This window comes from Nymphalis io, chromosome 12 (genome assembly GCF_905147045.1).
Source record: "Nymphalis io chromosome 12, ilAglIoxx1.1, whole genome shotgun sequence".
Classification (NCBI taxonomy): domain Eukaryota; kingdom Metazoa; phylum Arthropoda; class Insecta; order Lepidoptera; family Nymphalidae; genus Nymphalis; species Nymphalis io.
The window spans coordinates 5,987,791-6,043,193 of NC_065899.1; the positions used below are offsets into that span (position 1 = coordinate 5,987,791).

At 33.6% G+C, this 55,403-nt stretch overlaps 1 protein-coding gene across 1 annotated transcript; it reads left to right on the forward strand.

The window, feature by feature from the left end:
* Window positions 1-1,533: 1,533 nt before the first annotated feature.
* LOC126772363 (uncharacterized) lies at window positions 1,534-36,411 on the forward strand. The gene is made up of 8 exons (XM_050492707.1): window positions 1,534-1,836; window positions 22,485-22,585; window positions 25,238-25,443; window positions 26,611-26,751; window positions 27,283-27,485; window positions 29,394-29,578; window positions 30,638-30,761; window positions 36,163-36,411. Exons 1-8 carry the CDS (start codon window positions 1,648-1,650, stop codon window positions 36,268-36,270), a joined length of 1,257 nt encoding a protein of 418 aa, XP_050348664.1. The 5' UTR covers window positions 1,534-1,647; the 3' UTR covers window positions 36,271-36,411.
* Window positions 36,412-55,403: the final 18,992 nt, after the last annotated feature.

Below are 55,403 nucleotides of genomic sequence, written 5' to 3' on the forward strand. Positions count from 1 at the left end.
ATACTTCATGGGCAATGTTATTAAAATGCCTCAACTAGCTTGAACTTTTTAATATAAATACGACGTATTAATGACATACTATGATATGTAAATTTAATATTTTTTTTTAACTATTAAAAAAATACCCATGTTGTATGCACTGCGTTCTAAGAAGAAGACTTATGTCCAAGCGTTATTCCAGATGAATGTAGCAAATTTATGTATATTGATTTTGTTATATGTCAGTTTCAAATTATTAATTTATACTTTTACAACCGTATGTATATATGGTAATAATGTGTATTTATTATTGTTGGTGATTTTTTTACATTACGTATTGATAACTTAATCACTTATACTAATCGTTGATATACTATGACTACTTTAATATTTTTAAACTTAAATGTATTTGAAATATCCAAACTATTAAAAACTAAAAATTAAATCAAGCATCACGGTGGAATTTAAAATAATTTATCTAAATTAAATATTTTCGTTTTTTAGTAATGTGTTTGTATATTAAAAATTAATTTTAAAATTTAAATGTTACGTATATATCACTTGTTACTTACATGCAAAATAAAATTAGCGGTTGTTGGGCAGTGCAATAATGAATGTTTTTGTGTCAACCGAAAATAATTTATTTTTTGATCAATTGAATTCTAATAATTAGTATTGCTAACACAACGCCCAATATAAAATAACGGCCGCTCCAACTATCTAACAAATCCAATTATTTAAAAAACTCATGAGTGTGCCAATATAATAGTTGTAGTTGTACGACGGAGATGTAAGTTATAATAAGAGCAATAACTTTTAACGAACCACTCAGTTAATTTTAATGAAGTTGTAAGTTAAAAATATATATAGTTGGGTTAAACATCATTAACATTAGTTTTTAGTTTTATGTGTGATGTGAAAATATGCAAGATTTTCGAGACGGTTTTTATTTATTTTTTAAAACTTTGTCTACTAAATTGTCAAAAACCAAATAATCATTTAGAAAATCTTTTTTTTTTTTTTTTATAGAATAGGAAGGTGGACGAGCATATGGGCCACCTGATGGTAAGTGGTCACCAAACGCCCTTAGACATTGGCATTGTAAGAAATGTCAACCATCGCTTATAGCCAATGCGCCACCAATCTTGGGAACTAAGATTTTATGTCCCTTGTGCCTGTAATTACACTGGCTCACTCACCCTTCAAACCGGAACACAACAATATCAAGTATTGCTGTTTTGCGGTAGAATATCTGATGAGTGGGTGGTACCTACCCAGACGAGATTGCACAAAGCCCTACCACCAGTAAATCTCTTATACATATACTTTGTAACAGTTACATAAAATATTTTTTTGTAAAATAATTCAAACATGCAACATAATACTCGTTTACAAGTAAGATAAAATTCATTTATTTTCCATAAGTTCTGTATTATGATAAAAAACGATTAATATAAAAAGACTGAACAATGCGATGAAAATTAAAAATAAACAAACGCAATTGGAAATAATCCATTCATTATTCCAACAAATAACCAATTACATTCCTTGTTACAGAAAAAAATGCAGAGCAGAAAACGTCAGAAGAAACGAAGACCGAAGTGGAGTGCAGTGAAATGAGGTCGACAAGGGAATATGTGACTTAATTTTATACACATAAAGTTGAAAATGGCATCGTGTTTCATATGCCCGGTGGGCAAAATTTCCAATAGAGATTTGTTGTTTGTGGTTTTGTTTTTGTGTCAAACAATAGTTTGTGACAGCCAGTGTCCGAAGTTCGCGGAGAGACCTTTGGAGACAAGAGTTCAAGACGCTTCCATAGTTTTTAGAGCTGTGGTGGTACAAACAAATTATCAGGTTAGTTGAAACGTTTCATTTATTTCTTAGATAATTCATTAAATAAAGCTTTATACTGCTAAATAGTATAGTAACAACGTTAATATCATTATACGGATATAAGAGTAGTATTGAAGAAAAATGTACGTGGACTATAAATAAAAACAAATTTATTTTGTATTAAAAATAAGGTTTAACATAAAAAAAAGAAAACTTAAAAAAAATTGTTAATTTTTTATATTTGAACTAGTACCATTACTAAGTTTCATGCAAGCTAGCCAATAATCAAATGTTAGACATTTTTTTTTTGACGGGCCGTTGGCGTGGTTGGTAGATACTTGCCTTTACGCTGAAGGTTGTGGGTTCGATTCCCACCCAGAACAGACATTTGTTTGCATAAACATATCTGTCTGTCCTGAGTCTGGGTGTAATTATCTATATAAGTATGTATTTACAAAAGAAAAGTAGGATATGTAGTATATCAGTTGTCTGGTTTCCATCGTACAAGCTCTGCTTAGTTTGGGATCAGATGGCCCTGTGTGAATAATGTCCCAGGATATTATTGTCCCAGGATATTATTTTATTCCATTCTTGAACTAAGTAAGAACATTATAATATATTGTACTTCATATTATAATAACGAGTGGCGTAATAACAATGACCAAGAGGATATTAGCTTAGTTACAAATGGGTAGCTGCAATGTGTTTTAATAATTTTTCATAAATTTATTCTTACAATCATGACTGAAATCTTTATATACATGCAATACAATTATAATTAAAGTAATTTTCTGTATATATTGATGCCAGTTTCGAAGTAACATCAAAGTCACAAAAACGAAAAAAAATAGATGGGTATGAATAGAGGTCACATATTTGTCACAGTTGTCTAACACAGCAAGTGTTACTCCATTTCACTCATCATTGTTTGTTTAAACATTTCCCATTATTTATTGTCAGTGCAGTATAAGCAGCATGCAAGAAAAGGATTTTGCGAAAATTTAAGGCCACCACCTAACTAACGCCAATCCTTTTTGAAAATACTTTTAATTAAGCTTGGTTTTATCGTCACTATTCGTAATAATAAGGCAGAGTGTTAATGATATTGTACGCTTAACACAAATATAAAACCTTGTAATTTTACACCAAACATGGGTTGAGATGGATTAAATCTATTTTCTAAGCAGCAACCCAATCCCATCCTGAGCCGTTGGTCCTAAGCTGGAACTCTTTCCGGTCATGTTGGATTTGCCGTTCCATGAGATCCGGATTGTGAGATTGCACCTGTGTTTGCGTACACACTTGTGCTAATCTCTTTTGAGGAAATCGGTCAGGAGAACATCATCATCATATACGGCCTAAACAATACTTCTCTATTTTTTTATACTCTACAAATGACTTGGTTCATCTTTTGCATATGTTCCTATAATTTTACTCGCGTAAGCCAAAGCATTTGGGCTGACTCTTAACTCTCCAACATAATTATTTATTTATATTTGACTACATAATATTTACCCCAAATAATTCTTTTTAACTATATAATAATATAACATTTTTTCAATATGTGGTTTATGTAATTCTTATCAACATACCATACCATATTTATATCATATATTTTATATTTATAATATTTGTATATATTTTAATTATATATTTTAATTCGTACAACTTTTACACGACCACCACATAAGCCCAAAAGTTTCGGGATTAAGAAAAAGGTGGTACAAAAGCCGGATAGTCTGCTCTGGATTTCTTGGTTTTTTCCTGTTTTGGTGTACAATAAAATATATTGTGTTGTAGCCCGTCTTATTGCCTCCACAAGCGACTGGGAGGCTGGTTTATTTTTCACCCAGAGAATTCGAATTGCGTTTCAACAGGAAGTCATTTTCACGATTCAACAAAGTCATTATATGTAATGTGACAATTAAAATGTTGATCTGTAAAATTGATTTTATAATTAAGAAAAAAAATCTGTGTATGTTTCATATACTTGTTATTTTACTTGTAATCGAATAAGCAACAAACAAAAACCACTTTCTAGTATTTTGATTAAGCTTTATTAAACTCGTCACATCAAAATTCAAAACGATATAACAAAGCACGAATATCATTTGTTTGTCACGTATTAAACATTATTCAGTATATTATCTCACGCCCAATATAATTTGAATGTTGAATCATAATAATGTCATGCAGTGAAAATGAACACAGAATTTAAAGCAAACTTAATCAGTAGTGCTCAATTCTGCGTGAAATTGTTTTTGATGACTAGATTATTGTTACTTCGCGTTATATATATATATATATATATATATATATATATATATACGATAATTATGATAATTATTTAGTTATATTATAAATTATATTTCATTTTCAATCAATTCTATTCAGGTGACAATGCGACTTGGCCGAAAATACTGAATGGTCCAATTATTTTGAGCATTGATTTGCCGTAAATTACTAATGTTCTTGTAAAACATTATATTTTTTTGTTTGCTTCTGGTTGTTTTTTTTTTTGTCTCTATTGCTATATAGGAAGCGATTTTCAATCGGAAACCGAGTCAATAAAACATTTGCTACCTTACAAGTTTAATTGTTGTTTCAAGTTTTTATTCAAATTAAGTTCGATATATCTGTCTGTGCCATCAGAGAAAAACAGCAAAGACCTGCTTAGGAAATAGCTATGATGTTGGAATGAGATGCCTCAGAATGGGTAGAATGGTACGTACGTACGGTGGTTTATCATTTTTTAAATTAGAATTTTAGCTTTGTAAGTTTACTTACGTACAATAGCAAACTCGCGTGTTATGTATGTGAATATTCAAGGTATTCGCATCTTGGCATAACGCACACTTTAATTCGTATAATGTATATATATATAATATAATACGTATAGATCTAAATTATATGACGTCCAAATATATAGTGGTAATGATAATTTCTAATTTGACAAACAATAAGTAATTGTAATGCTTCTCTGTTAAATAAAGAATTTTGATTTGATTTGGTTTAGTATTATAAAATTTAAAACACAAGTGTGATTTTATATATCATTTAAAATAAACATTAAACTTCTATATATTATAATGTAAATTTTTATTCAAATTTTATTATTAAAACAAATTGTGATACTAAGAAAAAACATTAAAATTTATGAATCTTAAATTTTTGATGTATCTTACGTTGTTGATTTAAATATGGGTTCATTGCACTCCATCCATTTTGTTTTAATCGTTGGTTGACATTGTAAAAGCTTCGTTAGACTCAACCATTATATTTAATAGTTAATCGCTGTGATTGTTTGTATATACAATAAAATTAAAAATTGAAAAATATAAAAGTTAAAAATATGACTCATTGATATTCTGTGTTAAGTATATATAGTATATTTATTCGTAATCATTATTTTAAATGTCTGATATATAACTAAGAAAAAAATTATTACATGGTTGGATAAACCTGTACAATATATTTTCATTCCTTGAATTTTTTTTATATACTTGACCACTATGTCTAACATATTTTGTCGTTGTTTTCATCAGGTTGTGGTTCAAGCTCCACTTGGTTCTTCGGATCACGGCCTTATATCTACCCAAGTGCCACAGGCCAAGCTGCCGCCATCAGCGGTATGCAAACGTCGCGTTTGGCACTATAAGTCGGCAGATTGGGACGGTATGCGCGATTACTATGCGTCAGTCCCTTGGAAGGAACGTTGCTTCAGTGGGAATGACCCGACAGCTAGTGCCGCTGCTGTTGCTGATGAGATCATGTTAGGAATGGAATACTACATTCCTTGCTCGGATCTCATCAATAGGGGTACGCGTAACCGTTGGTTCACTCGTGAATGTGCCGACGCTGTGTCATCTAAGCAGGCGGCATATCGCGCGTGGATCAACGGCTGCATTAGCGGGGCATCTAACATTGACTCACTGAAAGCAAACTACAATAAAAATTCCAAGTCCTGTAGGAAGGCATACACGAGAGCGGATGCACAGCGCATTGTACAGATTGGTCATGACCTTATTTCGCATCCTAGGGGCTCCCGTAGCTTCTGGCGTCTGACCAAATCTGTGCAAAACAATTTCTGCCAACCTTCGCTGCCACCGCTCAGAAATCCGGACGGATCGCTAGCTCACAGTCCGCAGGAGAAAGCTGACCTCCTGGCTAAACTCTTTGCCGACAACTCTGTGATCGATGATTGTAGTGCGCAGCCACCAACAATACCTTCATGTGGCCACACGATGCCTGACATCAAAATCAGGCAACGTGATGTGCGTGCGGAGCTGCAATCACTCGATATACGGAAAGCTAGCGGTCCCGATGGAATACCAGCCATTGTGCTGAAGAAGTGCGCGGCGGAGCTGTCTCCTGTGTTAACGTGTTCGCCTGTTCCAACTTTCTCTCTCTTCGGGATGTGTGCCGGAGGCTTGGAAAAGAGCTAATGTGCAAGCGGTTCCCAAAAAAGGGGGTCAGTCTGACCCGGCAAATTATCGGCCAATAGCTATCACCTCAGTACTTTGTAAGGTGATGGAACGGATTTTAAACAACCAACTGATCCATTACCTAGAAGATCACTGTCTAATTAATGATCGTCAGTACGGGTTTCGACCAAAACGGTCCACAGGTGATCTTCTAGCGTACGTAACGCACCTCTGGGGTGAAGCTATCGACAAGCATGGAGAATCGTTGGCTGTCAGCCTCGATATCTCCAAGGCTTTCGACAGGGTCTGGCACAGAAGTCTTCTCTCCAAGCTACCGGCATATGGTCTGCCTGCTCAGCTATGCACCTGGATTGCCAGCTTCCTACACAAGCGTAGCCTTCGTGTTTTAGTAGATGGCTGCGCTTCACAATTCTATGTAGTGAATGCTGGCGTCCCCCAGGGATCTGTTCTATCTCCCACACTCTTTCTTTTGCATATCAATGATATGCTCTCTCTTGGGAACATACATTGCTATGCAGATGATAGTACAGTGCATGGTGGATACCACGGACGCGCAGTGGCTGGGCGGGCGGAAACTGAGGAGAGGCGGGAGAATCTTGTCATTGAACTCAATAGGACATTAGAGCTCATCGCCAAATGGGGTTCTGATAATCTTGTTGAGTTTAATGCCAAGAAAACACAGGTGTGCGCTCTCACAGCGAAAAAGTCACCGTTTTACCCTCATCCCTCCCTCTGTGGCACACCGCTGATGATACAAAGCAAAATCGCCATGCTGGGGATGGACGTTCGCTGCGACCTTAGTCCAAGGGATTACATCGAGGCTATTATAAAAACAGCTTCACGAAAACTCGGAGTTCTGAACAAGGTGCGGCGTTTTTTCACGCCACAACAACTGTGCCTGTTATACAAAACACAGGTACGGTCTTGCGTTGAATATTGCTCGCACCTTTGGGATGGCTCCGCTAAGTACCTAATGGAGGCCTTGGACCGGTTGCAGCGACGTGCAGTACGCATTATTGGCGACGTAAAGGTCACAAACACCCTTGAACCTTTACAATTGCGTCGCGAGATAGCAGCACTGAGCGCTTTCTATCGTCTGTATCACGGCGAGTGCTCTGAGGAATTATTCTCTCTAATTCCTGCTTCCCCCTTCCTTCTTAAGTCCACGCGAGCTGGTTCTCGATGTCACCGCCTAACTGTGACATCAATTCCATCGCGCACAAAGAAATTTGGCAACTCCTTTCTTTGCCGCACTACCAAAGAATGGAATTCCTTACCAGCTCACGTGTTCCCCTCCTCTTACAACCCGGGTTCCTTCAAACGAGGCGTGAAGCGGCATCTTGCGGGCCGGCAAGGCGGGGACGGCTAGTACAGAACATTCTTCCCGAATGTACTGGCCGTCGTCGCGTTTGGACTCTACTACCACTTACCATCAGGTGGAGTAGAGTCATTTGCCATTCCGGGGCATATAAAAAAAAAAATTGACGTATTAATTGTTTAAAATCTAATTTATTAATTTTCCGATTTGCAAATAGGCCATCTAATGGTGATCATCACCTGTAAAGATTGCCACTAAGAAATGATAACCATGTTTTATATTGTCATTGCGTCACCAACCTTGGAGACTAAGATGTTATGTGCATTGCTCCTTTAGTTACACTGGCTCACATACCCTGCAAACCGGAATACAACAAGACTTAAGTATTTTTTTTTTTTTTTTGGCCACAGACACCGACCAACCGGCTTAAAGACCAAGTCGAACCAACAAAAAATTATTGAGTTTTTCTGTCGAAGAATCTCAGTAGCAGCCCGTTAAAGCCGTTAAAGACGTTGGTCCTGCGTCTGAACTCTTTTCAGACGTTTTGAATTGCCGTCCCTTCGAATTATGTTAGTGAACGATCTGTGTTTGCGCACACACTTAGATATTATAATATATCCTGCGCACATGGCAAATCTCTCTTGGGATTGGCCGCCGTGACCAAATTTGTCATGAGGACGTCATCGTCATCTTCATCGATAACACTTACCACCCTCAAATACATTTTTGTTAATAAATAAATTTTAAATAATCATACAAAAACAAAAATAATTTGCTGTTTTTTTTTTCAATGTATAGATATTTTAATTTATCTTTTTAAAAGAAAAGGTTCTTTCATTGCATTTTACAGAGAAAAATATTTCCACAAGACACACGAGTCTTTAATCCATCTCATTATCCTCCTGTGAGTTTTTTTCCAGTTGCTTTGTTTTTTACTTTTTCTGTTTGTTCACGGTCCTGATCAATTAATCATGTATGGCAGTACATCAATTGTAAGCAACAGCTGAAGCGAGAATCATTAAATAAAACATTCTCATAAAATATTTACGACGAAAGAATGTTTTAAATAAAAAACTAAATTATAAATTGACAACTGCAAAAGTTGCCTTAATATTTTTTAATGGCGATATAATAAGAAAATAATTTAAAATCTATACATATAATAAAAATGTAACTGGTCACCGTCTGTACATGGAAAATGTATGAGTAAAACTATTATCGGGGGCTTTTATTAACGCAATAGAACCTAAAATAATGATTGTTAGAATTTTTGTTTGTGCGCGCTAATCTTAGAAACGGCTTAACTGATTTGGATAAGGTTTTCACTAATGTATTATTTTCAAACTTCACTTAAAATTTAATGTTAGTTTTATTTCAATCGGTTTATAAATAAAAAGATTATATCAATTTAAAGAATCATGTCGAACAAGTATTCGATAAAAATGCTATAAATAATAATATTTACTGGTGGTAGGGCTTTGTGCAAGCTCGTCTGGGTAGGTACCACCCACTCATCAGATATTCTACCGCAAAACAACAATACTTGATATTGTTGTGTTCCGGTTTGAAGGGTGAGTGAGCCAGTGTAATTACAGTCACAAGGGACATAAAATCTTAGTTCCCAAGGTTGGTGGCGCATTGGCTATAAGCTATGGTTGACATTTCTTACAATGCCAATGTCTAAGGGCGTTTGGTGACCACTTACCATCAGGTGGCCCATATGCTCGTCCACCTTCCTATTCTATAAAATAATAATAATAATAATAATAATAGCCTGGGACATTATTCACACACGACCATCTGATCCCAAGCTAAGCAGAGCTTGTACTATGGAGACCTAGATAACTGATATACTACATATACTACTTTTCTTTTGTAAGTACATACTTATATAGATAATTACACCCAGACTCAGGACAGACATGTTCATGCACACAAATGTATGTCCTGGGTGAGAATCGAATCCACAGCCTTCGGTGTAAAAGGCAAGTATCTACCAACCACACCAATCGGCCCGTCAAAACTTTTGCTACCTATAAATGATAGTCTGTAAAATGAGACGATTGAAATTTTATAAGAACAAAACAGTTAAAAATGGACAGTTTAAGAGATTTAGATTCTTCCAATGTAAGTTGAGCTCAGATCTATACGATTAATTACATTAAATAGGGTTCGACTTATACTGGACATACGAGTGCCGCGCTGTTTCCTATAGTATTGAGTTGTTTGCAGCGAACGCTCGTATGTCGGAGACGCACGGCACTCCCTGTTAACGGGGACCTGGTAAACCTCTGTCTGTATTTGTTTGTAATATATTTTGTTAGATTAGGGTAGTTATTAGATAGGCTATTAAAATATCTGTAAATAGTATGCATTAAAAAAATAACAATATATGAAAACCAAAGCAATATGTAATACATTTCTTTTGTTTTTCGATGCTATATATTTAACTAGCTATTGACGGCGGTTTTGCCCGCACCTAAGTATAGGTAAAGGATAAAATATGGTGTGGTATGGAAGTCTGTGATTTTAAAGTAAGAAGTATGAAATGCCATACTTTTTTTTTTTTTTTTATAGAATAGGTAGGTGGACGAGCATATGGGCCACCTGATGGTAAGTGGTCACCAAACGCCCTTAGACATTGGCATTGTAAGAAATGTCAACCATCGCTTATAGCCAATGCGCCATATATAAAAAAACCCTAAATATACTTTTTTTTAACCAGTATACGCAGTATATGCGTATACTGGTTAAAAAAAAGTATATTTAGGGTTTTTTTTTAATTTATTAAAGATTTCAAGACTTCTAATAATTAACAGTGAACTTACTGTGAATCCCTGTAGTTTAACTTAATATATTTTATAGTAACTAAATAGTTTGAAGAAAAAATATTTATTTGTCGCGGATTCAAATGGATTCCTATTTAAACGGCCGACATTGTTGTCCAATATGTGGATTTTATTAAATCAGTCAGTACGCACGTCCTGTGAGCACCAGACTAAGGGGGTCGCTCGTCAAACTATCACACGCGCTACTGACAGATACACTATTATATTTTGTATTTCCATCAGTTGGCTGCATAATAAAATACCCGTATTTTTTTTTTTTACAACTTGACGTCTGACAACCGACCAGTAACCCATAAGATGTCAATCACGTTGTATGGTGTTGCTTTTCTAATAAAATAATAAATATATTATCTCTCACATATATATACTTAAATATCTCGATCATCTATCCATGCCTTTAGGTATAGTTAATACTGTAAATGAGCAAGCGTACGAATATATTTTTTTATCCTATCAAACTCAGATTGAAAACTTTATTAATTTATTTTATTAATAATCGAAGCATCTCTTTGTAAACGGTGGTAGGTATGGTTTCTACCTAGAAGGGCTTGCACAAAGCCCTACCAACTTTATTTTTTGTATTTACTTTGAAATTCGAATTATATAATATGCTTCTTACTTTAAAATCACAGACTTCCAAAAAATCATTAATCCTTTACTTATACTTAAGCGCTAATAAACAGGTATATTTAATCTATTAAATGTTTTTTTTATTTCACAAAAATATTCTCACTTACCTACTGTTCTGTAAAAACTCATTTCATTACTTTTCGTAAAATGTTTACAACCGACTTATGTTGATATACTATTTTGATACGTGTGTTCTTGAAAATGTTAAAATTATTATGGTCATACGGCATATCACTTTCTGACATTTCACAATCGATTTCTGCAGTGAGTATCAAGTTGGTTCTTACAGAATAGCTCTATATAGACAATTTTTATACGTATATCATGTGATAATTAAGAGTGTTTCAAATAAAGAATTACGCAAATTTGTATTTGTTAAACACCCACAGCGCAAAGGTCAACGGGCCGCCTAGAGATGTAAAAATTACAGGTTCAATCCTGACTCTTCCGGCGATAGCTGTACGCTCATTTGTAGGGGTAAATAAGTAATATTAGTAATTTCAGAAAACTTTTTCTGGAACTATTTACTCATATGTTACAAACTAAATAATTAATATTAGGTGAAACCGCAAAACAAAGCCCTCACTAATATAACTACTGGACCAACGCGAACATTATCCAAAGTAGTGTCTGATTTTATTATAACTAGATGTAATGAAGCAATCCAGTATATATGTAGTTTCAGTATTGTATGGATGTGAACACTATAAAGAACAACTGTTCAGCTTATATAAAGCACAAGTGAGGTCATGTATAGAGTACTGCTCTCACCTTTGGGATGGCTCTGCCAAGAACCACCTTCAGGCTCTAGAGTTGATTGAGAGGCGTGCCAGAAGGTTGATAGGAGACGACGCATTGGTCGAGTCTAGGCTTCAAAGTCTTGAACATTGACGTGTGGTTGCATCACTCTCAGTCTTCTATCGGATACATTTCGGAGAATGTGCTCAGGAATTACACAAACTTATTCCTCTAAACTATGGAATGCTTTACCTGAGTCTGTATTTCTTGATATGTGCAATGTTGGTGTCTTCTAATCCAGAGTAAACAGGTTTCTTATAGGCAAGCGTGCTACATCTTAGACCGTGTCGATGCTTAACATCAGACAAGTCAACGGTCAAACGCTGGCCTATTAATTGTAAAAAAAAGACAAAATTTTGTTTAAGAAAAAAAAATCTTTATAGAATGTGAAAAAATAAAACTGTGAAATACTCGTAGTTAATAAAGCTCATTTGTCTGCCAGACATACAAAATAAACATCCGAGGACCCAACACTATCCAACTCAATCATCTCAACAATTTACATGACAAATCGTGTCTATCACAGCGAGCCAAGCTTTACCAACACAATTTTCTTGCTCTTTTACCAAGATAATACTACATGATAGCACGGTACGCCAGACAAATTGCCTCATTATTGTTTTTCATTTACGCGAGATCCGCTCTCGCAAAGTTTATGGCATCCTCTCTGGATAAGACCAACTGTCTTCTAAATATGTCACGCTATTCAGCACTATATCGCTAGATAATTACACAAGATATTTACTATTGTACACAAACACATACAAACATACAAACACACAAACAATTCAATAAACACTTAGACAAACTTGAAGATGTCACGTTTCATTATGTCGATAGAATTTGATATTGTACCGCAAAACAGCAATATTTAGTATTGTTGCGTTTCGGCTTGATGCTTGAGCCAGTATAAATATAGGTACAATCACACAGGCAGAAACACATCTTCGTTCCCAAGGTTGGTGGTGTATTGGCGATGTAAGGAATGGTTTATAGTTCTTACATCGCCAATGTCTATGGGCAGTGGAGACCACTTAATATCACGTGGGCCATTTGGCAGTCTATAACATAAAAAAAGAATTTTGTTTAACGAATGCAAAATGCAAGTGAATTAAAGACTGCATCTATATATTTACATAATATCATAACATAAAGTAGAAATTACATTAGCGATAATAATAATTGTAGATATAACTTACATTATGACCTTGTTATTAAGATATATATGTAAAGCCTGTTTTTATTAAGACATTGCACTATATAGCTAATAACCAGTAATTTTCATGTTTTTCAGATACTCTGTTTTCTACAAGTATTCGTACAGATTTATACAATAAATCTTCCTTGCGTTAAATATACTGTGATAAATAAATAACTTCTTTATGTAGCAGAAGACATCATTTCTCCTCGTAAACTAGATTGTATGAACCTAAATAATGATAAGTAACCGTTACGACATAATCTTTATAGATGTTTTATGCTTATGTACGTTATTAAGTACATTTTACTACACTGTACTAGAAATAAGATGTTATTATTAGTTCAAAATGTTATATTTTAAGTTTAACAATATCCAGTTTAAGGAATTTTACATTTGGATAATAGTAGATATAAGCATTTATACATAAAGTAGGTGAACCCACGGCTTCGCATAGAATTCAGTTTGACATGAAAACCGTTCAGCATCTTCTACCGTGACACGGTATGTCATGTTTTAAAGTATTTTATGATAAAATCATATATTTAAAAGTGTATCCAAATTAGTCAAACATTTCAATCTTATAAACAATAAACATTAGTAGAATTAACAATCAATAACATAAGGTCTGTACAACAACACAAATTATATTCTTCTTTTTGGTGTGCCTCTTCATAACCGAAGGTTGGCCTTATGTAATGAGAATCTCTGTCTTGAGTCGTTATACAAGTACATAATACAACATTTCTGTATTTGTTTTTGCTATTCGTACAAAAATTTATGTTTTCAAATATCTGTAACTAATACTTCATTTTGGTTAAATCTATTTTATTTACTTATTGCAGTATCATTCAAATGTACTTCTAAAAGTCTATTTAAATAAAAGAATTATTTGAATATGCTTTGTATTGATGTTTTGTAAGCAAATATTCCGAGATGGATAAACGAGACCGCAAAGCGCTGACGGCTATTCTCAGACAATGTAGTATTTCCGTTGCAGCCTCAGTTCACATTTCCCAACATGCACAAACATACTCTGTTTATAATGTGGCTAGCTTCTAAGGGTTGATCTAGTTCTGCAATCGAAACACAGTTCGGGCCAATCAAAACTTAGTTTCTTTTTTTGTCAAGAAATTATGAGTTCACTCTGGTGTCTGGAATTGAATTTGCAGTCCCATCGCCTTATTAGTTGGGTAGCGCACGTATTTGCGCTTAAACTTGTGCACTATAATATGTCCTGCACAGTTGGCTAGTCTGTTGTGAATGGCTGCTGTGGACCGATTTCAAATTGGTCATCATAAATCTGTATCAAATTATCAAACATAAGAAAAATATAAAAAAATAATTTAATGTCGCAATATAATTATCTTAACAAGATCCTTATGGGCTTAGATTTACATTAACTGCGTTAGATGCGAACAGAATTATTAATAAAGTTTATATCTAAAACAAATATGTAAATTTATATTATATCGTCATTTATCTCGATAACACCGCATAACATAGCCAGGTAGAGACGTTTAGTGAAGTAATTTACCAGTAAATATAGTATTAAAAATTTTAATCCTAAAAGCAAAACTTATTTATTAAGCTATATGTTGCTAAGTATTCTGTGAAAAGTTAGCATCGTAATCGGTCCATGCCAAAGCGATGTTCTTCCTAATTTGTGGGATTGGTCGAACTGATAGTTGTTTCTCGGATAAGGGTTAATTGTGTTAAGCTTTGAATAACCTAAGGCAGTTGGGGGTTAAGTGGATATCTAGTCGTTCAAATGTTCCGTTTTCAACATAATTAAACTTTAATTAACAAAATATACTATAACATAAAGGGAATAATTATAATGATAAATATTATATATATATAATTCAACAGTATTATATTTATAGGAGAATTACCTATAATTTTAATTCCTAAATTGAGGAGATTGTGGTAGCTAGAGCAAGGGACCCGAATGGTGGAGTCGCGTTTGGCAAAACAAATCTAAGTGAAGTTGCCTAAGAAGAGGGCCTCAACATTGACGTATTGGACCAAGAGTGGTTTGTAAACTCAGCCGATCACTGGGCAAAAAAAGTTTACTGGTAGTAGGGATTTGTGCAAGCGCGTCAGGGTAGGTACCACTAACTCATCAGACATTCTACCGCAAAACAGTAGTATTTGGTATTGCTGCGTCCCGGTTTGAAGGGTGAGCGAGCCAGTGTAATTTTAGGCACAAGGGATATAACATCTTAGTTCCCAAGGTTGGTGGCACATTGGCGATGAAAGCGACGGTTAACATTTGTTACAAAGCAATACAATGGTATTTAACATTTGTTTCAATACAATGGTATTGCATTGTAACAAATGTTAACCATCGCTTTCATCGCCAATGGTAAGTGGTCACCAAAGCCCATAGACATTTTTATGGGCTTTGGTGACCACTTACCATCAGGTGGCCCATTTGCTCGTCCGCTTACCTATTCCATAAAAAAGAGAATGTGTGTGTTGTTTCAACGTATTTAATTTACAGTCAATAAAAAGAAGTGTACTCTTACTAATGACGTATAGACTTAAGAAATAGAATAACAATTCATGCTATCAATAACTCATTAGCTTATAAGATACACGGATTTATAATTTAGCTAAATAAATTGTGTTTGTAAGATTATTTTAAATATGGAACTGGCTACTAAAACTAGAACAGACGTGTTAACATTTTCAAAAGGACATTTTTAATAGAAACAGCCAGACAATGAGACTGCGAATAGTATTCCTATTCTCTTAGAGAAAATTTTAAGTTTTTTTTACTACGCTGTTTCAATACGGGTTGTTAAATACAAAGTAAATTCACATAATTCTTTCGACACATGCATGTTGTTTCCCTTCATCGCAGAGCACGAGATAAGTAATAAATACAAATGCTAGGACCAACCACCATAACCATTGCTAGGGCACTCATACCTCCATCGGAATTATCTGATCTAGATTATCAATTTTCAAAGTTAATAATAACTCTTCACCTTGCTTTGACTATACTATATTATTTTAGGACCTTAGGAAGGTGGACGAGCATATGGGCCACCTTAGGGTAAGTGGTCACCAAACGCCCTTAGACATTGGCATTGTAAGAAATGTCAACCATCGCTTATAGCCAATGCGCCACCAACCTTGGGAACTAAGATTTTATGTCCCTTGTGCCTGTAATTACACTGGCTCACTCACCCTTCAAACCGGAACACAACAATATCAAGTATTGCTGTTTTCCGGTAGAATATCTGATGAGTGGGTGGTACCTACCCAGACGAGCTTGCACAAAGCCCTACCAAATGATCAAACAAACCAAAATCATGGCTATATACTGATTGTTATTTATTATTTGTTTTTATTTTTGATGTGAAATATCCATTGATGAACCTTGGGGGTACGACTGACTCGTATGACGGAAAACTGCATGACCCCTCATTCAGCCCTCTCCACTATTACTTGTCCTTGCGTTTGATAGTTGCCTTGACCTTTGAACCCAGGACCTTATGTGTCGATATAGATAGGTAATTTTCTCGCAGTGGAAACCTTCTGAAAGGTACCCGGGTCCTATGGGGGTTAAAACGGGTTATGTGGGATTCTTACCCACTAAAACCACTGCGATGGCCGTCCTCAGCACGGATCGGAGAGGCTGCGGGATCATGTTGATATAACGCATCCGCGGCCTCTCCCGTGCTTTGCTCCACTCGTGGCTCGGCGGAGCTCTCATCAGGGGGCGAATTTCAACCCCCCGCACTCCTCGCTAGTGCATACGGCAGCGCGAGGCCATCACGGCTGCCGTCCTCCACGGGGCCATCTGAAATAGGACACGTAAGGCCCCACCTCACGCATCCACGGCCTCAGGGTTACGCCCTATCTTTTAAGCCCCGGGCGTGTGGGCTATGGGAGGGCCGAGACGACGCCGTCGTCGTCTCCACCGAGCAGAATCGGCCCTTTACCGTTCCCGCTCCACCGTCTCTTTCTGAACCATGACGGTCTCACAGAAGGAGGCTACGGCCCTCCACGCCGATTCCCTGCGAAGCATCGCCGACACGATTGCTCGCAGGGACATATCTTGTCCGACTTCACGGACCAGGATCTGCCTCTCCGCACTCCACGCGGGGCACACCTCCAACGTATGCTGAGCGGTGTCCCGGTCCACGCCACATTGGTGACACATCGCCGTCGATTCGCGTCCGATCTTACACAGGTATTCTCCAAAACAACCGTGACCGGTCATTACCTGCGCAAGTCGGAAGGTGACTCGTCGCTTTCGTCTCATCCAGGCTTCAAAGGCTGGCCGGATCGCTCCAACGAGCGTTTGCGTGCGTACCGTTCTTCACAGAGACGGTCGCGCCACGTCGCAAGAGCCCTCCGGTGTTCCTGCCGCTTCTACGCCTCGAGCGCACTCGAAGTGGGCGCGCTGTCACTGTTCTGGCGGAGGATGCGGGTCTGTTGGTAGACCCTCGCATCCTTATCCGCCAGAATATCCAAGGGCGGAAAGCGCGCTAGGACGGTTGCCGCCTTGTAGATAGATAGGTACTAGACCAACGAGTCAATAAGACATATTTCAAAATCTCATTGAATCTACTAAAAATGTGCTTTGTGATAACTTATACCTTGCGAAGTTACAGGAATTCCACAAGGATAAGCTAAACCGGTCTTTCTATAACAAATAAATTCACCCGATTGAGTTCCAACCGCTCATGTCGAATATTTGTACAAGACATGTACATGCTTTTGTTCCTGATCGGGATGTTTGTTTGTGCTATGTGTTGTTTCATTCGCCCGACACAAATTATCGTAGTAGAAGGCGTTACACTTTATCTGGTTACTTAAATAAATGATTGGACTAATATTTATCATGTTTATAATTTTATTATATATCAGCAAATTTAAATTAAACATATAAGTATCTAGCACTGGAAATATTTATCTGAGGAGGTTTTAGCTATAAATTACTTATAATATGTTTATATGATCTATATAGAATAAAAACGTATAACATATAACAGAGTACTTCAAATATGAAGATAATTTCGGGTAATTGACAAATTATAAATTTTAATTTATCAATAAGGTGTTATATGCAAATGTGTGCACTATAGAGAAACCTTTGTCAATCGGCGGAAGATCCCCTAATTGACGAATAATAATAGATTTTGCGTAAAAAACATTTTTTTACTATGATTATGATTGATGTTGTGAGAATGTATGTATGAATTCATACAAAAAGAATTATTGTCTATGGTTGCAATGCCATTTTGAATATGAAAATCGAAAGAGAACCTCTTTTCGTTCGGTGTGCATATCGCGCATTCCTAACCGATATAGACTATTTTAGCTTTTTTTTTTTATAGAATAGGAAGGCGGACGAGCATATGGGCCACCTGATGGTAAGTGGTCACCAACGCTCTTAGACATTGGCATTGTAAGAAATGTCAACCATCGCTTACATATCCAATGCGCCACCAACCTTGGGAACTAAGATTTTATGTCCCTTGTGCCTGTAATTACACTGGCTCACTCACCCTTCAAACCGGAACACAACAATATCAAGTATTGCTGTTTTGCGGTAGAATATTTTTTTCCGATAATTGAAATTTGACAGTTGATAGATGATAGCTGACAACGCTAATACTCACACTTACGCACACACACAGAACCAAGAAAGTTTTAAGTTGTTAAAAATGTGAGAGTATCGCACCATCATTCCTAAAATTCTCTATAATAACACACACTTTCTGAGGAAAGCTAAAATGAGTAGGAATTTTCTTCTTCGATTTTCATATTGAAAATGGCGATTGCGCCAATTTTCGTTATGATATTGGTGATTAGGAGATCTAAATACGTTATACCAATTTTCAGATTCATCAGCGGTATGCGATTTTCGGAAGTTTATCCAATTAATTTTGCTATTTTGTTGGCAATGTTGATTACACGAAGTATAAACTAAAATTTTATGCAGGCAATTGTTTTTAAAAATATGATTTGGAATAAAATATTTTCTATCATAAATACTATTGACAATCACGGGACGTATTACGTTACCTCCCTTGACGAATTAAAAATACTAAATTGACATTATTCAGAATATTATATTATTTCTTTCAAGAGAATTTAATATCCAAGTAAGTAAGCTCATAAGCTTACTTTTGTAATTTTTTATACTTGTTTTTCTCGTATTCTATCAATTAATATTTGCAAATCTAGACTATGTATGACGATATTGTCTGGATGTTTTTAATACTGCTATAATTTTACATATTTTTGGGGTAACTATTAAATGCTACAAATTAAATGCGAATATTTTCAAATATATTATAATATAATAATAAAGTATAATATATAGTAAGATTTCCACGTTCTAATTATTGCTAAACTACGTAATGTTCATAAACGTAGTCCATAAATTAAATATTGCCTATGATATTACATATTCACGTAAATAATATAGGTAATATTTACTTAAAAATATACAAGAATTACCTACGAATTGATGGATGTATAAAATATATTAAATATTTAATGGTCCCAAGAAGTTCAAATAAATCAGCTTCACTAATATAACGTCGTAAGTTACATCTGATGATTGAGACACTGAAGAACTAAGTTGTTTGGGATAAGGTCACTTTTCGTATAACTTATTGTTTCGTAATCGTTGAAGTTGGAGAAGCGTTTATATTTTTTTCGCGTCTCTCCATTACACGAACACGGCTGTGGAAAACTATTTCTCGCTTGTAACAATAAAAAAGTTGTAGGCGTAATATACTGTGGGTCGACGTGACTTGAAATCATTTTCACAGCTGTGATATTTCTTCTAACTTATAAACTTTATTAAAACTAGCTACTTAGCAGTAGCAAGTCAGGCCACTCGACATATTTACGATTAAATTTACAATAATATCTCTATCAATATTGCCTACGCTTGAAAGGAAAGCGAAAAAGAAGCTCTGTATTATCATCAGAAAAAAGACGCAGTCCTCTCAGCTATAATCATTTTCAACAACTTAATACGGAACAATTATGACTATTAATTCAGCTATTAATAACTTTATTTAGTCATGTTGTCTAGGAATAAAACAAAATCATGCAGGTATAACAAGATTCGCCCCCTGAGGAGAGCTTCCCGAAAAAAACCGAGATGGCCCCAATGGTAAGAACGTGTGAATCTTAACCGATGATCATGGGTTCAAACCCGGGCAAGCACCATTGAATTTGCTTAATGTGCTTAATTTGTGATTATAATTCATCTCGTGCCTTGTGGCGAAGGAAAATATCGTGAGGAAACCTGCATGTGTCTAATTTTACTGAAATTCTGCCACATGTATATTCCGCCAACCCGCACTGGAGCAGCGTGGTGGTATTAGCTCCAAATCTTCTCCTCGAAAAAGGTAAAGGAGGCCTTTAGCCCAGCAGTGGGATATTCACAGGCTGTTAAGGAGGAGAGCTTCGCTTAGCCATGAGCGAAGAACAGCACGGGAGAGGCCTCGGATGCGTTATATCAACACGATCCCGCAGCCTCTCCGATCCGTACCGAGGACGGCCATCGCAGTGGTTTTAATGGGTAAGAATCCCACATAACCCAGTTCACCCCCATGGGCGCTGGGTACCTTTCTGAAGATTTCAGAAAGGTTAAAAAAAAGGTATAATTCATCTCGTGCTTTTCGGTGAAGGAAAACATCGTGAGGAAACCTGCATGTGTCTAATTTCATCGAAATTCTGCCACATGTGTATTCCACCAACACGCATTGGAGCAGCGTGGTGGAATAAGCTCCAAAAATGGAGAGGAGGCCTTAGCCCAGCAGTGGGACATTAACAGGCTGTAACTAGTAGGTTACTGGTAAAAACATTGGAAGGCACTAATTTTCATGGAGATTTGATGGAATTAAATAAAAATGAAGAAAAATTATTGAAAATAATCATCAGTTGGTTTGTATGTATATATTTGCACGATATATTGGCGAAGGAGTTGCCAAACAAAATTTCTATATGGTTTGCTTATGTGGCAGAAATTATTAATGTTTGTTCAATCAACTAATTAATTATTTCTGCAATGATAAATATTAAGGACCGCATTTACTACCGCAGTAGCGCTGCGTTGTCAATAATTGACAGCGTTTTGAATTTTGATGTGAGCAAATAATTTATAATGCTTTTCGATTTTTACAAATTTGAAGAGTAAGGACAGAAAAACGCAGAGACGAACGACTCAATTCGCATTAATTTGAACTTTAATTATTATCGCTATGAAACATGAGCAAATCATATAGGATATTTTTAAACTTAATTAATCGTGTTGGTTTTATTTTAATTATTTAACATGAAACTCAACTAATATGAAACAATTATACAGTAATATTTTTGTCTTTATAGATGCTTTATATACAATTATTTATCTCGATTGTATCCTTCTGAAATGCGTCTTTTGCCACCAGATAGGAAATACGTGATTTTATTTTCTTTCTTTTGAATATTATAACATCAGGTCACTAAACTTTCTCGAGTTTTACTGTAAATATTTTATTTCCATAATTTTATATTTAAAAGTAAATCTAGTACTCAAATTATAAAACAAGAGTTGGAGATGAATTTAATATTTTACTGTTATTTTTTCAGAGAACGTTTCTTTATTTATCCAAAATGAACACATATTTTTTTTTAGAAATTACTCAAACTTTTTTTTTAATTACTTTATCGATGTAATGGTATTTTTTTATCATGTGAAAGGGTTCTAGTAAGAACATTATTAAATCAGCATTCCTATATACGAAATCAAGATATACTAAAATTGTTATAATAAATTGTCGAAGTCGTTAGAAGAAAGAGAAGAAGTTTACAACCTACGAGCTTGAAATCAACCCCTCTTAATAATGCTATTGTTTCTTCTAGTATTATAGAGTGGTCTCCTCAGATATACTCTTCAATCGCCTTTTGTTACATTCAAGAGAGAGTGGGTGTTTCTATTTTAGTTCCTAGGTTACATTAATAGATTTGAGTATATTTTAATCAGGTATTTGTTAGATAAAGGCTTATTTATTACTCTCATATATTTTTACATATACGTGTGATTTTTTTATAGAGTAGTTTTTAAATATTATTTTCTATTATTTCATTGCGTTAATCTATAAAATACGAATAGAAAGGTTCAAAAAAATGCACGTTGATCTTACGTATGTTTGGGCTTACACATACGGAAATTATACATTTTGTTTGTCGTTTTCTTTCTGTGTTTTGCATAACTGCAATGATTTATTAATAAGGCGTAATACCAGTCGCATATTACAGATATATTAACAGATAATTTGCTGTAACAGTTCGATGAAATCGGTGCCGTTTAATTTTGTGTATTAATGATTGCATTACGATTTAAAAAAAAACATGTTATAAATTTTCACGATTATTTATAATAGACATAATTTATTTTGTTTCAGATTAAAACGCTAGATTTGGCACTAGTGTCAATATATAGAGGAGGAGTGGAACTAGCATCCGTCAGTCAATACTCTGGCTCACCATACAATACGACAGACAGGTATTTTGTAAAACCAATAGAATACAATAGAGATTATCTTACTCTTAATCTAATCTTAGGAATAACTGATATATTAAGGTACAGCTCAAACTACTGAGGTTAGAACCCTGAAAATTTGCATTAGGTTCCTTTTACGGTTAGGCTAGCACTAAGGAAAAATTTTAGAAAATTTAACCCAAAAGGTACTGATAATGGAGACAAAAGTTTATATAAAAATTCTTCATTTTTCAGCTATGGAAATTAGTATTTAGTAATCCTGAATTATCACGCGAATGAAGCCGTGTATAGTAGTCTATAAATGCAATACGAAAAAAGTTTTTTTTTTTCAATTTTTCTTTGGTAAATTCTAGTAAGATATATAAAGCACATCATCATCATACCTACCACGGATGCATATCTGTAATAGGTATGATCATCATATTCAGCCCACATTAATCCACTGCTGGACATAGGCCTCCTCACAGGCGCGCCAGTTCTTCCGGTCCTGTGCTAGTCGCATCCATTGAGCACCCGCCATCTTCCTAAAATCGTCTGACCATCGGAACCATACAAAAAATTAATGTCTTTACGGTTATAATGCAAATGATACTTTTATGAAAAAAAAATTATATTATGCTATTGGAAAAGACACTTACTAATTTAGGTCGCCTTTTTGTACACTGTTCTTATTTGAAACAATCGGGAATAAGATATTTTCTTGCAGTTAAATGGAACCTATATTTTAAGTCAAACCTCCAGCAATATATCGGTGAAAATTGCATTCAAATCCACGCAGTAGCTTTTGCGCGATGCGGGCACAAACATTCAGTCAGGTAGACAGACAAAAATTCTAAAATCTGTTGTTTTGGTTTCTGTTGCTCTAATAAAGACATCGGCCTGTTACAATTTTATTATAAGTCTAGAATAGGTATAGATTATTACATTTTGTTAATAAAATCGAAATTATTTCTTTATATAAACTAGAAGGGTATTTTGATTTAGTTGATCGAAAAAGAACAAGAACTTAAAAACAACTTAAACTTAAATTTCAACTTTGGTATCTGTTTCTACTTTTTGGCTAAAGTATTTTTAAGTAGAAAATAGTTTAGAAACAACAAAGGCAATAACTGCTTCTGTAGTGCTAAAAGTACAAAACTTCTTAAAGAAGAGTGCTGGAAACACGCATAAGTTTTTAAATGCGGTAAAAGCTACGAGCGAATAGCGTCGTCAATATTGACTGTGAAATTGTTTTGCTTAAGCATATTTGTTTACAGTGTCACATTTACTTTATTTTTTTGAGAATATTATATAAATGATGTTTTTTTTAAGGCAGTTAAGTAGATTTATATTATTAGTATAAAATAGATAAATCAAATGAGCTTTAAAATTGTAGTTCAAACTTTATCGAAATTATTATAAAAGGCTCGTAAATTGGTTATTATAAAAGTACAAAACATCCTATGAGATTTACATCGTTTCAAATGATTTTTTTTCCTCTGACATTAAATTCAATATGAGTATCCCAAAGGCAATTAGTTGTTCTTTAAATTAATCAATTTTTCATTAAATTTGTATATTTTATGATGTACATAATATAGAACGAAGAATAAGCTAAAGCCATTTTAAAAACAGGTACTTATTCCTTATTTATTTCTTGTTTGGTAGAAAGACTATCCATTCAACAAAACTTGATATCATATAAAACTTAAATGAACGTTCGATAAAATGTTATTTTCTATATTGTTTTGATAATACGCTATAAGCTTCATCTTAGTCCCCATACAAACTTTGCAGAGGCAAGTTAAAGATTAGCGTGGAACTCAATTAAACCGACGGAGTTCGCAAAGATCGCGATCCGTATAATTAAATTTTCCCAGCAAAAGTGTTTCGTGATTGGAATGTAGGCACTCACGGCACACGTGTGAATGCCCTTAACATTTACTTTTGTAAATTCAATTTGCTCCTTCAGGGGCTAATGTAAAAGCCTCGTTAGTGAGAAAAGATTAAATAAGAAAATTTCTATTTAATTCTCGTTCCGTGTTAAAAATAAGAGATCGTCTTTATCCAAACTTCTATTGAAACGTGAATATTCTTAATGTTATTTATATGTTGACTCTACAATATCTAAACCAATATACTATAATATGTATAACTGTGGGAATATCTGGTAAATGAAATTTATTTATTGGTAAACAATTAAATTATAAGCTACTCTTATTATTTTTTCATAGTTAATAATCTAGTAAAATGTTTAAATGTGACCACCAATTCATGAACTAGTTGTGTTGTTCAAATTAAAAAAAAAATATATTTTCATGAGATTCTATTTCACTTTCATAAAAAAAAATGAATTTTATTTCGAATAAAACATTTCTATTTGAAAAAATGCACACGATATGCATGCAATGCACACACAGTGGGCACGGTCTGAATAGTTATTAGTCACAGCTATTCATGCATACTGAGATAAATCGAAACTGATTTAGTCCTCACTATATAATATTTGGTCTTAAATTAGTACATATCATATATCAAAACAAAATTTTGCACAAGGTTTCAAAAATGCTTCATTGATTTTTGTCTAAGATAATATTATTACTTATTATATTTTTTAAGTTATGCCCAGTTAAAGGTATAAAAGACTAGAAATTAAAGGAAAATTACTTTCCTCAGACAGGTGAATCTGAAAATAGGTCCTCAAATTGAGAATTGCTTCAATTGGAGCATGGCGCCGCAGAGTGAATTGGTGGTTTTCGCAAGGGTCAGTGATCCGGCAGTGGACCTAGAAACCACGCCTCCAGATGGCCCATGGTTAGAAGCAACTGCTGCAGCGGTTCCTTGGAGCCTGGGTGTTGATATAGCTATATGGAATGCTGTTGGTATGTATTTTTATTTAAGCGTTTAAACAAGTCAAATAATGCAGTTCTCACTACAACGACTCCAAATAGATACAATAAGGGCAAGAGAATGATGAATGATAATTTGCTTGAAATGTACAAAAGGTACTTTTTAGCCGCAAAACTAAAGCTAAACTTAAACCTTCCCAACATCCCAAAGCGAGCTCATCTATCAACATCTGAACTATTTACTGTTGAAAATTGAATAAAAGTTTGTAACAGACTTTTAGCTTGAAATAAAAACGTGAATATGTAAAAATATTTTGAAATAAATACAGTTATTTATTTTAAATGAAGACTAGACATTTATTTCCATTGAACAAAGTTTGCTTTCGTCGTAAGAGATGAAGTACGTATGTTTTGCTATTTTATAATACAGTTGACATAAACAATAAAGTTATTTAATGGTATTATTTATTTTTTATCAGTAATAGACATAACAAAGTCAAATAATAAGAAAACGAACTTTTTAAACAAATATTTAATCATAACATATTTATCTTGCTCGAGCAAATGAAAACATCGCATTATATTTTTAAGGATACTATTTCTAACAATATTGTGTAAAAATGTTAAACAGTTTGCTAGAAACCACAAACTGAAACGTTTGATGAATTTCTCTTGGTTTTTTGGTTAATTTTGTAGTTTGTTACTAATGTTATTCTCTTAAAAAACTTACATTTATTATTATTATTTTACTAAGCAATGACACATAAATACAACCTTCATTTTATTTTATTATTCTTGTACTTATCATCAATTATAATTACTTTCAGCCACCTTAGATCATCATCATAATAATGTATAGTATAATTATTTACATAATAATTAGATAATATATAATATATATAATATATATATTATCTAATTATTATGTAAATAATTATACTATACATTATATAGTAATTCACTAAGTATTACATACATACATAAAAATAATAGAAAATTCAAACAAAAAATAATAAAATAAAAAATAACAAACTTTCACTTAATATATACATACATATACATAAACATACACACATAATATTATGATATCATGTTTTTGTCATGATAAACTTTCGATATGATATGGCTTAATTACGAAATGGAGCGGAGTCTATTAGAAGGACATGTTTTACGATTATTGTTATGATTGTATTGTTGCAGGCTGGGCAGGATGGGGAGAATGGGGGCCTTGCAGTAAAACCTGTGGGGGAGGGAGACAGATACGAAGGAGGTACTGCTCTAAGCCATCTTGTGAGGGCTACGGCGAGCAAGGGAGGTCTTGTAACTCCTTCGATTGCGAGGGTCAGTTTGCTTTATTAATTGAAAAAGTTTGTTCAAATATAATTCAATTAGCAGGAACTGTTATTTATATAATGATTAAAAAATATTATAGTAATATAAGTAAATTTTCTTACTAAATGAGTTGTTATAAGTTACTTGTAATTTTAACCAGGTTGTAATTGTCATTTAGATTTATTTTTAAATCAATAATTTATAGAATCAATATGATTAAATATGTTTATGTTCAGTGATATATTGAATGTTTATATGTCAAATTATAGCATGATATAATTTTTATAAAAAAAAAAATTAAAACTGAATCAATCCATCTTTTTCTTTAAAACTGAATGTGTTGATTATAAGCAATATTTCGCCTTTTCTTTCTTAAAAGCAAATTTAACGAAACGCAGACGTCTTGCTTAATTATCAATAGTACCCAAGAATGTGTTTTTAATTCAAACAATCCAGTTCATTACAGTTTAATTTATTGAACTCCTAAATTTTCCACTTTAGCACCAAACTATGTAGAGTCAATATTAATTAATTATGCAGGTACTATAAATCCTCTTGCACCGGGCGCAAGACGTAACTTCCATCCTGCGCAGGCGCGCTGGGGTCCAGTGCCAGACCGGCCTCATGCTTTCAGTTTAAGACCAAACTCATACATCTGGATTGCGTCATCAGAACTATTCGCCTCAGGGAAGACGTTTCCAAGGGAATTCACGCTTTTTATTTCATTGAGGTTAAGGCCCGAGGTACGTAAGGGTATGAGAAGTTGAATCATTGTTTAATTTCACAGCTTTATTTTAGTTGCGTCAAGATTAACGTTCTTATAATACATTAGAAAGTTAAGAGCTGCTTGTAACTTCAGATATTATGATTTTTTTTTAAATTTTTTACTAATTTTATAAATGCGTTTGATTGTTACGCTTTCATGTCTTAACTTCTTAACCGATTATCTTAAAATTTACACACACACACACACATAGTCAAAGCTACAGAAAAAGACAAAGAGTACAAAAACACCTACCCTTAAACGCCGGCAAAGCCGCGGTAGTATTAAATTAAGAAATCTTATTTTTTATGTTTTAACCCCAAATTCATTTTAAAATGTTGAAGACTAAAATATTTAAATATATATTATTTAATATTTCATGAGTATTCTTAAAGAATTTCATTCCACAGCCTTTTCGAAGATCGCAATAAATTACGTTCTTGTTTTATTTATAAACAAGAACATGAAATTCACACTTATCACGTCAATATTCTAAATTTAAAGTGGCCGAAACTACGAAGCGCAGCTACTTATAGTATAATATAATATATTAAAAACTTCTCTGAAAGTTTTATGTATGTTTGTTGAATATTTTTTTTAGTTAGGCATTCCAAATTAAAGTCTCCTCATTTATTAGTATAGATTAAAAATTGGGAACTTAACACAACGTTATGTGTAGTTTAATGAAAAGTTGTATCTCATTATAATCGTCAAATTAAAATTGTTTATTTATGAAAAACATCTAAATCTATATCAGTAACAAATATCAGTATTCTATTTATTTCATTCGTTATGCGCGATGTGCATGAACGTTCTTTGAATTTGTCATTTTTGTTTTCAATATTATCCTGAACTGTCACATTTAATATTAACATCCCGTAAAATATGTACTAACTAAGTTATATTTAAAGAACACCACTACGTTTATAAAATATTCGGTCATAACAACAAACTTATTTTAACTTACACGGCTTTAATTAAAATGAATGAGAAACGAATTACAAAATAGATTTTTTTTTTGTAAGCATAAAATTTTTCCGGAGCTTGACATAATTTACGGCTATAGCAGTTATTACGGACCCAAAAAGAATTTTCCTCTATAAAGAAATTTTATATGCCAAGTTTAAAGTGATAAAGCTAAAGAATATAATGATGTTATGACAAAATACAGCATCGCACCTTTGTGATTAATGATTCTGTGATTTTAATGATAATTTGTCGCTTTCAAACATTCAAAGATTTTCTTTTAAAGTGACAGTTTTTAGTTAGATGAATTTTAGCATTAAACACGAGCTAGACAGTTACTTATAACATAAGCAGCAACAGTGTTTTTAAATGATGTTAAAAAATTAAGATTTGAAATTTTCTATCCAGCTATCCTATTTGTTATATTAAATTTTAGTACCCAGTTTTGTTCTCAGTTTGTAAATTTATGCATAAAATATGTAGATTATAATAAAATGTAGAAATTAGCCTTATCTTAGGTTTATGACGTAACGAAACATTATAACATGACTTAGAACTTTTAGTCGTAGAACAAAAGCTTTAATATATTTCTTTAAAGTATTATAACTAAATAAATATCAATTTTAGATTAACTCAAAACATGATATCATTTAAAAACTGTTTAAATAAAAACACTATGTAGTATGTCTGTCTTTTTCAAAGAATAAGTAGGTGGACGAGCAAATAGGCCATCTAATGGTAAGTGGTCACCGACGCCCGTGGACATTGACATTGTAAGAAATGTTAACCATCGCTTACATCGCCAATGCGTCATTACACTAGCTCAATCACCCTTTAAACCGGAACACAACGATAGCAAGTACTGCTGTTGCAGTAGAATTTGTTGTCTTTTCGACCAAAATAAAATATTAATTTGTTTCAGAGTGGAGGTTACGGGCAAGGTACTCTATTCTCGCTCCGTTCTCGTCGTAGAACAGGCTCGTTCCTGTCACTCGAGCTAGCCGGTAGAGGAGCTGCTCGACTCGTGCACGCGGGTGGGGGATCTTCAAGATGTATTTACCTAGCCGTACCCTTGTACGACTTCAGATGGCATCATATTGCCATTAGGTAAGATGAAGCTTTTATCTTACAGTGATATTGTATTTTATAAAAGAGTAAGTCTTTTGACACGATATGAGAATAAAGCGACATCTTAACGTTTGATAAAATGAAAAATGTTATATCATGTATAAATTACAAGAACTTCATTAAATTTTTAGTGCTACGGAAATTTATTTCTAAGATCGCTACGTGCTTGGGTTCTTATGAAATGAAATAATAAATTATTATGTTATTGTTATTAAATATATTGTTTTTATTATGATATGTGCAAGTTTATATAACAATATATATAATTATTTGCCTGTTACAAAAATTATTTCCTGCCATCGAATGAATGAATGATATAACTAATTAAGTTTTATTTATTCTCGCTTTTTTATAGTATATATATCTTTGGCTTCGAATGATATTTTAAATAGTCTGGTGTTATGGGCTGATAATATTTAAAAAAAGATAGTCACATGATACGACATGTTTTAGCTCAATTCCCTATTATTAATGAAATTATAGGAAATTGAAAAAATTGGAATTGAAAATAATTTTAGAAAAATAAATATCACATTTTTCTAAAATTATTATTTCAATTTTCATTCAAAATTACACATCGAAGATCGGAAATAGAAATAAACAAAAACACTCAAAGTGGTTCCCCTCTCACTTGCCAGTCGTTTCGGATTTACCGTCTTATCATTTTATTAGAAGGATGCATGTGCATTTGCACAATCGTGCACTAGAATATGATTTGCACCGATGGTTAATCTCCCTTGAGAATGGCCGTCGTTGCAGGGTTTGGTTAGGAGCACATAATTATCTTAATCGATTATTAGCAAAGCGTATTTACAAAAAAATGACACTGAAATTTTAGCTCTCTAATTAAGCTCTAAAAAAATATGACAATTATATAGTAGGCTATTATTATAAGGAGTCTGGATAAAACTTACGATTACTTCCTTAGATGACAAATATACTATAAAGGTATTAAGGCTAATTTAAATCATATCACCTCACAAAATACAAATATAGCCATTTTTCCTATAAAATGTCAATATTATTTCATCTAATTAGCGTTCACGATGACAACACGGTTCGAGTCTACGTTGATTGCCGCTGGCTGAGAACCGACGTCCTTGAAAAGGACGCTTTAGACACACCGAGGGACGCTGATCTCATTATCGGCTATCTTTTTTCAGTAAGTATATATTTACTCTGTATATTTAATAAAATTAACAGAGGTATATTTATTTCTACACAGCAATTATAAAGATTCAAAATGATCCGTATTTTTCTGGTTTTTTTATTCAGTAGGTGTAATCTATTTTTAGGAAAGGCTTTTACATTATTCATAAGACGACATATTAAGGTGGGGCCACAATATAAAACCAGTAATATAATCTTTATAATATTTATAATATCACACAATTAGAATCATCAACGTGTCAATTATCTCAATGTGAAACATAGCGTGTTAGCATATTATTTTTATCTGCGTAATTTTATTTTCCTTTTCAAAGTACACTCGTAGGATGTCGTCTGAATTTGTTAAATAGAAAAAATAGCTAACGGACGAATAAAATGGACACGGCTAATAATTATACAGTACTCGTAATGTTTTAATATGTCAATGTTTCTCCAAATTATCTGTCTCGTGAGATTGTATATTTTATATTCATTTTGTTAATTTCTCTTTTATGCTTAGTTTTTGCAAAGGACATTTGTGGGACGATATTCATTATTTTTTCGTTTCTATATAGCTTATATATTAATAAAAAAATAATTCTATCTCTAAACGTTTAAATAATTACATAGTTACTAAATTACTCTCTCTCTACTCGCCGTGGAGTACCGGCTTAGAATAGTACTCCCCCAATCTCATCCCGTGGGTGTCGTAAGAGGCGACTGAGGGACGGGGAAAAGGGGGGATGGGCAGTAGCGTCCCCCCTCCCATAAACATCTTACCCCCCTACTGCGTTCGCCAACACGCCTGCCCAGCGCGGCGAGTATGGGCAAACCCCTCCCTTAATGGCAGATGCGCCCAAAAAAAAGGCCCCCAGTTACCGGCAAGCCCGCTAGGCCCGACCAAGTTAGCGGTCGCGGTATTGGCAGGGCAGGGGGTGCTAAGAATCACCGGTTCACGGCAGGCTACCGTATAAAACGACTGAAAATGGCAACGTATAATGGACGCTCGATGAGGCTGGACCATCACCTCGCCGAATTAGAAGTAGAGTTAAGTCATATAAACTGGCATATACTGGGGTTATCTGAAGTCCGAAGACAGGGGGAGGACACGATAACTCTAGAGTCCGGTAACTTACTCTACTTCCGCGAAGGTGATAACCTCTCCCAGGGTGGTGTCGGTTTTCTAGTCAAAAAGGATCTCATTAGCAGCATTGTGGAAATCAGTAGTGTGTCGAACCGGGTAGCGTACCTTGTCCTAAAACTTTCCGACAGGTACTCCCTGAAGGTCGTACAGGTATATGCGCCAACTTCGACATACTCTGAAGATGTGGTCGAAGCGATGTACGAGGATATCGCAAAGGCCCTCAACGACACCTCGAAGGCCCACTACAATGTTGTTATGGGAGACTTTAATGCTAAAGTGGGAGTACAAGATAGCGGTGAATCGAAAGTCGGACCTTACGGCTTGGGCTGCAGAAATCACAGGGGGCAAATGCTGGTAAACTTTCTCGAAGCGCAGGGGCTTTTTTTGATGAATTCTTTCTTTCAAAAGAAGCCTCAGAGGAGGTGGACCTGGCGAAGCCCCGATAACGTGACAAGGAACGAGATAGACTTTATCATTTCGAATAAAAGGCACATATTTAGAGATGTTTCAGTGATCAACAGGTTTAATACCGGAAGTGATCACCGCTTGGTTCGAGGCACTCTAAATATCAACTTAAAAGCCGAAAGATCGAGAATGATGAGGTCTACTCTCCGACCTACCATGCTCCAAGCTGCTCAAGGCTCCGAAAAGTTCCAAATGGAACTTCAAAATCAATTCACCGCGTTGGAAACCATAAGCAGCATTGATGAGAGAACCGACACGCTGGTCAAAATACTGCAAAACACATCCCGCAAGTGTTTTCCGCCACAGAGAAGAGACAACGCACCAAAACTCTCTGCTGAGACACTCGAGCTCATGAGAAAACGACGAGAACTACCATCGTTTTTGTCAGATAAGGCCTTAAACCGAACAATAAAAACGCTGACGCGACGCGATCTCCGACGCTCCAATACCCGTGCCATCAGGGCTGCGATTGAGCAAAATCGGGGATCGAAAGTGTTCGCTCGCAAGTTTGGGAGGCCGCGTCTGACAAAACTTAAAACTAAAAATGGTGGGGTCGTTACCTCTAGGCCTGAGATTATCGGAGAAGTAGAGAGGTTTTATGGGCAGTTGTTCTCTTCAAGATCGGATAAACCCGTGGGAATCAGTATTGAAGACCAGCGCGCCCCTCTTATGCGCCATTACTCCGAGGAGCTTCTGGTCGTTGACCAAGGAGAGATTAGGGCGGCTCTAGAACAGCTTAAAAACAACAAAGCTCCGGGAGATGACGGAATCACAACAGAGTTGCTTAAGGCAGGCGGGACTCCGGTCCTGAAAGAGCTAGCAAGCCTCTTTAATTCCGTCATCCAACATGGCAAGACCCCGGAAACGTGGAGCGGGTGTGAGGTGGTACTGTTTTTCAAGAAAGGTGATAAAACCCTCTTGAAAAACTACAGACCAATCTCCCTCCTGAGTCACGTGTATAAGCTGTTCTCAAGAGTCGTCACGAACCGTCTCGCCAGACGACTTGACGAGTTCCAGCCCCCAGAGCAAGCCGGCTTTCGATCAGGCTACAGCACCGTGGACCACATCCATACTGTTCGGCAGATTGTGCAGAAGACCGAAGAGTACAATCAGCCGCTGTGTATGGCATTTGTGGACTACGAGAAAGCCTTCGACTCCATCAAAACCTGGGCAGTGCTCGACTCATTGCAGAGATGTCATATCGATTGGAGATATATCGAGGTACTGAGATGTCTGTACAACGCCGCTACAATGACTGTCCACATCCAGAACTGTAAGACGAAGGCGATCCAACTGCGCAGAGGGGTGAGACAAGAGGATGTAATATCCCCGAAACTGTTCACCATCGCGTTGGAAGACGTTTTCAAGACGCTGGATTGGACTAGGTATGGAGTCAATGTAAACGGCGAGTACATCTCACAACTTCGATTTGCCGACGATATCGTCATCATAGCAGAGTCGCTGGAACAACTCACCGAAATGCTGCGTAGCCTAGGCGAGTCTTCCCGGTGTGTCGGTCTCGGTATAAACTTGGACAAGACCAAGGTCATGTTCAATAGGCATGTCGTGCCGGGACCGATATACGTCGAGGGGAAACCTCTCGAAGTTGTTAGTGAATATACCTACCTAGGACAGATAATACAAGTCGGTAGGAACAACTTCGAGAAGGAAGCCGATCGAAGAATTCGCTTGGGATGGGCAGCATTTGGCAACCTTCGTCAAGTCCTCAAGTCGTCTATACCGCAATGTTTGAAGACGAAAGTCTTCAACCAATGCGTCTTACCTGCCATGACATACGGTGCCGAAACGTGGACACTAACTGCGGGACTAGTCCACAAATTCAAAGTCGCTCAGCGTGCTATGGAGCGAGCTATGCTCGGAGTATCTTTGAAGGATAAGATCAGAAATGAGATTATCCGGAAAAGAACCGGAGTCACCGACATAGCTTGCAAAATTAGCAGGCTGAAGTGGCAGTGGGCTGGTCACGTATGTCGTAGGACCGATGGCCGTTGGAGCAGACGAGTCCTAAAGTGGAGACCGCGAATCGGCAAGCGCAGCGTAGGGCGCCCTCCAGCCAGGTGGACCGACGACCTTAAGAAGGTGGCGGGCACCAACTGGATGCGAAAGGCGGAGGACAGGGAGCTTTGGCGCACCTTGGGAGAGGCCTATGTTCAGCAGTGGACAACGATTGGCTGTTGATTTGATTTGATTTTACTAAATTAAAAAATCACCTTATTAAATTATTACTAAATAACTATAAATTTAATTAGAAAATTAAAAATCATAAAAGTTTTAATTAAATTTGTTAAAATGGTTTAATTTATTTTTCATATTTGGAATTACATTTTATTAAATTTAAACATTTCTTTTTTTCATATTATAAAATCTTCAGTACAATAACCTCACCATTTATAAACTGTGGTGAACGAAACCAAGATGAAGTATATAATGTAGTTGTGTATTTAACACTTTAAATAATGAATCCGAGAAAGACATCTTACATAATTATAATATATACATATATCAATTATATCTTCTTGCACGACGATTCTAATTGCATTTAAATTTAATCGTACTGATAAATATGAAGATGCTTTTTTTCTTGCCTTCTATACTTTAATCATATAGTCTATAGTTATATCTGATTTAAAGATGGATATTCAAAAATTTAAATAATGTTTATTTAAGAACTTACAAACATGATATATTCTATTCAAAATTGTATCTTGTTTTTTGTTTTAATCTGCTATGCGCTTCGTCGCGCACTTATGAATTATCTTTTTGCTACTCAATAAAATATTTAATTATAATTATCTTGTATAAAACTAATTATTAATAAATAAAACCTTTACGGTCCGTTATAGAGCAGCACCGAATTAACAAAGCATCCTATTTTGATACATGTTAATTTCAACTGATAAGTTCTTCCGTAAATTAAAATAGAAATATCTAAGGTTTGTGAATGCTAAGTTATAAGCAACGAACTTGTCTTTAGCAAGTCTAATTCTGTTGGCTTCGAAGTGCACTCTGAGATGTTTTACCATTATGTCAAAACCCTAGTTAGCAATCTTCTAAGTGGATGAAAATTAAGTCTATTAAGATAATGTGCAACCAGTTTCATAGCAATTAAATTAAATTAATTCATTTTAGCGAATACGACACAGCTTTAAAACCGAACTTCATTACAATATTATATTAGAACTTTTGTATTCGAAACAACACAAAGTATAAAAATAAAATAATGAATTCTCCCAAACAACATTCTTTATTACATTTCGCTTCGCTTCAGGCTTCTAGACAATTCCAATAAAGGGCGGATCAAATTGGAGGTCTGTTTTTGATATTTATATCGCTTATTTATTATATTTGCTGACAGAAAATTGAAAAGTTAATTTCGATATATTTATAATATACATACATTATTTTACTATACGAATAAGATTTTTCCAATTAATTCTTCTGAATTGTTAAATATATATATATATATATATATATATATATTACTAATATTATCCCCTCTTTTAATGTCAGCAGTTTAATTCAAATACCTTGTGAACGAATTTAATTGTTTTTAAATTTAGTTTTAATGACTAACATTTATATTTAAAACTTAAAAAGTCATTCATAACAATGTAGCCTTTAATCATAACATAGAATAAATAATTATGTATTATGTTGTAAAATAACTTTCTATCAAGGTCACACACTTGTAAAACTAATCCAATAATTTTAACTACATAATAATCATCCTTTTTTTAATACTAAAGTAATTAATTTGACATTTAATATTGCCTTTTTCTGATAGGGTGACTTAGAACAAATGGTTCTTGTACCAAAAGCCGGTCAAGCTTACAAGCAGTGCTCGAGTCAAGTGACAGGCATCGCTCCCTTCGTTACATCGCAGGACACGTAAACAGGTAAACTAACAAATTAAGAACATACAATTACATGTTTAGCTGTTTTAACATGTTAATAAATGATAATCAGCGATTTGTTTTTTATTATCTGGTTTCAATTTGTTGAATAAGTAATTATTTGTTTTAATATAAAGAGGAAAATTAAATTGGATCTTCATTTATGAAATATTTTGTAAGAAATCTTGTTAGTATGTTTCGTAAATAATATCGGATTTAATATTTTGCTTATAAAAATATTGGCATTATTATTTGATTCCATAAATTTGAATGAACGACATTATCTTCACCATAAAAATAAGTGTCATGACATGTAAAAGAAAATAAAAGGCTTTGAAACTGTATATAATATTACAAATAATAATTGTACGAGAAATATACTAAATTAATTGATTTGTAGTAATTGATTTGTATAAGTTGTTGAATACCGATTTTAATACCTATGAAAATTGCTGGTATGTAATTAAATGTTGTAAATAAGCTTTTCTTAATGACGGGTAACACGACGTTACCAAATAAATTAAATCATTCAACTAATCGCAGCATTTTTCCAATTTTTTTTTTCCAATTTGTAGTATTTTTAAAATAAAAAAAATCGTTTTTTTTCTATGTTAGTTAAAGTTTTTTTCTTATTCTTTGACTTTAAATATCACAGTTGCCACAACAGTTGATAGATTTTCGTAATATCAGTGACGTAGAACATGTTAAATGCGCTGTCAACTGGGACTTACATTGGTCACGTTCCTTGAAACTATTTAGGTGACACTTTTCTCAAAACAAATATTATTAAAGAAGTGTACGTTATTTTATATTATATACATAGAAAATATGTGAGTAAATAAGTAGATCCATTCAATATTATGTTCAAGTTAAGTGTTTAATATTAGCATTGAAATCCATTATTGTAAAATTTTTCACTCACCATCTAATAATTAAGAAATTTGTAAACGTTTTGTCCATTTCTCACTAAGATCTTATTGTACACAATATACAAAGACAAAACATGATTTGCGCAAAATATTAACGTAAGCAATTCAATAACAGACGGTAACGGTAAGTTTTGAAACGCTAAATATTTAAGTGATAGCGTAATTTGAATTAAAAAAATAATTAGTTTAGAATATAAATTGTTTATAAATTTAGCTGGCCTAAAATGTAAATAAAATTAAAAGTAGTTTAAACATTTGTTTATGTTTAAATAAAGTTTATTCTTAATTATTATTTGAACTAAATGTTGGATATGCTTTATTTATTTTGATCTCAATGTATTTTATATAGTTATAGATTGTATCCTCTAATATTTTGATTTATAAAATGTACAATAACCATGAATGTTATTCATATTTGTCTTGAGTAATTAAAGAGAATTATGCTAAATATTGTATTGTTTTTTTTGTCATCATCATAAAATGCAATAAAATATTACATGACATTAGATTGCATAATAAAAACACTTTAAAATTCTTCATATTTTCTAATATTTCTGACTGCAAATTTATTTAAAAATATTAATTATACGGATATGATATTTATAACAGCAAATTTGAAGTATATTTGTACATAAAATATATTTGAAAAGTTGATCGACTTCAAATAATTTTTTCATCTACACAAACACAATAAAAACTGATAGATGAATTTTAAAATAATCCTCTACGACCAAATAGCTCTATTTTTAAAAATACAAAAAAATGTTGTTATTTGAATATTTTGGCGTAAACTATTCAGTTTATTTTAGGAATGGGTTCCACTACACTTAATGAAATCAATCCTGTTACAAGCCGCTACTGAACGTACTCTGTTTAGGTATTTATGCAGTACGCCAAGGGTCATATAGGAAGGTATAATGGTGGTAGTAGGAGAAAAAACTTTATTTGAACACACATTATATAAGCAAACAAATTACTAAGCACAGCGATAGTCATACATTTATACATACATAGTAACATTATCATATAAAATAGCTACCTAAACTAAATGGAGTTGAAATATCAAATGTAATGATGTATACATCACAGTAGACATTATTACTTCCACTGATTCATTATTAGAGGTAAATCACTGCCAGTGTAATTCACTGCAGTTGCGAGATATGGCTGCAACACAATCGTTAGTCAGTACAACATGACTGGCAAGTTGCCAGCCAGTAATACAACCTCAAAGTAACTGTGTGAAATGATAACAGAAGTAGGTAGTAAGAATGGCAAAATGTTTTATACTGTGTCAGGATTTTTATTCCATTCGATTTCTTGCTTTTAATTTGTTGTTTGTTTTTGTCACCTACTATTTAAAAATAACGTCAAAAATATATTCATAAATGATAATAACAACACAATGATATTATTTTAATTCTTAATTTTAAATTTATTTACATTGTTATATTCTATTACTAAGGTGTTATTTGAAATAGGTTTTAACTTAAATCGAAAGCATGTCGAGTCTCTTTTTATTGTATAAATGTTATAATACGCTTAACGCAATACAGTTTGTTAATGTTTAAGTTTCCTAACATACAAATATTTTTTTGTAAATTAAAGTTTAATATAAAACCCACACAATGCATACACTCTTATATTAAAAATAGTAAAAATATTCGTAGTTATACGAGACGTATATTACGTTCATTAAAATCGCAAATATTATTAATTTATGTTCAAATTTTAAAGTATAATTTTTAAACTCATCTATAATACAAGGGAATTGTAATGACTCGCTTCAATTTTTTTTTCTTTTAAAGTAACTTTGTTAAATTTGATTTTATCATTGTAATTATGTAACTCTGTTATAGACAATCCCTATCAGTATATATGTTTATTCCTTTAGTAAAGTGAACGTAAAACGCTGGCGGTTGTCCAACGTGCGCAGTTTCATTTCTGAATTGGCAAGAGCTTATTGAGAACATAGTTCAACTTTCGTACGAATGCTGCTAATTTAATGCCTTCCAAAATTGTAATAGAAAACGTCAGTTTCAGAACTAGTTTTAAATTAATTTAGTTTTCGCCGTTTAGCATAAAAATTGCTCAGAGAAATGCAATATTTTATAAGGTGCCTTTTTTTAAAACATCGCATTTCTCAGAGCAAATTTTAGTCCGAAGAACAGAAGTTTATGAGATTTTATGAAAAAAGGCTTTAATTAAAGTAAATTGTTACGTATAAGTGAATAAGTTACTAAATGGAATAACCGTCAGTTTTTCTTTAAACAAATGAATCTTGTCCTATTCAAAGCGGCAGACGCGGATTGTATTCATGTTTCATATCCAAGAATGGATGACGTTGATAGGCGTAAGTCATATAAGTAGTATAAGTAGTAATAGTAAATAAAATAGATTAAAAGAAACATAACCATATAATAAAGACAAATAATATAAATTTTCACGTACTTTAGGCTCTAACTAAACGTATCACTATCAGCTTGAAATACAGATTCTATAAAGAAACCCAATAGTTTGTTATTTTAATTTTTCTTTTATTCGAACTTTAAATCTAGTAAGATCAGTTTAAAGAACCCACAAAAAACACATCATTGACTTTGGCATATTAATTAATTTATATTCTAAACACGGTGCCTGAACATTTCGCTTTAAGAAAAAGTACGTATTCCATCTTAAGGATACGAAACGCCCATCGCTGTTATCCAAAGGTTGTAAACCATAGATTTTATCGACCTATATTTTTTATTTGTTACATATAAAGTCAAGTCGTTCCTTATCTTATTTTTATAAAGTGTTACAATTATAAAATACATTAAAAATGTCCAGTACACGTTTTATTCTATAGACAATCATCAATTAGATGACTAAGTTTTTAAATAAAAAGTAAAAGTAAAATAAATGAAGTTTAATAAGGCAAATATATATTTATTAATATAAATTAAGGACAATCCTCAATAAATTCGTACATCGCCGCGTTGTAAGCACGTTCGCATCATAAATATGGTTAGATTTAGAAAGCATTCCTTACGAATACTTGTATGTTATAAGAATTTAAGAGGAAAATAGGCGTTGAATGTTACCAGAACATAAATTCGAAATATCAAGTAGAACGTCAGCTTGTTAATATTTTTACAATGGAATATAAATTTTATTAAATTCCAAAAAAATTTAACCTTCTCTTGTTTTATAAGAGAAATCTTTTAATTTCACTTGGATTATATTAATTTCTAAAGCAATTTGATAAACAAGATGTAAGCCGTATTTACAGGGTTATCATAATTATTTAGTATATTTTTAAATATTTTCAATTTACCTTTTTCCATTTTTAAATATAAAAACTACGTTCTTTATCGGCAGTCTTACCGATTTGCTATCTTTGTGTGGATGCTGTTAGCGTTGACGAGCACGCTACACAAAGGGAGCCTTCTAGTCACCTTCCAAGCATCGTTACGTCTACGCAAACAGCCAACACGCGCTTCTGCGGTAATATATCTAAAATTTATATAAATAAATAAAATAAGTCTCTCACAAAGTCTGTTCTTATAAATAAGATGAGATGTTTTTTAATTATTTTGTAAATCCAGTATATCTACAAAAGATCATATTCACTTTCAAAGATAACGCTATCGTTTTCTGTCCTGGATCGTCATTGTTTCTAATTATTTATTAAACTACCTATACCAAATAATTAAAATGCTATACGGCGAGCTCATAGGTGAATTCTTACTACCACAATAATACCATCAACTCACTGATAGTCACAATCACACTATATCTATAAGATTTTCGTATATTTGCTTCGCTCAAATACAATAAATTAAATAAATGTAGAACTTAAGACAAGCTTGTGTTTCGAGCACGTACATAGCACCCGAGTGTTTGCGTGGGTCGAGATGGTTCGTCTCCAAATTCGAATGCAATCGTATATACACTGACGCTATGACTTTGTGCTGGCCACCCATTAATTATCTAAAACAAATAAGATATCATCTTATAAAATATTTCGTATTGCTGTATTAGGTTTGAAGGGTAACTGAGTCACTGTAACTATAAGCACGAAACTTATTTTTGCTATCATTAGTTTTTATTTTTCATAAAATCAATTCGTCTCATACTTTTTTAGAATAAGTAAAATAAATTTTTTAGAACACTAACGTCACTAAAAAGTTATATAACTTTGTTTTGAATTCGACTTGTAATAAAATAGATTTGTGCCAAAACAGGCTATTTTTGGTGTTATTTTATTATCGTTCTAAAGTAAACGGCGGATTAATTAGACAAAGGATTTATTTGGTATCAAAGAATAGGTTTTCTGTGTTATTTTAACCACACTGCTACACAGTTGCATGGCGGATATTACAAATGGCAGAATTGCGTCTTACACATTGTATTATTTTCCTTCAACGTCGAGCACCAGCACGATAATACATCTCGTGCTTTGCGAAATTATTAACACGCCATTCCGAAGCGTCGGTATGAAATACTGGTTACCTTTTTACAAATAAATATTGGCTATTTATGCTGTTGTCAATCGCTTTTCGACTAATGATAGTAATACTTGCGAAATAATAATCAAAATAAATATTATGTTTTAACTCAGCAGTCGATTGTACATTACAACATCTATTGTGAAAACTTCTGAACCTATTTTTACCCCTTTGCTTACACATATTGTTAATCTTTGTCTGACTAAAGGAGTTTTCCCCAGGGTCTTTAAACAGGCCATCGTCCACCCTATTTCATAAGAATGGAGCGAAGGACAATGTCAATAACTACAGACCCATTTCGGTCCTGACCACTTTTTCGAAAGTACTGGAAAAGATCCTTAATCGTAGGCTTATCTCTTATTTAAACAATTTCGGCATATTGGCTAATAATCAATACGGGTTCAGAACTAGCAGATCCACGGAAGATGCCGTAATGAGTATGATTAACGACACGGTCCAAAACATTTATAATAATAAGAACACCATTGGCATTTTTCTGGACTTGTCGAAAGCATTCGACACCGTTTCTATACCTTTATTACTACAGAAGTTGGATAGAATTGGTGTCAGAGGATTGGCCTTAAGTATCTTCGAAAGTTATCTTAGCGAACGGACTCAATATGTCTCTATAAATAATCAAGTAAGTGATGAGGAAGATATTTTCAATGGTGTTCCTCAAGGCAGCGTACTAGGGCCGACTTTATTCCTGGTCTACATTAATGATCTGTGCAAGCTTAAATTACCAAACTGCAAAATCGTAACATATGCCGACGAAACCTCACTAACTGTCCATGGTAAGAATTGGTCAGATGCTCGAAATAAGGCAGAATTGGCCCTTGCTATCATAACGAACTGGCTGTCCTGTAACTTATTGCCCCTCATATAGATAAAACGCATTATATGACTTTTGGCTCCAGCTATACTTTACCGGCTACGTCATTTCCTGTAGTCGCTCATAATTGTTCTGAATACCAGGTTCCTTGCAGCTGTAATAAAATCTCTCGCACTAAGACCATTAAGTATCTCGGAGTAACAATAGATGAGGGGCTAAATTGGAATGATCACATTCAATCTGTAATTTCACATATAAGGAAAATAATGTATGTATTTAGATATCTTAGGGCATCTGTTTGTTTCCAGACTTTAAAAACTGTATATTACGCACTTGTGCAATCTAATATCACTTACTGTATCACAGCGTGGGGAGGTGCTGCTAAGATCAATATACTTCGATTAGAGAGAGCACAGACTTTTATTAAAAATTACGATCTCTCAGCCTATCCGTTTCCCTAAAATTGAACTATATAAATCTCGTAAAGTTCTCACAGTGCGTCAACTGTATATACTGCAAACAATTCTTCGGAAGCATAAAAATATTCCCTGTAATAAGTTTGTATCTAACAAACGCAGAAGTGATAGGGTTTGCCAGACCATTCCATTTAAATCAGCGATGGCAAGTCACCAGTACAATTATTTGAGCTCTATTTTATATAATAGAATAAATAAGAAGAACAATATTTTCTCACTTACGACTTACCAGTGTAAAATTCATTGCTTCTCAATTTGGGCTATGATGAGACTGAAGCATTACTAAAACGATCAATATAACATTGACCTAACCTAGTCTTTCTTTCTACCCATCCCTTCCTTATAGTATATATATTTAGATGTATATATTTATATAGTATATTTTGTTATTAGTTATTGTGTTATTAAATTAAATGATATTTGATTGTTATGTTTATAATGAACAAATAATAAATAAATGTGCTGTCGAATTGGAGGGCGATAGTAGCTACGACACAGTTTTATACTAATGTAGTTCCTATCGTATTTATTGTTTAAGATATGTATAATTTGTTCAAAATAAATAAATAAATAAATAAATGGACAATATATTATATATTATTAGAAATCAAGATAGAAATAGGTTTTTAAAACGAGATAAATCAAAATAACTATACAATAATAAAGTAAACGTATATCAACACGTACAATTTACAAACAAAAATAGAACAAAAGAATCAAAACTGAGCAACTGAAATATTATTTATGAGATAGGGCTGGCACAATCGAGAGTCCAAGCAGAAGTATCTTAAAACCGGCCGATGAGCTCGGCAGGGCCAGTCCCCACTATGATCATCACGTGATCAAGTCGCGCCGCTAGGTCACGCCCCGTCGTAAGACATTACTAACAATATATATACTATTTTAATATGTGTGTTACCTACAGCAGATTTACTGCCACATTTGCTAGATCATATAATTTTAATACATCGTTTATGACAGTGCTTTATCAATTTTATGTTTACTTGACTATTTCTTGATATTTTAACTCATTAAGTGTGTAAGAAAGACCAGCTTAAAAATAACCATGTCAAATTGAAATGTTAAATCAGATAAAATTCAATCCGTAGCACTATTGAACTTCACTAATATAAAGAATGTTCTGAATTTTAAATCAAACAAAAAAGTTTTGAATCGGGTTATGAAAGCTTAAACTACAATACCAAGAATATGTGAGATGGATCTGCTAAGTCAACTGCGTGATATGAAAGCGAATTTTTCATTGTAATTTCAGGTAATTACACCTTCCGACACGATTTTTTTCGATTTTATAATTTAATAATTATTACAGAAACCAAGGACAGAGGACCTTGTATTTGTTTCATGGTCAGATCAATTTATTATTTACAAAAAAAATGTAAAAAAGCAATACAACTGTATTATTTAAATGATATATAGTTTATGAAAATATAAAGTATGCTATAAATAATATAATCGCCAATTTTTTTATTAAATCTAATTCAAAATTCAGTTATACTTTATGATGAATATAGTAATTTTCAAATACGATATCATCTTATCGGGCTTAGTAAATTAAAGTCTCACTTAATAAGTGCTGCGCGGTATTCCATTCACGCAGTCTTTGCCGTAATTGGAATTCTACTGAAGATTAAGATCTTATAAATCAAGTAAAACTAAAGTTACAAATTAAAAAAAGTGAATTCAATAAAATCATTTTAATTAAAATAAAATAAATGTTACATTTAAGACAACAAAATTCTAATTATAAACCTGGTGTATATGATTATAAACATGATATAGAACGGTCAACCGCTGGTACAAATGTAGCAAAATTTCATCCAACCCATTCAGGCTGCTACGATGACCTTCACCGCCGAGCACGAGATGAATTATAATCACAAATTAATCACATGAAAACACATTTTTTTCTTTCTTTTCTCAATCACAAAAACAATAAACAAAGATTTCCTGGATTTAATACACAATTTTCATTTAATATTCACTTTCCACTGATGTATTCTACTTGGCAATCATACCAATTTAAAATACAAAGATGTTTTTGTGAAAATAATGGTAACATGTAGATAACTAAAGAAGTACTCTTACGAGAAAATGTACTCGTAACTATGTATTCATATTATTTTGTGCTTCGTATTTTATTTCTCTATTGGTTCTGTATGATTTCTACAGCTATGATATCAATTTATATTGAAGTATACAGAATACACTCATTTTATATCTCGAGCACAATTTTGTTCCATGATTTCTATGCACTGAAAGTCTTTGATTATCTGTAAGCCGTTCTTTTCATCATAACAATACTCATGAGTTCAGTGAATCATAGTGAATGATACAACCCGTCTAGTGGTTTTAGCACGGTATATGCTCAGATGGACAGTAGACAATAATTATGATAATATATTAGTATTATCATAAGTCAGTCATGCGTCATGTTGTAGTAATAACTAGGATACGTCTCGGGCGCATAGCTGTTTGCCAAATCACTGAACACGATCCCTAAGAATTACAAGTTCCTGTTCTATTAAAAATATATATTATATCGTGTTTTACAAGTTATTATTATTTAACTTTAAAGTTAATCTACTGAGATAGCTTGTTACAATACAATTGATTAAAATATTTGTAGCAAAGATTATTTCGCTTCGCATATCATAATACATAGAGAATAAAAATACTTTATAAAGTTATCATAAACACTGTCACTCCTTTTGTAGTGTTATTTTTAAATTTGTTTTTTTTGTAGATATGTATACATTTTACTATTATTGAAAAACTTTGTTTTTGTTATGTTCATATTTTTCAATAAATAAATAATTGGATTTTATACAATAGATAGTATAAGTGGGGGCGACGGTAAAATACAAATGAAGTCGCAATGAAGGGTAGTAGGTCATACACATATTTACGATAGATTGCCAATGCTCGTTGAAATGTAGGTGTGGAGAATTATTCGCATCACGTAAGCGCCTTAATTGGAATTCTCGGTGAGATTTAGGCATTATAAAGGCAGATTGACGTCAAATAAATCATTGTGGTGCTCTCTGAATTTAATTTTAATTAAGATCAAATATTAATGACGATCGTTATTCCGAAAACAGATTAAATTTACTTAATAACTAACTGTACGTATATTCGTTATTATTATTTTGCGTAATTCACTCACAATAAAAAATGACTATATCAAGGAAATTCTTGTCGAGATGATAACTATCACATGATTTTGTTTTTTTATATTAAGAAAGGGGCCACCTCATGAAAACTAGTTACTACCACCTATAGATATTGGCATTGTTAGAAATATTAACCATCCCTTACACCACCAAAAACACCACCATCCTTAGGAACTAAGACGCTATCTAACTCAGCCTTTACAGTGGAACACAACAACACTAAATACTGCTGTTTTGCAGTAGATCATCCGATGAGTGGGTATTACGTACCCAGACGAGCTTGTACAAGCCCTACCACAACATATATATAAAGGTTATATATATATTTATGATATGTACGTTATAATAAGCAGTTATCACTATGAGTTTCGTCCTTTTCCTTTTATTTCTACATTTTGCTACAATTTATCCCTTGGATATTATTCTATCATTTGCGTCTTTGTTTCTTTAACTATGAATGTAGGCATTTAAATAAATCTTATAAATTTAAAACTTATTAGTTTAACAGTCTATGGCTTTCTAAAAATACGAAAGTCAAGTAGATTTATGACTACATTCATTTATGTGTATAAAGATCTTTTTCGATATGGTGTATTCCCACCAACAAATCAAATAGTTTCGAGTTATATTCTTTAGTGTTTCAATTAATTTATTTTAATTAATTTAATCCAATTTAATTAATTTACTAATAAAATACCAATTTACATTTGTTATCAAATTCAATCTTAGTTAATAAATTATAGATTATACATGGACTAATTTATGGTGATTAAAATTTATAATAAATTAATTCGGTATCCGAGTTAATTATTCAAGTTTCGTGGCACCAGTAGCAAAGTGTTAGTAAACACTAGGCTAGAGCCAAAACAGCCAGACTTTTCCGTCTTTCGATTGTGTAATAGCTTACTGACCGTCACAGATTGTAGAGACGAGTACTGCTTAAATTTAAGGACAAAGGCCTTGAAATTTAAGCCGTCTCGGATATCGAATGACGTCCATCTTTAAATTGTCTCTTTCGAGATCGCACGTCGACTCGGTAAGCGATTGGAAGGAAGGGTGGAGAACCGTCAACTTTTAATACTAGGTTTGTTATAAATTCCGTCGGAACCGATGTTATAAGGAACTAAGGAATGCTTTCCATACAAAGGGAGACGCTTAAGTCTTTATAGTAGGTTACCTCTACGTGCAGGCTTATAGTATTGGCGGATTATGAAGGATTTATATTATTAGTCACACTCAAAATTCACTGCGGAGAGCATTGCCAACGGTGCAGCTCAAGCATTTACCCGTTGAAGAGATATCGAAGTATTTTTGGAGTTTCATAGTGCTTATGACGAATAGCTTGTAGAAATACGCAGAAATATATTTTGGATCGCCTGTATCATATTTATTTGAGAGGGTTTGCTTCGTACAAAGAGCTTACGTCATATTATCTTGAATAAAGGTTTTATAAAATGTTGTCTTATTTCTAAGGAGAATTATACTCTGCCCCTTCATCATCACACCGAATCATTAACGCTGCTTTATTGCGAACCCTTTTGATCTTGAATTGAAAGTTTGCCACGTGTCGGGTTGGTTGAAAAGCTTATTTTTTCCCGGATCATCCCAGTTCCGTTTAAGGAAGGTGGAGATTTAAAAAAAAACTAATTGTGTCATTGCTTACACTAATGACAATAATGAGCTTATTATGAGCAACAGCTACATTAATTCCAATTGATCATGATTTATACATACATTTTTATTATTAGTAAGCAACCTAATTGTAAACGTCATATATAATCTTAATTGTATCACTAAAGATATAAAAATATTGTTAAGTTTTCAATTATACGTAAAAAAATTATATGTATTTGTAATAACAAATAAAATATCAAAATCCCCAGTGATCTCATCTTGGGCCTTGCTTATACGCAATATGATTCATGACTAGCTATTCTTTGATTTTTTTCCAAAACAGTTTAAAAATAATAATTTTTTAGCTGTAATAGTTTTATTATTATTATAAATTATTATTAATTGAAATGTCTATTTTGACTATCCCATCCCAGCGTTAATTTTAAGCGTATTTTTATATAAAAACGCTTAAAATTAACGCTTATATTCAATAAAAATCTTATTTATGATATAAAAAATTAAGCTTGTACAGCCTCAATTTTACTAAAACGAACATTTCGTAACTTTTAAGACCTGTTATGCCTAAATAATATAAGACATAAGTCTTCAACTCAAAACTTCGTAACGTTAAGGTATTTTAGTCTGAAAACTGAAAGATACTTATAGTATTATCGAAATCATTATTTACCAAAGAAGGATTTGTAACATGTATTCAATTTTATAGTTTCATGAAATACCTTTAAGTTTATATTATTAATATGTTGGTTGTTACTGAGTGATCAGTATTATTTTGGTCAACACCAATACCTTATTTGTGCTGATGTGTCTTGCATGCGTGAGCAAGTGTAATTACAGACAAAAGAACATAACATCTTAGATAACATGGTCGTCAGCGCGCTTACTGTGGATAACTTTTATTTTTCTCACAGTATCCTTGGATAAAGGTGCCCACTTGCCATCAAGTATCACATTTATCCAGGTTTATTTTGGATAATCATTGAAACATTTTAATATTCAAATGTTAAAATATTTATGTGAAATTAATATCCACTGACGCACTAAGATACAGTTGCAGATTAATACTAAAACACATGTTTTCGGATGTTGCTTAGTACAAAGCTTATATGGAAGCATAATATTAATCTGCTCGGGAATCGGAAGTCAGTTGGCTGACAAGTCACTGTTGAATGCAGCAGCTGCTCGTACGAAATACTGTATTGGAATAATATTGTATTTATATTTTAACTATCTTTAATTAAAATTACTCATTAGTACCTTTTCAATTTAAATTGAATATGTCATTAGTAACATTTTATTAATTATTTTTAATGGAATTGTTTATTTTTTAAATAATGCTTCGTTATTTTATTTAAAAAAAATGTTTAATAGTATTATGGCCTATGACCTCCATGCCTTAGATTAAGATAAAATATAAGATGAGTTTATTATGCCATTGTTTTAAAAAAGAAAATAACTAATAACTCATCTTTACAAACCGTTTAATTTATCATTAACTTAATTATTTAATCATATACTAAGTAGTATTACATAAAAGCCATTCTATATATGATGTGAAAATATTTTGTCTCATATATATCCAAAGTTGACCTTTGCGAATTATTGTTTGTAGGTTCATTGTCCTTTTTCATCACAGTGGGCTTCGTTGATCTCCGAAGAATAAATAAATTCGATTTTATATCATCCGTTGCTAGCTTCAGGTAGCACTAATCTATTAAATTAATGACAAGTATCATTTCTTAGTTTTTTTTTTCTTAGTTACTTGCGAACTACCAAGCTTTAAAAGCGCTCTTTTCCTACGCTATTAAAAATTACGAAATTTTACGGTAAACATATAATATTTTTATTAATATATACAATTTCATTGTATTTATAATGTTTTGATTTCCTCTAACCAAAGTTTATCTAAAAGAGATTGCTATTATATAAAACTATATATTTTTTATCTCTGATTTTAGTGAATTTATACCGTTGTTAGGAGATGCCGATGAAATTATACACTCTTAATGTATATGTTACATGTTCACAATTTTTGCGATTGCTATAAATAATATGTAAAAAAAGCTTTACATCTGAAACATCTATAATGATTACTTGAGAATGTATAGTATTTTATGAATGTTAAATTGAATGTCATATTTAGACAAACAAACCTGAGATTGTCAAACTTGGGATGGGTGGCTATTTTATTAAATATATAATCATTAAGATTTTTTTACATTAATTTCAGGTAACATTTTACATTTAATAAAAAAACTATATTGTCTCGAAACAAAATAGTCTAATTTCATTATGCTTACTTGTATTTTTCATATTAATGTAGACAATCTGTCATCTATTACTTTATTATTATGTTATACTTTTTAATTTTTGAGTGCCATAGTTTTTTATCTTGTATGTACAAATACATACAACTTATTTAACTAAGTTCAATCAGTTTAAAAGAAAAATGACGTAACGCAACGGGTACATTAAGTATGTCGCTTAAATGGCCATTTTCTGGTATCGTATCATACCGTTGCCTTAAGGTTGTATTGCTGACTGGCAACTCGCCATGTCATTCTGACTAACGATTGTGTTGTATTCATATCTTAAGTGCAGTGACTTATATATTAATATATGACGATTTGTGTTATTTGTGTCGTTGATTTCTGAATTGAATTGATATAACATGTTTTTTTAATAAAGATTAACAGATATTTGAAATAACATAAACAATTTTTTCTACAGTTATTCCAATATTATTATATGTTCCAATAGTTTCCGATTGGAACTATTAGAACTTACTTAATAACGATTAAGTAAAGAGAGAACTTTATTATTTTAAGTAAAGCATTACAAGTACTGTTAAAAATTAGAATAAAAAAAAACGACAGATCATAATCATATAAAAGATTTTATCTCTGTTTCAATAATAACGTTAGCGAACAACTACTAAAACCAGCACAAACGATAATGTATACAACAATTTAGGGACTAGATTTATAAAATTCTACTGGTGATAGAGCTTTGTGCAAGCTCGTCTGGGTAGGTACTACCCACTCATCAGATATTCTACCATAAAACAGCAGTACTTGGTAGTGTTGTGTTCCGGTTTGAAGGGTGAGTGAGCCAGTGTAATGACAGGCACAAGGGACGTAACATCTTAATTCCCAAGGTTGGTGGCGCATGGGTGATGTAAGCGATGGTTAACATTTCTTACAATACCAATGTCTATGGGTGTTGGTCATCATCACCATCAGGCGGCCCATATGCTCGTTCGCCTACCTATTCTATAAAAAAATAACATACGTCCATAGTGAATGGATAATCCACATAATAGAGTTCAGCTATAATTGAAATAATTTCTTAACATTACACAAACGAAATTATCCCTACCATTAGTCTGACTAATGGTAGTGTATTAAGTATATTACAAATAAAATGTTGTGTACAACAAGCTAAAACATTTCAAGTAATTCGTTAAAAAGTTGTCTCAAATAAACCGAGTAACTTTTATCGATTCTCAGTTAAAATCATTTTAGTTGGATTTAAATAACGTGTATTTATTATTTTTCATATTGACGTTCCGACAGTTATTAATATTATGTTAATAATAATATGATCATCTTGATTTTTTTTTCAATATTTAAAGTTAAAAATTCGAATATTTTTTTATTTTATTGCGCTAGTGATTTTATGATTACCACTTGTTCCACTTGTGAACACTAATAACTACATTATTAAATTTATGTTAGAGTTATCCTAAGTTTATTTTAAATTATCATGAACAAGTTGGCTCAAGGAATACGTTATTCGAGGAGCACTTTGAGCGCCTAGCCCCCCGGATCGAGAAGGTAGCGGGTGCCATGCACAGACTGCTGCCTAATCTCGGGGGACCGAGGGAGGAAGTTTGCCGTCTCTATGCCGGTGTCGTGCGATCGATGGCCCTCTACGGGGCACCCGTTTGGTCTCACAGACTATCGGGCGTCCGCCGCTGCAGGACTAAGATCCAAAGTTCGCAGCGGAGAGTGGCCATCAGCATAGTGAGGGGATATCGCACGATATCATACGAGGCAACCGTCATAGCGCGCTTTCCGCCCTTGGATATTCTGGCGGATATAGATGCGATGGTCTACCAACAGACCTGCATGCTCCCCAAGACCAGTGAAAGCGCGCCCACTTCGAGTGCGCTCGAGGCGTTGAAGGGGCAGGAACATCGGAGGGCTCATGCGACGTGACGCGACCGTCTCTGTGAAGAACGGTACGCACGCAAACGCGTCGTTGGAGCGATACTGCCAGCCTTCGAAGCCTGGATGAGAAGAAAGCGACGAGTCACCTTCCGACTTAAACAGGTAATGACCGGTCACGGTTGTTTTGGAGAATACCTGTGTAAGATCGGACGCGAATCGACGGCGATGTGTCACCACTGTGGCGCGGACCGGGAAACCGCTCAGCATACGTTGGAGGTGTGCCCCGCGTGTAGTGCGGAGAGGGAGATCCTGGTCCGTGAAGTTGGACATAACCTGTCCCTGCGAGCAATAGTGTCGCATTCGCAGGGAATCGGTGTGGAGGGCCGTAGCCTTCTTCTGTGAGACCGTTATGGTTTAGAAGGTTGTGGATTCGGCGGAGCGGGAACGGGAAAGGGCCGATCCTGCTCGGCGGAGACGACGACGGCGTCGTCTCGACCCTCCCATAGCCAAGACGCCCGGGGCTTAAAAGATAGGACGTAACCCTAAGGCCGTGGATGCGTGAGGTGGGGGCCTCACGTGTCCTATTTCAGACGGCCCTGTGGAGGACGGCAGCCGTGATGGCCTCGAACTGCCGTACGCACTAGCGAGGAGCCACGAGTGGAGCAAAGCACGGGAGAGGCCGCGGATGCGTTATATCAACACGATCCCGCAGCCTCTCCGATCCGTACTGATGACAGCCATCGCAGTGGTTTTAGTGGGTAAGAATCCCACATAACCCGGTTCCACCCCCATAGGACCCGGGTACCTTTCTGAAGGTTTCCACTGCGAGAAAAGGAATATGTTATTAAAAATATAAAAATCAAGTCAAGTCAAGTCAATAAAAACATATTTTATATAATTAAACACATAATTACATTTTTCAATGTATTTTATTTTCATTAATCAAAAATAACGTTAGGAAATCTTTATGAGCTAGTAAAATGTTGCAAGTTAAACTGAATTTTTTCAGTCGGTGAGCTTGACATTTATTTCAATGGTAATTTCCAAATTCCGTGAATACGAATATATTCCATCAGGGATGGTGAAATGAACTATTACATAGAAACATTTTGTGAAATTGTTTGATGATGAAATATTTTATTTAAATGAATTGAATGTGATTTCGCTCGTGTTATTACGTTGTTCAATAGTAAATAATATTTTAATATGTAATAATGAAAGAAGGCATTAATTATATTCGGTCATACTATAATTAAAAAAAACAACTGTGAGGTATGTGTTTCGCACTTTCACGATAAAAATAAGATAAGGAAATTTTTTATTAAGGAATATTAATTTTTGAGCTCTAGATTGTATCACTCCTTGGGTGAAATAACGAAAAACTCTACTGCCAGTTTTCGATAGCAATGACAATAACTTACATTAACGCGTTATCCTATAAGACACGTTAAGGTAAGATCTTTGCGCGTAATGATTTATGACTGGCCTGGATTGTGAGGAATAAGCCCATTAAGAGATATACTATAATATAAGCAGCATTCACGAAGCTTTTCTTGTAGATTTACACGACCTCATTTCATTTTTCAATAAGTGTTAGTATTAATGTCTATGTCTGACGGGCCGGTTGGCGTTGTTGGTAGATATTTGCCTTTCACGCCGAAGGTTGTGGATTCGATTCCCACCCAGGGCAGACATTTGTGTGTATGAACATGTTTGCTTGCCTTAAGTCTGGGTGTAATTATTTACATGAGTTTGTATTTACAAAAAAAAAGTATATGTAGTATATCAGTTGTCTAGTTTCCATAGTACAAGCTCTGTAAGTTTGGTATCAGATGGCCGTGTGTGAATAAAGTCCCAGGATATAGTCCCAGAAAGTACCAGGATGTCTATATTATTAAAATAATTATTATTTAATAGTATCATGACTTATTAATCAACGTCCTAAAAAGTCGGGTAAATTTCTCATCGGAATATATTTATACAATCCTTATAGCTGAGTACTTTGAAATCTACATTTTATGCCAGGATATAGATGGCAATATCATTTTAAAATAAATTTATGAACGAATATATGAAATGGAAAAATAATAGTTCCATTTAAATTATCGGGTAATCTAACTGGCCAATGTTATTCGGAATTCTATGAAATCGATTGAGACTTTATTAAACGACTTACCTAATTTAATGGAAGCCATGCCGAATAGCTGAGCAAATCTCATTTGTTTTAAATTAATTTGTTTTAAATAATACTATCGTATGCGTTATGTGCATATTTCAATACAACAAAATTGGGTTTTTTATCTGGGTCCCAATTTTATCTGGGTCCACTAAGCCAAAATGCATTGGATTTATTTATTAAATCTGCTTTATAAAAGAAGAAACTATCTTGAATATAATTATATTCTAAATAAATAACCTGAAACCCTATAGTAACAGCCTGTTAATGTCCCACTGCTGGGCTAAGGCCGCCTCTCTATTTTTAGGAGAACCTTCTCTTAACCTTCTCCTGAAACCCTAAGGAATCCAAAATTATTATCTATTCACTATATAGGTAACAGCCATTGTCACTTTGTCTATAACCTTAACAATACTCTAAGATTATTACCCTTTTTATCAAATAAGCAATCCTAGCGAGTATGTTATACGACCGTAATTTAATTTTTTTTTTGTACAAGATATACATAAATATTATAATATTATAATGGTAGGCGAGCGGATGGGCCTGGACTTTAAAATGGTCACCATTGCTTATTGGCACTGTAAGATATATTAAACATTTCTTACATCATCGATTCCTAACCAGCATTAGGATCTAAGATGTCTATCTTTGTGCCTATAGGTACACTGACTCACTCAACCTTCATTCCGGAACACAACAATACTAAGTATTGCTGTTGAATATGTGATGAGTGGGTGGTACCTACTCAAAGGCAGGCTTGCTCAAAGTCCTATTACCAAGTAGTCATACAGATGACCTGTTCTAATTTATGTCTTTGAAGAAGAAAGTCATTACTTATTATTTATTATGTAGAAACTAATTACTGCATATTTCATACCGCCAACTATAAATAAAAAAAACGTTTTTCTTACACAACAATAATAATATGCTACTTCTTCAACTTCAATTAAAAGATAATATATCGTTCTTAAAATGCTCAATAAATTTATATTTGGAAAAACGAATTATTCATTTCCTAAGCTTTATTTCCGATTTATCTCCGGTCTGAAGTCAATTAGAGTTAAATAATTGACAACGCGACTAAGCGCCACATTTTTACCAATTCATTTACATAGGCGCTAATTTGAAATTATTGTGCCGATAAAATTTCATTCATTTTTACTTAAAAATATTTCTTCAAAGAAACTTTGGTTAAATAATGATACTTATAAATAATGCAGGTTTGCTATTT

Coding starts and splice junctions, on each gene's coding strand:
- LOC126772363 (XM_050492707.1), top strand. CDS start 1,648: ATGGCATCGTGTTTCATATGCCCGGTGGGCAAAATTTCCAATAGAGAT. Junction 26,752..27,282: donor TAACTCCTTCGATTGCGAGG/GTCAGTTTGCTT, acceptor TTAATTATGCAG/GTACTATAAATCCTCTTGCA. Junction 29,579..30,637: donor TGGCATCATATTGCCATTAG/GTAAGATGAAGC, acceptor TCATCTAATTAG/CGTTCACGATGACAACACGG.